This window comes from Mauremys reevesii, linkage group 4 (assembly GCF_016161935.1).
Source record: "Mauremys reevesii isolate NIE-2019 linkage group 4, ASM1616193v1, whole genome shotgun sequence".
Classification (NCBI taxonomy): Eukaryota; Metazoa; Chordata; order Testudines; family Geoemydidae; genus Mauremys; species Mauremys reevesii.
The window spans coordinates 95,396,073-95,468,161 of NC_052626.1; the positions used below are offsets into that span (position 1 = coordinate 95,396,073).

Sequence of the window (72,089 nt, forward strand, 5' to 3'; positions counted from 1 at the left end):
CCTTTCATTACACAAGGATTTAGGTGCAGTACATAACATCCATACATTCCATGTATCAAGATGAGACTGTATTCCAAATTCATTCTGAAATTGCTGCAGATCATTGCAGCCTATTGCACATAGCGTCCTAACTCCAGCATACAAAGAAGAAGTAACAGCAACTAACTCTGTACAAATACCTGAACTACTATCTTAAAATAGAGTAATTTAATGTGGTTTGTTTAATTACCTGGATATCTCAAAACACTTCACAATAATACAGCGTGTTTGCCTTTGTATTTTGTACAATGCCTAGCCCATTAGGGCCCTGTTCTAACTGGGCTCTTGAGCATTATCATGATAGAAATAAAAATAAATAATGTGTTAGATATCAGTCGTGTAGTGACTGTACAGCCAAAGGACAGCCATTTTGTTTTGAGCGCTCATACCTAGCTTTGTATATTGAAACCATTTTTACTGAGAATAATTATATTAGGAAAGATACCACAGTTATTCAGAAGTGCCTTTTTTTCTAAAAGTGATATAGGAAGTTATAACTTCCACTTTGAAAAATGTCCTATTAGGACACTCAGTAGTTAGAAGGTGGGGATGCAATATTTCCTGGTACTTTGTATCAGGTAGGTAAAGCACTTGTTTAGTAGATGAAAAACAAGTCCCAAATCCAGAGACTGGCTACAGCGCTGTTCTACAGAGGCTGCTTCCACCACATGCTAAAGTAGCCCATGAGTACCCCTAAAGCAACCCCACCACTGGAGGAGAACCAAATGATTCTTGCTACGGTGTGGCCTCTGGCATGGCACCACCTCCAGACTATCTATGTCCAGCCCTCAGAGGTACACAGAAATAGCTTAGAGCTGTGTGGTCCCCTGGGATCTAGTCCACTCTCTTTTGCAGCAGACCTGCACTAGTGGGGGTGGAGGGAATCTCTGCAACCAGGAAGGGAGAGTCCAAATATACCTTAATCTGGGAGCAAGTTTTAGTTTAATTTTTCATAGATTTGATTTGGATGCTGCAGCATTAATTGTGAAATCAAGCAAGATTTACTGTACGGTATCTGCCTCCTTAGAAAACAAATGTGGATCAGCCTTGTGTTCATTGTTCTTTGTGACTTCACTATTTCTAGGGAGACTGCAGTTTGTTTGGAACATTCAAATGACATGTCATGCATAGATGTACAACTGGTTCAAAAAATGTTTTGCAGTAGGTATATTGTTGCACATCTATTACTGAGGCTGATTCTTATGTCTGTCCTTATTCATAGCAGAGGAACAACACAATCCCAGGAATAGGGATGAACTTTGGTGTCTAACCCAGAGGGTATTGGCTGTATTAGGAGCATGATGGTAACTCAGCCCATGTACACCCTGAAAGAGTTTATTTACTTACTTTTCTAGAAAAGATAGATTGCTTATTTTTAATTGATAAATGGGGAAATTACAGAATAACAAATCCTACAATATTTACTTAGAAAAAATCATTAGAGGCCAAATAAACTTCTTGTTTTTACTGTTGTGTTCCAGATTTCTTTGAGCTTCTAAATTGCAGCATGAAGACACTGTCGAGATGCATCTCTATGTGTTTAATGATTAACATCTGCACAGCCTGAATATCCACACAGCACTGAGTAAGCTTCCAAAATCCTGGTCAGAAATTGTAAGGAAACATTACAGGACAATAAATACCTCCTTTGTTCCACTCTCTTGGGATATACTCATTGAAACAATATAGTGTGGTTCCTTATTTGAGAACTGAAGACTTTAACACTTTTGAAGTCTATAGAAAAAACCTGTTTTTCCAGTTAATGTGCATCACCTCCATGGGAAAATAATTTGCCTCCCTGTTTTTCTATTTTCCCCCATTCAATTTTTCCCATAGAATTCTTCACTCGTTTTTCTTTGCTTCTTCCCCTTTTTTAACATAAAGAAAAAGGCCAATATAATAAAATGTACATTTCTATTATGCCATTGTCTTGGAGAGATGCCCTTTGACTGCCGAAGTGAAGATTTACTAGGTTGTTGTTTTTTCAATGAGTAGCCCTTTGACCAGTCTGCGTCAATGGACAGCTGGATTCCCTATTTGTCTTAGTAGCACCTGGAGTAACAGAATGTTTCATCATCTCAATAGACCAACACATCTCTAAACCTGTTGTGGCAGACTCACCGTGGTGTTGCTTTTAAGTGCTCTGGGTGAAGTTCACCCTTGTTTATAGGACCCATACAAGGTTTATGTACCACTTTAATCCCAATTAAACCCTATTTTGAGGTCCTAGACCAGGGGTAGGCAACCTATGGCACAGGTGCCAAAGGTGGCACGTGAGCTGGTTTTCAGTGGCACTCGCACTGCCCGGGTCCTGGCCACCGGTCCAGGGGGCTCTGCATTTTAATTTAATTTTAAATGAAGCTTCTTAACCATTTTTAAAACCTTATTTACTTTACATACAACAATAGTTTAGTTATATATTATAGACTTATAGAAAGAGACCTTCAAAAAACGTTAAAATGTATTACTGGCACGCGAAACCTTAAATGAGAGTCAATAAATGAAGACTTGGCACACCACTTCTGAAAGGTTGCCGACCTCTGGTGTAGGGCCTGGTTAGCTGGTAAAGGAGCCCTGGCCACCTGGCAGGGGTAGCCATTGAGCCCTGGCTAGCTGGTTGGAGCTGGGCTGTTGGTTGGTTGGGGCCAGTATGAGAGTTTTGGCTGGTTGGAAAGTTTTGACTGATGAACAAACCTTGCTGGTGGTTGGGAGTGGAAGGGGGCTTGTGACCCTTGCTCCCTTGCTTGTTTGGGTGCTGAGGCAAACTTGCTCCGGGGGGCTGCTTTGGTGGGGGGGACTGGTGGATCTTGAGGGCTTCTGCCAAGGCGTGGATGTTTCTGGTTGGATGGCCTGGCTGGCAATCCTTACTTTGATTGGCTTTTGGAGGCTCCCAAGCCTTGGCTGTCTAGCATAGGTTAGGGGTTTAGATATAGGGTTAGGGGTTTATGACATAGGTTGGGGTTTATTACAGGAGTGGGTGGGTAAGATTCTGTGGCCTGCGTTGTGCAGGAGGTCAGACTAGACCAGGGGTAGGCAACCTATGGCACGTGTGCCAAAGGCAGCACGCAAGCTGATTTTCAGTGGCACTCACACTGCCCGGGTCCTGACCACTGGTCCGGGTGGCTCTGCATTTTAATTTAAGAAGTTTCATTTAAAATTAAACATTTTTAAAACCTTATTTACTTTACATACAACAATAGTTTAGTTATATATTATAGACTTGTAGAAAGAGACATTTTAACATTTTTAGAAGGTATTGCTGGCACGCGAAACCTTAAATTAGAGTGAATAAATGAAGACTCAGCACACCACTTCTGAAAGGTTGCCGACCCCTGTCCTAGACCCTCTGCACATAGATGAGATTGACCTAAATTTGTGTGAGGCTATCCAACATTTATAGTAATATTTTGACCGTTTATAGCATCTTTCTTACTAGGATTTCAAAGCCATTGACAGACACTAATGAAACCTCACATAACATCCTAGTGATATCCTTTGGGTAAGTATTGTGGCCATTTTGTACACACAGAAACTGAGAAATAGAGAAGATTGAGTGAGTTTCCCATGGTGTTATAGTAAGTCATTAACAGAGCCCTCTATTTCTCCCTGTAGTTTTAAAATCACATGTTGCTACTTTTAAAAAAATCCTTGTTTTCTCTACTGCTGTTTGTGAAAGACCCAGACAAGCATAAGGGCAAACTAATTAACTGACTACACAAGGGTATCACAGGCCTTATTGATTGAAAGGGAAGGCACCTGTGACCAACTGTCTGCTGATTGAGTGGAAAGAAAGATGCCTGGGCTTCATAAGGACAGGGAAGAGAGAACTGGAAGGCACTGAGCTCTTGGAAAAAGACAGTCCAGAGGAGTAGGAGACTGGCTAAAGCTGGAGGAAGAGTTCCTGAGAGGGTGGAGAAGCAGCTGAGTCTCAACTCCTGAGGGAAGCAGTTGAGGAAGCCCTCACAAAGGAGCAGCCTGAGTATCTAGGCCCATGATGAGGGATCTGAATAACCTTACATGACTTCAGCTGGGTAGGGCTGAAATCCTGTGTTTAGCTGGGGACAATTGAAACCAAGCTTAAACAAGAAAGATTGTGTTAGAAGTTGCAAAATAGACAGAACTCAAAAAGGAGGGACTGTGCCCAATGGGAAACTGGGCTGAAAGAGACTGCTTGAAGCTGTTGTAGATGAAAAAACTAGTCCCCAGGAAGGGAAAGTGTTATGTGACTCAGGCCTTGGTGGGCATATTGAGGATTTCCTGGATGAAGGAAAATTAAGGCTGGGTTCTGCAGAATCATCTGAGGCCAGAAGAGGATGCTGCAGAGTAGGTGCAGCTGTGTTCAAGGGGAAACAGTGATCCTGAATATACCCAAACTAATGCCATATGTATAAAGTAATCATACTGGGCAGGGATTCTCCAATGCCTTCTTACATTCACTTGTAGGTTGTATAGTGACTACACTATTAAACATTGACAGAAGTGACTTTTAAGTTATCAGTGTCCTGTTAGAGGTGATAAATACAAATTGGGGATTCTGATGACAATAATGTGACCCTGAGATTAAAAATTGACTGTCTGATTGTGATCTGAACCCTGAAATATGCATGCGTAGCATTCAGTTTTCCTGGTCTGATATAATTTAGCTATAGAAAACACAAGTTTAACAAGAAAAACTGTTTTTAATAAAATGTTCCTTTCCAGCCTTTTGTGGGCTGGGGAGCATGTGTGGTCTTATGGCTAGAACAGGAGATTTTAAGTACTGTACAAACTCTTCAACCACCAGCTCTGCCATTGACTTACTGTATGATCTGGAGAAAAGCACTAAACCTCTGGTCTTCATTTTATCCATTTATATGGGAGAAAGTGCCTGTTTCACAAGGGTGTTGTGAAGCTTAGTTAATAAATATTTGAATTCCTCAGGTGACAGATGGTATGGCATTAAAATATTTCCCACCTACATTTAAAAGAACCTCTGATATAGCTGAGGGGTAAAAGGCATTTTATTCACTTACTGTACCAAGACTAACCCCTTTTGAAAGCCAGCATATGTTGGTATAAAGTTTAAATTACAGTGGTAAAAATTATTAAATCTCATCTGTTCATTATATTATCACCTTAAAGCACTACCTCTTTTTAGGGTGACTTTAAAATGCTGTTTTCTTTTGGTCTACTCAGAATTGGTGTACTGTAAAGTAAGTATAAAATGAATTCATTGCTGTCACAAGCTCTTTAAGGTGTGGTATGAATGCACATTTTGCAGATTTTGCTTAATTTCTCCCCTTAGGCAAAATATTTATTTGTTATTTCATTACATGTAATTATTTTCTATCATTGTGCTCATCTTGGAAGCACTTACAAAGAAAAGGAAAGCATAAGAGCTTGTCAGAGTTGTGGTGGGAGGAGAGGGAAAACCGATTTTTGGGGGTGGCAATGCCACTTTGGAGAGATTTGAGCTGCAGGACTTGAGACGGAGCGTGCTACGAAAGTGATGTGAATAGGCATGTGGCACACTGTGGGTGGGGGCGGGGGAGGATAACTGTAATACAATGGCAATAAGCCTCCTAGTAAAACTACTTTTTCTATCCAAGCGTGGGTGGGATGGTCTAAGTAGGTGGGCTGTATTTCACTTCCAGTGAATTCACTGTATGATTAGGAAAAAATGTGCTGCAACAAATGGCTATATTGACATTACTCACATCATGGAATAACTTCCTCTAGAAATCCTCCAGTCATACATCAGCAGAATGGATTTAATTTCTGTCCTGCAGTGTGTAGTTTTGGTCTTTGCTAATTATAAGTAGCATGCATGCATAGGGGGAGGATGCTGATACTGTTCAACATTGTACTTTGAAAAGAGACTAAAAATATTGTATTTTTTTCAGTCTCAACAATTTCATACTAGTTTGCTCAGTTTGTCTTTTTGAACTGCCCCTTCTGCAAAATTAAGCCCTAAAACTTTGAGCTCAAGCCCCAAGCAGTTTGGAGGCAGTGTGACTAGTGGATAGAATACAGAACTGAGATTCAAGAGACTGGGATTCTATTTCTGGCCTGCTAGGTGACCTCAGACAAGTCACTTCACTGCTCTGGGCCTCAGTTTTCCCCTCTGTATCAGGGAGATATTAACCTCCATTGTAAAATGACTTGATATCTACTCATAAATGTTAAGGCCAGCAGGGACCAACATCATCATCATCTGACCTCCTGCACGTTGCAGGCCACAGAACCTCACCCACCAATGCCTGTAGTAGACCTCTAACCTCTGGCTAAGTTACTTGAAATCATCAGATCATGACTTAAAGATTTTAAGTCACAGATAATCCACCATTTACACTAGTTAAAACCTGCAAGTGACCCATGCTGCGGAGGAAGGCAAAAAAACACCACAGTCCCTGGGGGGAAATTATTGGCCGTTGGAGATATTTGCAGTCACAGATTGGCTATGTGCCATTGTAGGCAGTCTATCATACCATCCCCTCCATAAATTTATCAAGCTCAGGCCTGACTCTAAGCTCTTCATTCAGGTAAAAGTCCTACTGACTTCACTTAGTTTGCCTGACTAACTATCTTAATACTGGGACCCTGAATGTAAAATTGTATGTGGCCTGGATTATACAAAGGGTGCAATTGAACCAAGACTATCAATAAAGATAGGATAAGCTAGAGCATAACAAAATGTATTATCAGATTATGATGGCTGGCACCAATAAATTTGATTCACCATATCTAGCAGCATTGACTAAATAGTTTGTGTCCATCAGCATGTGGCACAGGTCACTTGCAGGTTTTAAAAGGATAGTTCCAGTGCATTGTTTAATTGTGCAGAGTCCAATGAACATCTACAGTAGCAAATGCAGTTTGCAAATGCAGTTATGTGAATGCAAGAAAGGTCCCAAAAATTAGGTTCTGTTGCAGTGGGGTCGAGTCTGTGGCTTCTGGAGCTCTAAATTGTGTATTCCACAGGCACCTGGAAAGAAGAAAATCTGTTTTGATTACAAATTGAACACATGGAGGGCACAACTCCAGGAACAGTTTTTTAACCTGAATTGTCTGGATCAGTCTGTCACCATGGAAGGGCAGTGGGTCTTCCAAGCAGTCCCAGGTGTGAGTTGGGTGTGCTCTAAGCACCTGTTTGTTTCTTCCCTACCGCAACCACTCAGCAGTACCCCCCACAGGCAGCCTGTTGCATCACAGGGATGGGAGGAGAAAGCAGCCTTCCCTGAAAAGCTGTCGGACCTCCATAAGGAGAGCAGGACAGGAGCTTGATTCCTTCTACTTAAGCCTAGGGAAGCTGATTGTGGACCCTTGACCTTTTTGAAATATTTTCAGTCTTAAAGCTGAAAAGCTTGGACACAACACATCTATTGTACATGCTGGAAGGTAATTTGTGGGGGGAACAGCTTATAAGGGCTTGTCTAAAGTTTTTGTACCATTTTAACTATCTGTGTAGAAACCAATATAGTTACACTAGTACATCCCTTTCCTATAGATGCAGTTATACCAGAACATCAATTTTTATATCAGTATAGCTTACTCCTATACCCTTATGGGAATTAGCTAAATGATAAGCACTTTTTCTATCAGTATCACTGCGTCCGTACAGCAGGGGTTGTACCTGTGTAACTACTTCCTGTGCAATCACATGCCTAACCGAAAGAGTTAAATAGGATTAAAACCCTTACTTAGGACTCAGTCGCAAGCCCTGCTGCATACCTGTCCTGGGCAGTAATGGGGAGAAGGAGCTCCTTAGGCCTGGCCTACACTTAAAAGGTCAACGTAGCTATGGCACTCAGAGGTAGCTCACACCACCTGAGCACCATAGCTATGCCAACCTAAGTCCCAGTGCAAATGCAACCAAGTCGATGGAAGAATTCTTCCACTGACCTAGCTACCACTGCTCTGAGAGGTGGATTACCGAACGCAGTGGAAAAAACCCAGGCAGCGTCTATAAGAGCATAGCTGAAGCACCATAGCTGTGCTACTGCAGCGCCTGTAGTGTAGACATGGCCTTTCTCTCCTGCATGGGCTTACCCTCTCTCTTTACTGGTGCTGTGGGGAGAGAAGAGCAGTTACTGCCAGGCAACTGCATCCTTTCTGCACAGATAGGGGAAGGGGGGAAAGGGCAGAGCCTTGGATCTCACTGTGTCTCTCCCCAATGGACCCCACCAGTGCATCAGAGCCAACACAGTGGGGGAAGTGATCTGCGTCAGTGAAACGGTTGCCACAGATCCATTCCCCCTGAGGGCAAAGGGGAAGCAGGAATCAGATTCTGAGACTCCAAGCTACATGCTGCCTCTTACTTACCTTGGGTTTGTATGGGTTTTGGTCCAACCCTTAGTTTCTAATGACCTGATTCTGCAAATAGTGTCTCCCGGCTGTAGTGCTTATTACTGCAAGGAATCTTTTGATTATGTGATTTGCTTTGAACTCTATCCTGACTTGCTGTTTACACTTGCTCTCTGTCTGCTCAAAATAGATATTGTGGACCAGATTCTCTTCTTGCCTACAGCAGGTTTCACTGGTGGATGTAATTTCATTAATTCAAGGGCATTACACTGATTAAATCAAGACTAAGTGCAAGGAGGATTGGGCCCTTCACATTTAATAAAGAACATTTTATATTAAATGTGTTTCTCTTCTATATGAAACTCTTCCATAAGAAGATAAGTTACATGACAGCAGGTCAGAGACTACTGTGTGTAATGTTGTAAAAAGCAGATTATTCATAAATTAAAAAATTATTTACTAAGCACAAATACAGGTATATTGAATGTTTGGGAGCAGTGTCAATTAACGTCAAATAGACATTACAAGTAACAAAGCAATATTGCTTTATTTTTTCACTAGGTACAAAATTTATAATTAACTACATATTCTAATCAAAATTTAAAAGGTTTTAGATTCTCCTATCAGTTTGTTTCTTAAATAGATGGGAATGTCATTTTAACATGATGTAGATGTATGGTATTATAATGCTGGCAGTTTGAACCTGTAGGTACATTTAAGGAAACAACATTCCAAAGACCTACTTATCCTTGGTAATTACAAGCAATCACTTTATGTATCAAGCTCTGCAAAAATGTGGCTGAAAAGAGGCCTTTGTATTTTCATTCAGGTTAAATCTTGTTATGCCATGTCTTTTTAAAACATTAAATCAGTCAGTATGACCTCACATCTCAGACTTCATATGATTAATTAGAAGCTCAGATTAAACTATTAAACTGAATATGTGTACCAGTATGGTCAGCTTTCGATTTGCTAACTAAAATTGTAATGATGTATTGGGTCAAACCTTCCCATCTTTTTCAAAGCTCAAATAAATGGGCTTGGGATCTATGGCAGCTCAACTGGGAGTAGGAGGAGGGAATAAAATTGCTTGAGTCCTGTTTTTAAGCTTGCTTTGCAAAGATTTTTTTAATATTTGGGCTTTTGCCCTTTTGTTTATAATATCTAAAGTCCTGAAAGATTTTGTTTAAATTTTTTTTAAAGGAAGCAGAAGAAACAATATTAGAAATGTCAAATCTCATAGCCCTGGGTATAGCTGGAGGAACTCCTGCAGATCCTAGTGTGTATGTATTGTAAACAAATGCATATTTTCCCCAAAATGTTCATTAGGTGAGTTCAATGGGTATTGCCAAAATTCTAAACAACCTAAAACTCCCTTCCCCACTCAGCTAAGCTCTTGCTATGAAAGCTCAAATGTGCCAAGAAATAAGGAGACAAAGGTGTCTCTAAACCACCTCCCTTGATCCTGGGGCTAGCCAAGGTCTCAGCTGGCCTTTAGTACAAGTTAGAACATCTTAGAGATCCTTTTAATGTATTCTCCTCTATAGTGGCCCCATGGAATCTTTTGAGCAGACCTGGATTGGCAGGAGGGGCTACACCAGTTGAGGTTTCCTTCAACTGTCCATTTAGCGTTTAAGGGTCCTTTGTGCTGCTGTAGTACAAAGGGACTTCAGTGGGGCCAAGAATCAGTCTGTCACTTGTGATACCATAATTTCACTTGTTCTCCAATTACACTCCAGTTTCCATAGAGTTGTAGGGACAGATCCTCGTGACTTCAGTGGAGCTGTGACAATTTATGCCAGCTGAGGATTTGTCCCTTACATTAGAAATAATTCATCTCAATGTTGTAAAGAACCATCATGAGAAACTTTCAGGCCTCCTTAAAAAAGCACACAAGCCCAATTTCTTTTCCTGTGCAGGTCACCCTTAATCCCAGTCCAAAATGGACAAAAGGAACAAAGGCAAAGTTTGAGGGACCCAACATTTAAACTATTTCATCTCTTTTGTTTTAAATATGTTTGCAGAGGCAAACCTTTACCTGTGATTCTTCTAAAGAGATTATTTCACTGATCTTTTGTCTAGTTAGAACCATGCCAGCAACCCCACCACTAATGAGCAACCAACCAAAGTAGGATAACTTCTGTGCAAACAAGTGTGGTTATATCTGCACCCATGCAGGCAATGAAGTGGGGGGTGAGACACTGCATAAGAAAACAGATTTTCTTTATGAACAAGGGAAGTAAAATACTTAGTTATGAAAATCACATGCTGGGCTGCTGTAGGTGTGATCTAACCCCCCACCCCACCCGAGGACATTGGCTTACACTGGGAGTGGACCCTGCACTACTAATAGCCCAATAAGAAAGGCACAACTTACAGGAGAGAATAGGCCTCTCTGAGGCCCAATCTCTGGTGCTCTTGTTGGAATGAGGTGGCTCTGCACCATCCCCTACTTTGGACTGTGGCATTAAAGACACAAATTGCCCATTGTGTGTGAAGTCGCTACGCTTTTAGGTGCTCAAGGCACCAAAACAAAACATTTCTCACATACAAAAGTGGACAGTGTGGGAAGAATTCTTCCAAAATAGTTGTCCAGAATTTCCATGCAACAAACAAAGCTTCTTTTTCTTACCTCGTATTTTAAGTGAAACACTACACGAACTGGAATCTGGCAGTAATCACTGTAGCACTGAGGAAGAACACTATGGCAGTTTGCTTCATCAGTAATGGTATTTTTTTCAAACTACCTTCTTTTCTGTAGTCCAGGCAACAAGCCAAAATCTTTACAATTACAAATTTTTTAGTGTCCTAAAAGCTAATTTGAGATCAGACAGGTGTAATTCAAATGCAGCACTCAACTACACAAGAGTATTTGTTACCAAGTACCACATGTAGGTAGGAAAAACAGGTGGAAAGAAGTGTTTATTGTGTTTCAGTGATTTATAAAGCAACATGGCAAAAAATCTACATTATGGAATCAGTGGTGACTTGGTCATCAAGTAGATAATTTAGTTATAAAGTTTTTCAAAAAACACAAATTAACAAGTAATATTTTATATAATGCTGACCACTTACACAGCAATTTTCAAATATAAAGGGCTTAATTAACTCTAACTGTAAACAATACTAAGCTTAAATTCTTGCAATATCCCTGAAACACAAGTATAATTATCCCTGTTTCATAGATGGAGAAACTGAGGTAGAGAAGTTAATTGGCTTGCCAAATGCTACATAAGGCAATCCTTGTCAGAGCCAGGATCAAAACTCAAGGTTTCACAGGTCTTGTTTCTGTACTAAAACCATAGTTCTGATAAATGTTTTAAAACACTTTGATCATGTCTGTACTGGCCAACCAAACTATGTTTGAAAACAGTTTAGTTAGAAATAGGTTTATTTAAACCAAGTTTAGATTGGAATTGACTCATGGTAGAAAACAAAGTAGAGAAAATCTTTCTCATTTTTGGGGAAAGGTGTGTTAAGCAAAGCTCTAATCAGTTCTACCATTGTATAAACTCAACTGTATAATTTTAGCTATAAAATATTTTGTAAATATTTGTATTTCCCATACCGATCAGTTTAGACTTTAAACAAAATACCTTGTTCTAGTAGGATAATTTCTGTAAAGTAGATAGTTTGTCCTATTTTACTGCATGTTATAATTATCTGGTTACAATTACTATAATAGAACCAATTTGTTTGAAAAGTGTTTTCAAAATCCAACTGGCACGATAAAGAGGCTCATCACAGAATTCATCTCCAGTTTATTTGCATTGTAAGTTGATTCCCTGCCTGCCCAGAACTGGAAGTATAAAATAACTAGAGGAACCTGAACCTGGTGAGTATGTATTCAGCATGGCTCATCCATGCATCTGCTGCCACTACCCATGCTACTGGGGCTACACTGCTATTTATATTCATGCTAACTCAAGGAGAGCTGGAGCTGAGGATGTATATACAAGCTGGGCAAGTCACACCTTAGATCCAGCATAGTTTAACAAAAGCTGAAATTCTGTTTCAGATTAATCCAAATGCTCCTATTTTCTATATAAAAGTCTCCCAGCATTTAAAATAGTCTTTTTTTAATTTAAATAATTCTTAAAAAGAGTCTTTAAACTTAAATGGGCATCAAAGAAAGTATTGTTTTTTTCTTAATAATCATTGGCGAGATTATTCTTGACTTTCTGAGTTTGGTAAGGTAACTAATTTCACATTGTCAGGTAACTAATTTCCCAAATAATATAAAAATATACTCAGATTTATTAGTAACCAGTTATAGCAAGGTCATATGATTCCATATTAGTACACAAAACATCTCACTATTCATGTAACAATGATGATCAGGAAATTTTTACCTTATATATTTGCATTTAGTTCCAAAACCATTTGCAACTGAACATCACAAAAGATTATACCATCTTATGCATTTAACGTATAAATAAAGGTTTTCACCTTTAAATGGAAACATAAGGTTAGAAGTAAACAGGATATTTCCTAACTATACTTGTTTTCCTTAAATTTATATGGATGAAGACTCAGTGTGCTTAAAATCAGTTTCAATAAGAATTAGGGCTGTCAATTAATCACAGTTAACTCACACAATTAACTCAAATTAATCATGATTAATTGCATTGTTAAACAATAGAATACCAATTGAAATTTATTAAATATTTTTGGATTTTTCTACATTTTCAAATATGATTTAAATTACAACACCAAATATAAAGTGTGCAGTGCTCACTTTATATTATATTTTTATTACAAATATTTGCACTGTAAAAATGATTTTTGAAAAATTAATATTTTTCAGTTCACCTCATACAGGTACTGTAGTGCAATCTCTTTATCGTGAAAGTGTAACTTACAAATGTAGATTTTTTTTTTGTTACATAACTACACTCAAAACCAAAACAATGTAAAACTTTGGAGCCTACAAGTCTACTCAGTCCTACTTCTTATTCAGCCAATCGCTAAGACAAACAAATTAGTTCACATTTATAGGAGATAATGCTGCCTGCTTCTTATTTACAATATCACCTGAAAGTGAGAACAGGCTTACCTTGTGTAGCTAGTGTTGCAAGTTATTTATGTGCCAGATATGCTAAACACTATATGTTCCTTCATGCTTCAGCCCCCGTTCCAGAGGATATGCTTCAAGGCCGATGATGCTCATTAAAAAAATAATGCGTTAATTTAATTTGTGACTGAATACCCTGGGGGAGAACTGTATGTCTCCTGTTCTGTGTTTTACTGGCATTCTGCCATATATTTAATATTATAGTAGTCTTGGATGATGACCCAGCACATATTGTTCATTTTAAGAACACTTTCACAGAAGATTTGACAAAATGCAAAGAAGGTACAATTGTGAGATTTCTAAAAATAGCTACAGCACTTGATCCAAGGTTTAAGAATCTGAAGTGCCGTCCAAAATCTGAGAAGGATGAGGTATAGAGCATACTTTCAGAAGTCTTAAATGAGCAACACTCAGATGCAAAAACTACAGAACCCAAACCAACCTTCTGCTTATAGCATCTGACTAAGATGATGAAAATGAACATGTGTCGGGCTGCACTACTTCGGATCATTATCGAGCAGAACCCATCATCAGCATGAACGCATGTCCTCTGGAATGGTGGTTGAAGCATGAAGGACGTATGAATCTTTGGTGCATCTGGCACGTAAATATCTTGCAATGCTGGCTACAACAGTGCTATCCGAATGCCTGTTCTCACTTTCAGGTGACATTGTGAACAAGAAGCAAGCAGCATTATCTCCTGCAAATTGTAACCAAACTTGTTAGTCCAAGCAATTGGCTGAAGTAGGACTGAGTGGACTTGTATGCTCTAAAGTTTTACATTGTTTTATTTTTGAATGCAGTTATTTTTTGTACAGAATTCTACATTTGTAAGTTCAGCTTTTGTGGTAAAGAGATTGGACTACAGTATGATGTAAATTGAAAAATACTACTTTTGGTTTTTACAGTGCAAATATTTGTAATAAAAAATAAAGTGAGCACTGTACACTTTGTATTCTGTGTTGTAACTGAAATCAATATACACCTCTACCTCAGTATAATGCCACCCGATAAAACACGAATTTGGATATAACATGGTAAAACAGCTTTCAGGGGGCGGGCAAGTGGTGGATCAAAGCAAGTTCGATATAACGCGGTTTCACCTATAACACAGTAAGAGTTTTTTGGTCCCGAGGACAGCGTTATATCAAGGTAGAGGTGTATTTGAAAATGTAGAAAACGTCCAAAAATATTTAAATAAATGGTATTCTATTGTTTAACAGCATGATTAATCAAGATTAATTTTTTTAATTGCTTAAAAGCTGTAATAAGAATATTTCCATAAGTGTGTGTGTGTGTGTTTAAAGCTACAGTTTCTCTCTTTGAAATGAAAAGGGGTGATAAAAAGGCTCTTGGTTTAGCTTTTCTGATTTTGAAGCACCAGGTGCTAGACATCACTTCTCTAAGAAAATCCTATAAAAAAAAGTATCTTTGCATTCTTTAATGAGGGTAATTTATTCTCTTTGAGAAGACTCTCTCCTGTTTATTGCCTTTAACTAAACAGTTCCCAAGATTACAAGCTACAGTAGCTTCACCCCAATTTGTAATTAAAGACTCCTGCCAAAGACTCAAGGCAAAAATCACAATAACATTTAGATGTATCTTTCTAACATACTATAAAACTATATAGAATATTAAAGCAAAATAAAACTTTATAAAGCTGCATTCCAGAGTCTCTGCAGTCAAATATGGAGATAAGTACAATTTTTTGGCCATGAAGGTATCGTTCTCCTTGACAATTTTTATGTCCATCACTGGTGGACAGAAAGAAAGTTGAATTTCTTTAGTTAGATTGAACATTTGATAAAATTGCCAACAAAAACCATAAGCATGTGAGCTATTGTTCTCCAAGCATCATGGACATGAAAGTAACTGTAAGTCTCTCCATCAAGTTTGTAATAGCCTAAAATTATTATAATACAATTTATTAAACCATTTTTGCATCACTGAGTTTAGCCCCCACACCTGTCAGGTGAAATACCTTCCTTGTACAGTATTACATGCTGAGGCCCTTCCAAATAAACATTCAGTTAAGGTGTCTCTGTGCTCAAATACTATTATAACAGAAGTATTTGAATTGTTTAATACATTTTTGCCTTTGTGTTTTTCCCCATCTTGGATTTTTTTAGTGGAGAAATGGTGTATTTTTGATGTGATTACTTGTCTTTGGTCAGATTACAAGATGCAAAACTTAATTTTAACCTACTTTGAAAATTTGGCTCTTAAACAGTTATTTAAAAGTGTATGTATGGGAGGATCTCATAAACATAAATTCTGCCCCCTTGGCACTTCGGGGCTTTGCAAGTGCTGATTCAGGTTCCAAGGCTGCCTGGCCTGCCTGGAGGTGCAGAGAGGCGAGACAATTAGGATGGACAGTTTGGTTGAGGGGCACAAGTGAGTATGTCACAACTGTGGTGGAGTTCACACCTTTGGGAGTCCATCTGAATATTATGTCCATGTAGGACATTAAATATTTAACCTTTTAAAAAGATTCTATTTATTTTTAATGGTAAAGAAAACAGATACATATTAACTGAAATTCTGTGAATTAACTGTCTTTTACATACCCTGCCCCCCTCGTTTTCTTTTGGAGACTCTCATTCTGGATAGGTGGTAGCCAATTAAGAGCATGGCCTGTGTGTAAATGCACCCTGACCCTGCAATAAGTTGTATAAAACCAAGGTAATTATTCAGGGTCCAGGTGGTTGAGTATGTGAATCTATAAAGAAAGTAACTTCAAGGAATTGGTACTGGTAACTAATGTAGTTTTTCATTGGAATCCCTGGGAAACTATGATAAGCAAGATGGTGGAACTACTGCATTTCTTTCCAACAAGTTTCAAGTAGCAGTGACCGATAATAAAAGATGATTGATAAATGTTTAATTTCACTTGTGTGTATATACACTTAAAAACTAACACAAAAAGGGCCTATCAAGAAGGGCCTATCAAGCACTGATTGTTCAGCTCTTAAAACCTGTTAGAACCGTAAGTGGTGACATTTAAAAACTCTGATTCAGAAGAATATAAAAGCTCTGTGGGCAGTCACACAGTGGGATGTTGCTCTGTGCCCTCTGTTTCAGCAGTAGGCGCCTGCTTAAGAAATAGTGTCACTGGGCTTCTGCCCTTTTGAGTGTGCTGGTTTTGTTATCTTATTACATGATTTTTTAAGGGAACAAAAGGGAAAAGAATGGCTGACTGCCTCTGGGGTGCATCTCCGATGACCTTTTCTAACTTCACAATATTGCAAGGACAGGCAGACAAAAGCTTCCACTCCTCCTATTGTGGCTAGGACCTGTAGGGGAGATTACTGGGCCTACCACACGTTAAGACTGAGTCTGACTTGGAACTCCTGGGAGAATAGGGGGATGGGTAAGTTAAAACACCAGGGATTTTTGTTCAGGAAAAAAAAAATTGTCACCACCCACTGTGTATGCGTGTGTGTATTCAAAACACATATCTTGTAAGGAGATTCTTGTAAACTGGGCTTTGTCTTCAATTAGTTTTTTCTAGTTAATTTTAAATTATTCATATAGTTCATAGTGACTTTGAGGGGTAGTGTAGACTTGAAATGTAAGGTTTTTTGGTGAGGTTTTTGTTTTGTTTTTGTTTTAAATTTTACTAACCCATATGTTGCTGGAAATGTTGCTAGGAAATTAAAACAAAACAAAAAAACCTGCTTGCAACTCAACATCATAACTTTGAGCTAGTAAATAAGAACCAAGAAAGTTAAACTTCCTAGCTTATTGTCATTGTCCAAGCTGAGTGAAATGTAAAAAAGTAAACATTTAGCAGAGTGGAAAAATAAATTATTTTAAACATTCTTTTAGTTTAAATAAACTCAGATTATTCATAATGTAAGTAAGGAATTTTTAAAATATACTGTACTATTATGACCCTCCTCTGAATCCATTCACATAAAGGAAGAAATGGTGTTTCTCAGACAATAGTCATTCCTTTTGCCAGATGGCAAAATTAGGTTTGTGAAGCTCTCAGTCTTTAGAGTTCAGTGTAAATATCTTGTCTTTTGTGGATTTAAGACAGGATAGTAACGCTGGGCCAAATCACGCATTTCTTACTTAAACCTTAGTGATATTTTGGCCTGAGTTGAGACTGCCTGATTCTGATCACTGTTTAAAATGATAGACTTGATGAATGTCCCTCTTTCTCTTTTTTTAGTATAAGAATTACAGTCTAATGTGTGTGTGCATTTGTTGGTTTAAAAAAATATATTTTTAACATAGTTTTTGGAAAATGATTCAAACAATTTTTTTTAAAAGTCCTTTAATATTAATTGTGTATTTCCAGGTGTGAGGAACTTCTATAGCTCCTTCACACACATGCTCTTCCCAGTGACTGTCATCTTCAAGCTCAGTCTCTGAGCCTCTAATTATTTGCAGTTTTTTTCCTCGAGCTTTTGAATTTTCTTAGTGTTCCAATTGAAGTTATAGTTACTAGAGGTAGCAAAGATGGTACTGTCATTTTACATGGAATTTGAAGTATTATATAACAAATTAAGTCAAATTTGCTAAAGATGATGTAATTAATATTAGGGTTTTTAATAAAAGTGATAGATCAGACAATAGGTTAGCCCTATTGATAGAAAAGAGTTAAAAAGAAAAGCAGCAAAATTGCTAGAGTGGAGGAGGGATTTATTTATGAGGAAAGATTAAGCTAAAAATGTATAGACTAGATAAGTGGAGATTATGAAAAATTGTCTACAAATATTTGAAGGATGTAACTGTCAAGGAGAGAGAGGAATTATTTATTCAGGTGTAGAAGGATGAATTAAAAAAAAGAAAACAGACTGAATATTGGGAAATTCTTCTTGTCCGTGAAATGTATTAGCTGGGAAATGAGTGGAACCTAAATCACCTCTTTGGACTTTTAAAGTTAGATTGGAGAAACATTTCAATATACAGTTTAGGGAACAATCCTTCATTGTCATAGAGATTAACTGGATGATCTAATATGCCTTTTAAAGCTCCAAGTGGTACGATTCAGTAAAATACACCTTGGCTATCACAAGCAATTCTTTATAATTGAAGGTATCGTTGTGCCCTTTCATTATTGGTCCTCAGACAGAGACTTGCAGGAACTGTAATTCACTAAAAATGCCTCATCACCTCCCCTCTCCCCACCCCATTATAGAATGAATGATTAACCTCCTGGTTACCTGTAAAATGTAGATAATGTATTTATTAGTTCCACAACAGAAATGTGTATTAGAGCCTGAACTACAGCTCTTTCAACTAACTTTGCTTAGGGGTAATGCACTGTGATACCCTGTTCCTTTCTTCATGCAGAATCAACAAGAGCCTTCTACTACTGCTTGTTGAATCTTTGCAGTCCTACAACAAACGTGCTATTCATTCTCTGCAGTTATTATTGGAGAGCTCTACAGTGGAGGGCTTTCACTCATTTTCATATATCCATCCCTTGTATACAATGGCTAGACAATGGTGCTCTAACAGCAGTAAACAGCGATAAATTCATAGTCTAGAAGCCACTAGCAAGCACTATTTTTAATGAGTAATAAATTTAAAATACAATACCTTATGCTGTTTTTATTAGTTTTTAACCAGTTGGTCATTGAAGTTGCCAGGGTCAACATGTTGGACTCCTGGTCTCTGTCCACTGTGTTAAAGAACATCCCAGATTTTTAAAAAGATATACAGTAAAATTAATATAGGGATTCTTCATTTAGTTTAAAAGAAACCACCTTTCCTCCTATTAGGGTCCTCTATTAAGAGTTTCCACTTTTACACTGGCTTGTTTAGACATAAGTCTCTGCATCAAGGAGATTCAGACACTAATCTGATAACTGGATTAAAACCTCAAAAACCATAGTAATATAGACCATTTAATAGTTATATCCAGTCATGAGATTAATCCAACCAAATCTGTGATGCCAATTAAGTCATAATTTAGCTTATGCACTAATATTTCCAGTTCTTCCTGTTTCCTCCCCCTGTTCCTTACATTCATGTTTCAACATCTAAGATGTTGAGCATATTACCTCATGTTGCTCCTATGACCCTATTGTAATTTTCCATGACACCCCAACATCTATTCCTCTGTTAGGGTTACCTTTCTTATGCTTACCCATGGGCTTTTGTCATTTCCAAAGCATCTGTGTGCCTCACAATCCTCAATGTGTTTATCCTCACAAAAGCCCTGTGAGATAGGAAAGTGCTCTTCTCCCCATTTTACAGATGGTAAACTGGGGGACAAAGCCTAAGTGATTTGCCATGGGTCACATAGGATGTCTGTATTGGAGCAGGAACTGAGCCCAGCTCTCCCGGGCCCTGGGCTAATCCTCTAACCACTAGACTAATAGGCTCAGGCTTCAGGGACAGGTTTTGGTCCTGAGTGTCATCTTCATTTTATCAGAGCTTTACTTTTAAGATAGAACCCCAATCTTTTTGTGACTATATTAAGCCACAAAAAAAGTGAACTGACGTATGTTTGGGACTGTTCCTCTTAAACTGGCAAAGGAAATAGTTTCCTTGAAGATGGCACGTACAGGATTTAACATAAAATCTGACAAATGTTTGTGTCTAAAAACACGTGATGCTAATAGAGACACCATAAAATCCAATCATGTTTTTAATAGTAAAATGCCCCTTGAAAATCTAAAGAATCTTTTTGCTCACTTTCTGTTGAAGAGACTAGATGAGCAGATCACAGCTGTTAAGGTTTCTGATGGCTACCACAGCAACATATACAAATTGTTCTAATATATAAGTTCAAGCATCAATTCAACTCTTTAGATGTTTTGTTGCACACACTTTTGCTGAAGAAGTAGGTAATGTGATTGTTCCAGAAGTGATGTTACTTCTTATGAAGTAGAAATTATGCCGTAAATGAAGCTCAAATATGTTCTATTACTATGTTTTTGGCATTAAAGAGTTAGAGCTTGGATCAAATTCTCAAAAGTGCCGAAGTCTTTTTCTGAGGTGACTTAGGAGCCTAAATCTCACTGAAAGTCAATGGAGTTTAGACTCCTAAGCAGACATGCCAAACCCGCAAAAAAAAACACAGAAATTGGGCTTTTTTGGGTTAATTGGTTTGTGAGTTGCTTGTTGGCTAGTTTTTGGCTTGTAGCTTGTGGCTTCTTTTTTTGATCGGCTCCCAGCAAGCAGGGGCAAGGGGGTGAGAGTCAGGGGTGCACAGTGGGCCCACCACAGTCCCAGACTGCACGCTGGGGGGGATCTAGTCACATACAGTGTTGGGGTTCTTAGAGACTGGCTTGTTTTGGCCTTGTTTTGAAATGGGATTAGCTTGATTTTTTTTGTCTTATTGTGAAAGTCAGGGTGCTCATCTGAAAGTTGGCAACGGTGCCCTAAGTCATTTTTGAAAATGAGACTTAAGCATTTTTGAAGATGCTACCCCTTATGTCCTTTTTCCTGCAGTAACCCACTGGATTAATCCATTATGACAATGCAACTTGGCCTTCTTATAAGATTATTATAATGGGCATAATTTTATACTTCTGTATTTTGGCTTTTACTTAAATTTATTAGATCGACAAGGTGGGCGAGGTAATATCTTTATTGAACCAACTTTTGTTAGTGAGAGACAAGTTTATGAGCCACACAGAGCTCTTCAGGTTTGGGAAAGGTACTCTGAGCATCACAGCTAAATGAAGGATGGAACAGATAGTTTAGCATAAGTAGTTAGCTCATATTCTAAGGGACCATTCAAGGTAGAGTGGCCCATTAACACTTCTGCAGTTGTAAGACAAAAAGGGGGCTAGGGTTACAGAGTGTTGTAATAAACCATAAATCCAGTGTATCTATTCAGTCCCTGATTTTTAGTGCCTAACAGAGTTATTAATTTAAACTTCCAGGTTTGTCTTTGAAAGTGTTTTTTGTGTAGGTTTCCTTTGAAGATGAGGACTGATAGGTCAGATATAGAGTGATTGCTTTGTAAAAAGTGTTCACCCACAGGTGAAAGGGTGTTTTTGTCTTATCATTTTCCTGTGTGAGTTCATTTGAGTGTAGTGATTGGTTTCACACACATAGTTGTTGGGCCATTTAGTGCACTAGATGAGGTACACCACATGTTGTGATAGGCATGTGCAGGATACCTGGATCTTGAGAGGTGTTTAGGGAAGGGGAGGATTTTGAAATGCTCATCCCCCACAAGCCCACCCCAGGGACTTTCTACGTGCTTTCCAAGATGCACAAACAAGGGAAGCCAGGCAGACCTATTATATCTGGCCATGGCACTCTTACTGAAGGAATACTGGGACTCATAGAAACCATCCTCAAACCACTTATCACACGCAGGACCAGGTTCCTCCAGGACACAACCAACTTCCTCCACACATTAACAACCTCCCTCAGAACACCATTCCTGCCACCCTGGATATCATTTCCTTGTATACCAACCTCCCTCACAATGACAGCATAGTTGCCTGCCTCAAATATTTACAAGACACTGGGCAACCCTCCATACCCACCCCAGACACACTGCCAAATTCATTCATTTCATCCTCCTCAACAATGTTACATTCAACAACAAACACTTGGTCCAAACCATGGGAACTGCCAGGGGTACTAGGATGGCTCCCCAATATGCCAACCTCTTCTTAGGCTACCTTGAAGAATTATTTCTGGACAAATGCACCATGACATCAATGATCTACCTGAGATACATTGGTGATATTTTCATCCTCTGGACAGACAGCTTAAACTCCCTCAGATTTCCACCACAACTTCAACAACCAAACCATCTGTCCATTAAACTCTCTCTGGAACACTCCCACACTAACATCAATTTCCTGGACACCACAATCCATTTCAATAATGGAACCCTAAGACAACCATATACAAGAAATTCATGGATCACCACACCTACCTTCATAGATCTGGTAACCCCCAAACACACCAAGAAATCTGTTCTCTACAGCCAGGGACTCAGATACCACAGAATATGCTCTGAGGAGAAGGTCCAGGATATACACCTTAACAGACTCGAAACTGCTTTACCAAACAAGGACATGCCACTACAGAAGTAGATGGCCATGGAACAGGCCACCCAAATACCCCAAGAGAACCTGCTGCAGTACAGAAATAAACCCCTTGCAAACTGCACACCCCTAGTTTTCACCTACCATCCGACACTAGAACCCAGACAGTGTATCAAACAATTACAACCTGCACTGGATAGGGACCCAATCCTGAAAGAACTCTTTCCTGACACCCCCTCCACTTCCTGACCCCAACCAACCTCTCCAAGCTCATCATCAGAAGCAAGCTCACCACAGGCCAAGACACACCAACTCAAAGTAGCACCACACCCTGCCAGAACAACAGATGTAAAACTGCAGACATCTCCACTATTGCAGTGGTCAACACCACCAAGAACAAACCTTTCAAAATCCATGAGTCCTACACATGCCTATCACAATGTGTGGTGTACCTCATCCAGTGCACCAAATGCCCCAATAACAGAAGTTGGTGCAATAGAAGATATTACTTCACCCACCTTGTCTCTCTAATATCCTGGGACTGACACAGCTACAGCTACACTAAATTAACATTCATCATACATAAATTTAACCTTCCTCATAACACCTCTTTATAGCATTTAACATGCTTGTAATCTCAAATTGATATTTTGAAGAGACAATAATGGAACAAGCTCTTAGATTAGCTGTATCCCTTCTGTGACCTCACATAAATGCTGTAGGGCAGAGACTGTATTTTCCCCTCTGTGTACAGTACAGGGGGTCCCTGGCATACATCTCCCCCTTATCAGGTATTTAGGATATCTGTCTCTCATCAATAGGGGAATGTGTTCTGATTTACATTGGTCCTGATCTGCATATCCATCGTTTGCACGGATCGGGACCAATGTGAATTGGAACATGTTCCCCTATTGTACAATACTGTACTTGCATCCGCTGGCAGCCCACAGGGCCACCGATCAACTTATCCCCCTCCCTTCCAGTGCCTCTTGCCTGCCGCAATCAGCTGTTAAGCGGTGTTCAGGAGGTGCAGGGAGGGGGCACTCAGAGGAGAGGGCAGAACTGGGCGGGAAGGGGCGGGACCTGTTAGAGTAGGCCTGAATCTAAGAGGCAACATAAGAGTGTAACATTAGAAGTGAAATTAGATGTTATAAAGCATATTGGAAGAGGTGAGCATGCAGCAACATTGCTCATATTCTCGGTTTGCTTAGGTGGTAAGAGTGGTGATTGAATTTGTGAAAGTGCTAGAAGTGCTACGAAATTGTCATCAATGAAGATAACAAAACAGAGAAGCAGTATAATGGAGAAGATGGAATGTTTGCGGGCTGACTAGATTGATGACCTGCATGAAAAGAAAACACCTGTGAGTTTAAGCTTTATTCAGGAGAAGGCCAAAAGCCTGTATAACGATTTAAAGGAAAGATAGGGAGCCAGCTCAACAGCAGAAAAGGAGACCTTCAATGCTAGTCATGGGTGGTTCTGCAGATTTCAGAAGTGTGCCAGTCTACATAATGTAAAACTCACAGGAGAAATGGCTCGTGTGAATGAAGAAGCAGTTGAAACGTTTCCTATGCGGCTAAACACAATTGTTTTGGAAGGTGGCTACTCTCCCAAATAAGTTTAACATCGATGAGATGGGCCTTTACTGGAAGAAGATGCCAATGAGGACTTATATTTCTCTTGATGAGAAGACTGCTCCTGGATTCAAAGGCTCAAAAGACCACTTAACCCTTCTGCTTGGGGGAAATGCAGAAGGCGATTACAATTTGAAGCCCTTTTTTGTCTACCACAGTGAAAACCCAAGAGCAATGAGATGCAATGTCAAGTCTTGTCTCCCTGTAATTCGGAAGTTGAACAGAAAGGCCTGGATAACATGCAGTATTTTCCATAAGTGGTTTGTAGACCATGCTGTCCCTGAATTTAAGGCTTACTGTCAGAAGGAAAATTTGGCTTTTAAGATTCTCCTTCTGTTGGATAACGCAAGTGCCCATGAACTGGACTACGAAGCCCTCTGCCTGAATATAAAGGTCCTATTTTTGCCACCCAACACCACATCATTGCTGCAGCCTATGGACCAGGGTGTAATGGCCACATTCAAGGCTTATTACTTACGGAGGACATTCTTCATGCTGATTAAGGAGACAGCAGGTGAAGGAAAGCCCAGTGTAAAGGAGTTTTGGAAGTCCAACAACATCTTGAAAGGCATGGAAAACATTGACGCATCATGGGAAGAGGTCATTTCGCAATGTATGAACTGCAAGTCTCCAGGGCTGTCAATGATACAGTGGCTTGCTACAGGGAGATCTATCATTCAGAGATTCATGCAGGAGAGCAGGTGTCAATAAAATCCTTTTTTAAGACTTCTGCAACCAAAAGCCATCTATGGAAAAGCCAGCCCAAGAAAACCCAGCTGCCACCCCTACCTAAGTTTAACATAATTGATACTGTTTTATACTATATTACTGTTCTGTATTTACTGTATTAAAATGTTCTGTGTTTGAACAGTGTTAGTAGGGTTCTACATCATTTTATTCAATGTTTTATCTGTAAAATGTGTACTGTATAACCTGTCATTGTAAAAGGTACGCTATTTAGGTGAAAAGAGCATTGTTATAGGCGAGTGTGGTGAAGTTGTGAATGCATCTCCCTCTCACCCTTCCATTCTATCTTATGGGGAAAAATTCCTCAGTATCGGTCGTTTCGGTATCCATTGCCCTTTTCAAAAACGCAACCCCACTGTATACAGGGGACCCCCTGTACAGCACCCAGCACTCTGATGGTATTTATTAAATATCCAGTATCTTGAAATCTTTGTCATAGTGACCAGAAAGGCCCCAATCAAATTTAAGCTCAAGCATCCTGCTGCAACAAACTTACACAAAAGACATTTGGATCAAATTTTGGATTTCTCCCATCCTGCAGTGAACCTTGGACCTGAACTTTGATTCCTAAGAATGCAGACAGTGCACTTCCAGTGGAGCAGGACATCTTCCTTTCAAGTAGCCTTTGGCAATATGTACAGGTATAATTATGACACATAAGCTACTCTGTCTGTTCTAGCTGCCAAGAGAGTTGGTGGTGAAGTTTGAAACCTGGGCCACATCCAACTACTTGTGGCAGGATCTCTTATTGATGAAACAGATTAATTGCTTACAGAGAAAGCAGAAAGTTTGCATTTCCTATGACTCATAAAAATATTTTTTAAAAACTCATTTAAATTGATCTCTTTACTTCAATATATCTTGTGTCCTGAGCACTACTCCTAGACAGTATTATATGTTGCTAAATCTCTCAGAAATCAAAAAGGTATGACAATCCTAGAAGATTAGGGTTGGAAGACACCTCAGGTACGTCCAGACTACGTATGATTTAGCGATCGATTTATCGGGGATCGATATATCGCGTCTCATCTAGATGTGATATATCGATCCCCAAACACGCTCCCTGTCGACTCTGGAACTCCGCCAGACAAGTGGCAGTAGCAGAGTCGACGGGGGAGCCGCAGCCGTCGATCCCGCGCCGTGAGGATGGGAGGTAAGTCAGAATAAGATACGTCGACTTCAGCTACGGTATTCCCATAGCTGAAGTTGCGTATCTTACATCGACACCCTTCCCTAGTGTAGACCAGGCCCTCAGTAAGTCATCTAGTCCAACCCCCTGCTCAAAGCAGGACCAACACCAACTAAATCATCCCAACCAGGGCTTTGTCAAGCCAGGCTTTAAAAACCTCTAAGGCTGGAGATTCCACCACCTCCCTAAGTAACGCATTCCAGTGCTTCACCACCACCCTAGTGAAATAGTGTTTCCCAATAACCAACCTAGACCTCCCCCACTGCAACTTAAGACCATTGCTCCTTGTTCTGTCATCTGCCACCACTGAGAACTGCCTAGTCCCATCCTCTTTGGAACCTCCTTCAGGTAATTGAAGGCTGCTATCAAATCCCCCCCATCACTCTTCTCTTCTGCAGATTAAACAAGCCCAATTCCCTCAGCCTCTCCTCAAAAATCATGTACCCCGGCCTCCTGATCATTTTCATTGCCCTCCACTGGACTCTCTCCAATTTGTCCACATTGTTTCTGTAGTGGAGGGCCCAAAACTGTACACAATACTCCAGATGTGGCCTCACCAGTGCTGAATAGAGGGGAATAATCACTTCCCTCAATCTGCTGGCAATGCTCCTACTAATGCAATGGTCTGAAAACCTCAAGAGAGCTATATGGCACATCCTGTACAAACACAAGACTGAGTGCATATAACTCTCAAAAGTTCAGCATAGGATAAAATGAAGAATTACAGCATGATTTAAAGCTGCAACAGGTATAGAGGTCAATAGTGGACTAGAGAGAAAATTATATGAATATTTACTGTAAAACTTTGCATTTTGGTTTGTAAAAAGAGTTGTTCTGATTCATTAGGGTTTTGAGGATCTCGGACTTGATACATGTGACATTGTAAGGTGAAATATGGGAAATGTAATTTCATAAAATTTAGTAATGTTACCTGCCATTTTCTAACTAGTTGGAACCGTCACATGTTAATGAGAGCATATAGTAGTTATATAAGCTTCTTTCATTGGACTTTATTTATTCACATTCTGCTGTTACTTTGTAGTTAGTTCTTCCTTGAAACATTTTAGGTCAGCAGTAAAAGAACTTTTCATTGAAGTAATGGTACATGATCAGTTTATTAGATGATTCAATCCCAAAACCACAAACTGCACAGTAAAATGTAGCGGTGTTCTTGAAGCCAAACTAATACCACTACAAAGAATTGTGTAGAAAATTATTCATTTGCTTTTGTTTATATAACACTGGCCTAACGCTCCACAAAATAAGTCTTCTGAACAACATACCAAAGTGCAATATAACTTTTCAAGTTATTTTTTTGTTTGTTAGACCCATGTAACTTGATTTTGAAATCTACAAGTGCTAGCAATTTTGTACCACTAGTATTCTGCCTTCATACTTCTGCTAATACAGTAAGTTGGCAAACAGTGTTAGTTGATTTGGGCTAAAATAATTCCTGGATGTACAAACAACAAGGAAATATTGAGTAGAAGCAGGGAAGTATTAGCTCTATATACAGCATTGGTAAAACCATTATTGGAATGCTGTGTCCCAGTTTTGGTATCAACATATCAAGAAGGATGTTGAAAAATTGAAAGGGTTCAGTAAAGAGCTACAAGAATGATTGTCTATCTGGAAAACCTAACTTACGGTGAAAGACTTAAGAAGCTCAATCTTTTTAGCTTATTCTGGAGATGGTTAAGAGGTGACTTCATTATAGACTGCAAGACCCAGATCCTCAAATGTCTTTAGGTGCTTAATTCCCATTGAAAGGAATGAGTGTTAAGCATCTAAATATATTTGAGGATCTCTGCCTAAGTGTTTACGTGAGGGGAGGTTTCTGACAATATAGGGGGTCTTTAATCTAGCAGACAATTGCATAACAAGATAGAAGTTATGGTCGTTGAATCTAGACAAATTCAGATTAGAAGTAAGGTGCAGTTTCTTGATTGTGAAGTTATTAAACCATTGGAACAGTTGACTGAGGGAAATTGTGGATGTTCCAATACTTGCAATCTTTAAATCAAGGCTGGATGTCTTTCTAAAAAGTATTCTGTAGCTCAACCATAAGTTATATGCTCAATGCAAGAATTACTGGGTGAAATTATATGGACTGTGTTATGCAGGAGTTCAGACTAATGATCAAAATGGTCCCTTCCTACTTTTAAAATCTCTGAAACTATGGCTGGTTGACGTAAGTTAGTTGTAATATCCCACCAAATCCCTAGCACATCTTGAGTCTTTTTGCTTAACATCTTTTTCTCCTAAGTTTTTTTTGGAAGCTCATTGCCTCATGAGTCTCCTGGAGTGATCCTGAATAGTCAGTCCCTCTCTCCAGGTGGTGAGAGACTTCATGACTCATTACAAAAGTGGAGGTCAGATCAGGACAGAGATTTAATTTATTATACCACTAATATCCACTCTTAGGCTGAACATCAATACAGTATACATCCAGCTAAATAAGAATCTGATTGCCCTGCTGAACACCAAAAACTGCACTAGTGTATTTTGGTGGTCTGAGCCGTACAAATAATTGAATCTCACAGGACAATGAATCTTGGGGCTTCCATTGCCATACTTGACAAGTAGCTCCACTAAGAAGCCTTTGGAATATTGGAGTAGTTTGTAGGACTTCTATATCCTCCTTATAAAGAAATGTGCATATCATGCAAACATGCTCAAGTTATTTTGAAGGAGTTACATATGGGTATCTGTGATGAGGCACCCGCCCCACACTGGCTATTAAGGGGTTAATAGAGCCCTGGGGAGGCTGCACAAAAAGAAGGAGGGGGCTGCAAGGAGCAGCCCATCAGGGCTGGACAGGACCATATAAGAAGAGCTGCAGGGCAGTGCAGGTTCAGTTGCTCCCCAGAGCAGGGAGGACTGGTTGCTTTGCAGGAGATAAGGATGGAGAAGATGTTGGGGCTGCGGGGAAGCGACCCATGGAAGTAGACTGAAATATTGGAGGGGACGCAGCATGTGGCTGCCGTCTACTGGGTCCCTGGGCCATGACCCAGTGTAGTAGGCAGGCCCAGGTCCCCCTGCCGTACTCCCTTTGCCACTGTGGAAGTGGCTGGACCGTTGGATTGTTGTACCATCCCCCAGAAGGGAGGAGCCCAGAGTGTGGCACAATCAGATGGCTGTGTGCTGAAGAGGACTCTGTGGTCCTTGGAATGACACAGGTCTAGGAGCAGAAGCAACAGCAGGTGAGACACTGCCAAGAGTTGGCATACTGACCTGTGGAGCTGATCTGCAAGATGACCAGCTGGAGGTGCTAGCATGGTGAGTCCCACCCCGTCACAGTATCTGAAAGCACAATTTGGTGCTAAAACTATTTTTGTTTCCATTTCCCATGTTCCTTCATTAGTCACTTTTCTTTACTTTTTTTCATCAGCCTTCCACATTTCCTATCTTGTCTAATTACAGCATTGATGGGGCACCCATCAATGTAATCCTCTTTCTTCCTCTGTGTTTTTTGATCTTCTTCCACTCTTTTTTTCATCCCAATATGCTGTCACTTGCTCTTCCTTCTCTTAACATAAATCACCAGGGGGCTATACCTCCTGATTAACTGATGCCTTTTATAGTGGGGGTTGGTACATTCTCCCTCTTCCCTATGGAGGATAAGAGCAAGAATGGCAGATTTCCTTTCTTTGTCCCTTCACTTGATGCTTGCACGGATTTCCAGCAGACTTTCCCTTTTCTCACCCTGCCATGTGTTCTGGTGGCTAGCTTGTGAATTCTTTCCTAAATACATGCTGGTCATATCCTTTTGTAGCAGAAGTAGTGGATCACTGTCTAAAACTAGACTGAGCTAGCAGAGTGACAATCCATGAGAAGCCTAATGAGCTCAGTGAGAAAGCGCTGCATGGGAACTGGAAACATACAAATTAGAAAGACTGTGAGGGTTTCCTGGCATATTAGCAACACAGCACCCTTGGGTCCTTTCAAGCAACTTCTTTGCATTGAGCAAAACTTGACAAAACAAATGGATCTCTTATTTGTGGTTGCTTATTTCTCACTAATTCTGAAGTTTTGGAAGGTGAAACTTTTTGTTAGAAGGCATCTAGGCAAAGCCTTTGGAGTCTTCAAGTATTTGGTGCTTTATATGTAAGGTATTCAGTTTTGATTTTCTTCTGTGTGCCTTGGATTTAAAATGCACTCCTTCAATCGGAGGCTAATTAAAGCTGGCATGCAAAATGGAAAAAGTATCCAGGACTTTTCTGTATTGATTATAGAGTGAATGTTTTGCCTCCACATACATATTTTGCACAGCAAGTTAGAATAAAGTTGAAATGTGCATTAATTTGGAAAAACATGAAGCTTAACTCAGTATTTATACATTATTGTTATTACTGACATGCACTTATATAAAGTCTTTTATAAGAGGATCTCAAACTACTGTACACACCGTAATTATTTGAACTTTCAGGTTTACTGGCAAATTTTGGACCGAGGCTTTTTGTAAGATAAAAAAGTTAAGTGGTTTTCTTTGAGAATTAGTTCTGGTGGTGTATAAACACAGCACACCAGATATGTGTACACTGTACGTATTGCAAGTGTAAGCATAGAACAAAGATTTATAATTGGGACAGGGTAAGCAAATGGTAAAGAGCTTCTTATTCCCATTTACAACTAGTAGTGAAAAGTTACCACTTAATTTTATAGTGCGTTCTAGACTTTGTATTGACAAGAGTATGAAAAATGTGGCCCATGTCATGAAGATCTATGGCCTGATGCTGCTATTGTGCAATATATCTACAAATATTTTAAATTTAAATTAATTTTTAGATAGTGAGTTCAGATTGTGACTGGTCCTTGCGCAGATGACTAAAGTTGGTGGGATTCAACATTTCTGTCTTACACCCACCACATAATAGCCAGAGAAGTCTTCATCCCAGTGCTTGGGGGTGGGGGAGAGGGGGAAGCAGGGACTGTTTGTTTCCTCCAGGCACCCCCGTGGTGCACATAACCCAAAAAAGAAGTAGGGAGGGGCTGCTGTGCACTTCACTGACCCTCACTCAGATCTGTACCATCTGAAACACTCTAGTCCCAAAAGTATTAAAAATGGATCTGAAATCTTCTCAAATGTATCATAAAAGAGATGTATTAGGCCAAACCACTTTAAAGATCTTCCAACCCACTTAAACTCTTTCCATTCCATAACCCTTTCCACCTCTCCCTCTCAGAATAGCCCAGGAAATGGATACGTCTTGTTGCGTGCTCTGCAGATCAGCAGATCTAGGATCTAGCAGATAAAGTTGCAGACATCAAAGATGTCCTGGCATTTGCCCTTCCTTGTTTAAACCAGGCGACTGTTAAATCTAGTGCATCAGCTGCTCACAACTGCCATAGCATTTCATGAAGAAATGGTACTAAGTCAGAACCAAGAATCATTTTGGTAGTGCAAAACCAACACCTTAAAATTATCCTGGAAGTCAAGTAATAACCAGAGCAGGTCACAGTGCATTGATGTGATGTTTTCTCTGGGTGTGTGATGCCGTATTCTTTAGTCGCTGAAGTTTCGGGGTGAATTTAAGGTGTACTGCCTGAGAGTGTGTGTAGCAGAAATCCACCAGTAAGGTGACAAAGCTGTGGTTAAGCAAAGTCAGTTTCCATAAGAATAGGTCACAAGGTGGTGCAAGTGCAAATGATAAAAAGTGTTCTTGGCTACTGCCAGTACATGAGCATCTAGAAGAAATAAGGGATCCAACAAGAACCTTACCTTTCTTATCACCCTAGATGGTATATCTGAGTAACAAATGCCAAGTAAACCCTCTGTCAAGGGAACTGATATATAATCTCCATCTTTTCTTGTGATTGCTTCCCCTACCCTTATATGAATTATTTTATGAGGATGACCAAGTTTGTGGCTGTCAGGTGCATGGTAAATTGCTCGCCTGCACAGTTCTGTTCTCCAGTATAACAGTAACAAAGTGGAGTCAAATAATACTAATAGATAGGGAATAGTTTAGTAAACTATTATCTGTTTTTCATTATATCACTTCATGAATATAAGAGAGAAGTCCCCTAGGGAGAGTGTCTACTTGAGAGAAAAGATATTGGACCTGATCATCGCTATAGGATGCTGGCCTGCATCGCTGAACTGTACTGCTCCAGGACCAGGGCTTCCTGAGAAACCTGGCATTAAGGAGGAGCACACCTACACCTCTAGCTGCATGCCCATTGCACCATCCCATGGCTTCATCCCTCTTTGAGGTGACTAGATCCTTTGGACTCAAAAAATATTAACATATTTACCCCTCTTTGCTATATGGGAGAACACCTGAGAATAGTGGAACTGCAGTTGTGACTGCTGTCAGTACAGCGGAAGTAAGATTTGGAAAGACTCAAGGGGCAGGGATGGGTTGACTCGAAAGCAGGAAGAGAATAAGAGAAGCAATAGAAAGAGAGAGAATGCAGGTGCAAGAGAGGAGTGCAGCTGTAAAAAGAGAAGAGGCGGCTGACAGAAGACTGCGTGTGTAATCTCTGCTAAAATAGACTAACTGAATGGATTGAGACATTAAAGATAGTTTATATCTTGTATTAATTCTCACGGCTCCCAAAATATATCTAAATTGCCTGTTCTGTAGAAGATGATTATATAAAGTTTAATATTTTTGTTTGTTTAAAGGGAACCTTTGCCAAGACACCACAATTATGAGAGAAGAAATGATGCATTGAACATGTATCCAGAACCATTAGTCATAAAACAGCAAATGGTAAATTACATGCAAGCATGCATTGATTTCATGACCTAGAATGACCTAATGATGCTGGACGAAGAAACAATTCACCTTGTACTGGAAGATATCATTAGAAAATACCATTTTTAACTGATGATTGTTCTAGCTTTTTTTAAAAACACACTTAAGACCTTCTTGAACAGACCATGCACACTTGTGTTTGGAAGTGAAATGGGAAAGCTTTGGATTGTTCAGTAAAATGCAGCTTAGCAATTTAATAACCGCTTACTTCCACCTTATTTTTCCTGCCAGCTGTTCTATGAAGATTGGTTCATAAGACGAAAGTATGTGGAATTTTATTGGGATGGGTGGTTTTAGTGTTCATAAAAACTGCTCCCATGGGTGGAAGTTGAGTGTTTGATGTAAGCGCTTGCACGTCTGCTTCAGTGTTTTAACAATTAAGAACACGTTAAAAGGCAATAGATCAACAATGGTGCAATAGCATCATACTGCACATCAGCATAAAGAGCCACATTTGGGAAGCCACCAGCGGTTAGTTGGCTGACATAATATCCAATTATAAAGGAACAGCAGCAGCTGGAAACTGTCCTCTTTTGATCTACTTTCTGCTGCTGTAAATCCTGTTCTGCACCACTGCTGCTCCACATTTCTAGCCCCTGTGCAAGTCTCCAGCTCCACCCTTCTGATGGAGGAGCCTGATTAAAATCCTCCCACTCCTTCATTACCCATTGATGGCTGCTGCTGGCAACAGACCGCAGCTATGGCTCCTCTTGGTATTCAAGCCCTGTTCTCCCCGCAGACTCTCCTGGCTTGAATGCCCCCTTGCCAAGAGCTCTCATTCAGACCAACAGGGCTTCTGTTTTTTTCCCAGGCAGCAGCAGCTTCTCTATCAGCTCCATAAACACTCCTTTCAACAAGGGCTGATGACAGTCTGTTTTGGATATGTTGACATTAGAGTTTACTTCTAGTTAATTGATTGCTGTTTGCAAAGGCCAGTTTGGATGCTACCTAAATATTTGTTCCAGGTTACAAATATCTGTGGTTTATCTGGGAGAGCAGGATGATATCTATGAATTTGATATATACGCTCCCTCTGTATATTGGATTGGATTTCCTCTATATCGATGCATTGAGATGGACTTGTCTCTGTTTATGGATGTGAAATTCATGCTAGTTTTTTCCCTCCATGAATGTTTATTGCTGTAGGAGCTTCCTAAATTCCTATTTATCAGTTTCAACTAGATGTCTAGCCTGTGTGTATTTCATAGTATGAGGTCTCTTGTATTTCCCTACAGGTGAGAAGATTCAAACTTTTCTCCATACATTTCTATTTACATATCTGTATAGTTACAGGCCAGTCAACCTAACTTCAGAACCAGACGAACTGGTTGAAACTACAGAAAAGACCAGAATTATCAGACACATAGATGAACATAATATGTTAGGGAAGACTCAACATGGCTTTTTTAAAAGGAAATCAGGTCTTATTACTCCATTAGAAAGCTTTGAGGGAGTCAACAAGCATATGGACGAGGGTGATCCAGTGCATATAGTGTACTGGACTTTCAGAAAGCTTTTGACAAGGTCCCTCACCAAAGGCTCTTAAGCAAATTAAACAGTCACGGGATAAGAGGGAAGGTCCTGTCATTGATCAGTAACTGGTTAAAAGACAGGAAACAAAAGGCAGGAATAAATGGTCAGTTTTCAGACTGGAGAGAGGTAAATAGTGGTGTCCCTGAGGGATCTCTACTGGGACTAGTGCTGTTCAACATATTCATAAATCGTCTGGAAAAAAGGATAAACTTTGAAGTGGCTGAGTTTGAAGATGATATAAAATTACTCAAGATAGTTATGTCCAAAGTTGACTGCAAACCATTATGAAGGGATCTCACAAAACTGTGTGTCTGGACAACAAAATGGCAGATGGAACTGTTAGGAAAGGAATAGGTAAGTCAGAAAATATCAGTATTGCTATATAAATCCACACCTTGAATATGGGGTGCAATTCTGGTTGTCCCATCTCAAAAAAGATTAGAATTAGGAAAAGTACAGAGAAGGGCAACAAAAATTATTAGGGGTCAGGAACAGCTTCCATACAAGGAGAGATTAAAAGGACTGATTGTTCAGCTTAGAAAAGAGATGATTAAGGCGGGAGAATATGATAGAGGTCTTCTGTGAAAATCTGACAGGTGTGGAGAAAGTGTTATTTACCGTTCACATAATACAAGAACTAGGGCCACCCCATTAACTTAATAGGCAGCAGGTTTCAAACAAACAAAAGAAAATTCTCTTTCCCTCACACACACCAACCAACAACCTGTGGAACTTGTTACCGGGGGATGTTGTGAAGGCCAAAAGTACAACTGGGTTCAAAAAAAGAATTAGATAAGTTCATTGAGGATAGGTCCAGCAATGGCTATTAGCTATTACATAACCCTGTACTCTGGGTATCCCTAAACTTCTGTCAGAAGCTGTGACTGAATGACAGGGATGAGGATCATTCAATAATTGCCCTATTTTGTTCATTCCCTGAGATGCATCTGGCACTGGCCACTGTCAGAAAACAGGATACTGGACTAGATGGACCATTGGTCTGACCAGTATAGTCATTCTTATGTAAAATGGCTTTCACCCCTCCACATTATTTTTACTGGCACAAGATTAAAGTTGCTGTCTCCCCTAATATACATATAAGCTTGTGATATAGGTTGATTTATCCACTGTATTTAATTAGAAAATGTAATGGGAATATTTACACAACATTAAAAAATTATCTCTCTGTACATGGGCAGTTTTCTATACATGCAGCCTATTAACACCCCTTCCTTTGCTGGAGTCTTAAAGTGAAGAAGAAAGTGACAGAAAATGGAAAATACCTCCTATAGTATCTAATATCCCCAAATCAAGGCATCCTACCCATTTGCTTTCTTGTTTCTAAGGGGAACACTCCTGTCCTCCCAATCTCTAACTATTCAACCCCCTTGAAAATGCTGGAGATATGGGCCTTAGGTTCATTTATAACACATGACAAGTCCCCTTAGCCTATGCTTAGTATAAGAACCCTAGGTTTCAGCTTGGAGAAGCTCATGCACCCAAACAGGTTACAGGTGTATTTGTAGATTAATTACATCCATGGCAGCCTTAAGGTGCTCAGGACCATATTTGATCAGTTTGTGCCATTGGGAAGGCAGCCTAAATTGGCCTGGTACACTGTTAATAGTTCATTACTCATGATGACCTCTTTTGAGAGCCCCCCCGACTCCAAAATGCAGTATGGTCAGAGGGTCATGGCAGACGCCCCGGATCTGCTAGCTCCAGTATCAGCCCCTGCTCAAACCCATCCAACTTCATCTTCCTGCTCACAGAATATGGATATGGACAGGGAAATGAAGCCAGTCATTTGAGCTAAATGGAGCTGCCTACACTGAGGAGGCAATTCTGTCATCTGTGCTGGTATTAGGTGACCTGCTGTTACAGTAGGTGACGCACATACAGACTAGTGGTTGTTGTCTGATCAAAGACGTTGGTACGATATAAGAGCTTTCTACCCACTAAGCCTGGGACTGGATGCTGAAGCAGGAGGGCATCAGTTGCCAACTGTCTTTGACTATTGAATCCCTTTGGTGTATACCTCCTTGATGTTGGGAGCTGATAAGGTCACTGCTGAGGTAGGTCAGCTAAGCTTGCAGCTAGTGGCGTCTGTGTTTGCTTATCCTGGCAATAATGGGTTAGATTGTCTTCAGTGGAGATCAAACTGATATGGGGGTGCTTGGTACTCCTGACCCCTGAGAGGGCAGGAGTTGGGTGATCTTCCTTTTCCTGAGAATTTGACATCAACACAGCTTCCCCAGACAAAGTGGTTAGTTGGGCACTTGTATAAGGCCTTGTGGCTGCCTCATGCAGTGGCTTGGGGCATGGGGTTGGGGCCTTGGTCAGGTTTGGGACTAAAGTAGACCTTGTAAGCCCAGGAAATGCTAGGATGCTATGGATATAAGTGTATAAAAATGGGACTTAGGCACTTTTGAAACTTTAACCCATAGCCCCACCCCCACTAGGCCCCAATCCTGCAGTTTTAGGGTAGAGTCACTTTGGAATCTGACTCTTGGTGCTGACGTAATGGTTGGCTCAAGCAAATCCTTGGTAGGACTGGGACCACATTTAGACTCAACATTGCACATGGTGGGTTATTGGCCTAGCACAGGGGTCGGCAACCTTTCAGAAGTGCTGTGCCGAGTCTTCATTTATTCACTCTAATTTAAGGTTTCGCGTGCCAGTAATATATTTTAACATTTTTAAAAGGTCTCTTTCTATAAGTCTATAATATATAACTAAACTATTGTTGTATGTAAAGTAAATAAGGTTTTTTAAAATGTTTAAGAGACTTCATTTAAAATTAAATAAAATGCAGAGCCCCCCCGGACCAATGGCCAGGACCCAGGCAGTGTGAGTGCCACTGAAAATCAGCTCGCATGCCGCCTTCGGCACCCATGCCATAGGTTGCCTACCTGTGGCCTAACATAAGGAAAGAGGTTTGAATGCAGTCACTTGGACCATTGTTCTGTAATATTCTAAAATAGATTAATTCCTAACAGAAAGCAGGACAACTCTGCTACTGTATGTCAGATCAGAAGATATCAGTTTGAGGAATAGGTGTGGCCCAGTAAAGAGTGACAAATGAGCAACAGACTTCTCATTAATATTTAGAATGTCTATGTATGTTTAAAAATGTTTAAAGTATTCATTTATGGATATACATTGGTGACACTCAATGTCAGTGGAATTTTAACTTGCATACCTGAGATTGGAATTTTGCCCTTATTGCTATTAGTGAAATTTACCGTGGATTGTTCATCTGCACTTTAAACCCTTCAGGGGAAAAAACAATATATTTTTTGCCAGTGATAATGTACTAAAAAGTTGCTTCTATTTGAATGCCAAAGGCATTTGGATTCTTTTAGATTTTTGCGTTTGCACATGTTTGGACTAGATTTACCAGTGAACATAATAGTAGATGGTTTAATTAACAGAAGACGCTGATTACACATTGCTTACAAACATTCTGCACTGAAATTAACTTAATTTCTCCTTTTAGTAATTTTAATCTGTATTTGTTCTTCATTTACATACTTTTTATCTTCTGATGTCTAAATAATATTCAAACTTCATATAATGGGTCAGGAAGAGAGATTAATCTTTTTATTCAACCATGGTTAGTCTTTATTGGAGGTGCTTCTGATTAACTCTAATCACATAGACTCCTCTGATAGAATAATTTGTTGAGAATTGTAAAATAATTTGGAAGCCTGTTTCACCAATGTGAAATGTACATTCACATGCAAAGAGAATCTTTACTTTTTCTAGAGAAGCCCTGAACATCTGCCAGGTTTAAAGAAAACATAGCAATAAAGCTTTGTTTCATGTGTATGAGCTCATCTACTCACAATTCTGAGCAGGATTTTAGTTATTTTGTTTTATGAACTATGTAGTAATTAATATTTATCATTATGGCTGTGGTGCTCAATTAAACATTCAATTAATGTATCTACTTGTGTGCCTGTTTACATGAAATAACTTTTTTTTTTCAGAAAGATTTTGCAAATGCCCTAATTTTGTATTTTAGCTGGTTGTAAAAATTGCAATGACCATTTTCTTTTCTACAAGCTGTAATCATAAATAAAATGCTTGGCTATGGGGATTTTGCTCCTTCATAGTGTAGCACGGGGGAAAGAGAGAAGTTTTTTCCTCCAAAGAAAATATTTTTTTTCAGATAAAAGTAATCTATTTTGCCTGGTATCCCTGCCTGCTGTGAGCAGGGAAGCAATCCAAAAAGGGCAAAGTAATAGGAAAAGGGCATGTTTAACTAACCTATGTCATAATAAAATAAGGTTAACTTTAATATACAAATTCCATTTAATTTACTCTTTTATGGCTTCTATTAGGGTTTTTTTTTCATCACATAGCATATAACTCTGGAGCATGCACCTATAAGTGCTCAGCACAGAGAACTCAATATCCAAAAAGCCTTGCAGGGGAAGATGATACATTTTGTTCCCTTTATTCGTGTCTTTGATCATCGGAGGTTTAAATAAACTGAATTGTCTCAGGTTTGACATATAACTGTGTAAGGAAGTCACGCTGGGTATGTTATATATGATGTTGGGCCAGGGACCGTTGTTTTGTTCTGTGTTTGACACACTGTTCTGCAGAATGGGCTGCTGGTACAGGAGAGGGTCCTACGTGATACCACAGTAAATACAATAATTGCCAGGTTGTGTTACGTAATAAATAGGACTGTATCACTCATCCTGATCAGAAGAGAAGTACTGAAAATAAGATTTGCCACCCTTGTGCCTGTTTTCCAAGAGCTATTTAAGATGATGTAAGTTATGTGATATTTCTTCAAATACAAATTCACATGTATTTGTTGATCCACAAGAGGCAAAGCTAGTAATGCCCCTTTTGATACCTTTGTTGTTTTTGCACGTCAAGCAAAGCTGGACTTCATATGCATTTCTCTCTTTTCAGGAACTCTTCATGTTTTAAAAGCTCTCCACAATTAAAAACCAATCTCTCGTCATCCAAAGAAATGAATATTTTATTTAAATATATTGCTTATTAAAATACACTATTTTAATCTCCAAAGCAGAGATACGATACTGTGAATACATTAAGCTATTCACTGCTACACTAAGCAGTTGACTTCAGTGGACTTGTACCTCTTGGGGGCCTGTAGTGCCTATAATCTTTAGGATCATCACTCTGTTGTTTGCACAGTTGTTCTTTCCTGCCACTGCAGGTGAGTGTAATCAAGCCTATTGTTTCAGTTACAATTCTCTGCAATGATGCTATTTATTTTAGCAGCATTAGGTTTAATATGATTAGGGCTCAGATCCTCAGTCCAAGTAGGTAGGCTGGGAACTGTTTAACTGGAGGAAAGAATCCTCCTTCCAAGGCTGCACTGCCATTGGAGCCCTAACCTACCTCCACACACAGCCTCTGTTTCATGGTGATGTCGCTTATATATAACAGCAAATGCTGTCCTGTGTGTATTAGTATGCCGAGAGCTGAGCTTTGTGCTGACAGTGTTTCCCCCACACTGCCTACCCTTCTCCAGCAGAACCACACCACACAAAGGGCAGGTTTTTCTCCTAAGACCATGTCTACACTAGGAAACTTTACCAGACACACTCTCCCCCACTCCGTTACCCATCCACCTTTTTTGGTAAATTCTCTAGTAGGATGGGGTAGAGAAAGGTAATTTCCTTTCATGGAAGATTCCAATATTTTTAAATTTGGAAACAAGACATTTCAAAATTCTCCATAAAAGGGAATGGAATCCAAGCCCTGGGATAGTCTACAACACTGGCTGCCAGACCCTGAGAGCCAGGGCTGCCAAAGACATGGGTAGGTGAACTGGCAGAAAACCAGGCCTGACAGGCAATCTTTGAAATCTGCCTGGTTCCTGGAGAAGCTTTGTTGAAATTGAACCATCTCCTCAAAACATTTCCATTTCAACAAATTTCAATGGAAGAAATGTTGCATCAGCATTTTTCCAATTAGCTGTAGTCTCTCGTATAGGCACAAAGTTAATTCACTGCCCGTGAAGAGGTTTTTCCTAGTGTAATGGTTTGACTTGCTTGTTAGTATTTTCTGTGCTCGTTTGAGTTTCATTATCAGTATTCAGCCAAAGTCTGCTCTGTTTTCTGTGGAGTTTCTCAAGATTGACAGTACTATAACTAATCACAGAATTTTGCCTTTTGATGTGTTCAGCAAACATACTAGAGTAAGGATTGAGACTGCTGAGTTTCCACAGGTAGCAGGACCCAATCAGGAACAAAATGAGCTTCTGATGCCCTGAATAAAATTTGATTACAGTACTTCATAGAGCACCTCTCGTGTTGCCATGTGGCCAGTTGTTCATTGACCCTGGATCTGATTATGGAATGAACAGATGTTTGAAAACATTTTGTGTTCTCTGCCTATAGATAGATATCCAAATTATTGACAAGACCATGTAGATATCCAGGAAGTAGAGAACTCAAGAGGACTTACTGTAACAGCTGCTGATAATGGCACTACTATTCAGATGTATCAAATCTATCTTAAACTATAACTACCCATAGTACACAACTGTAGGTTTGGTACCATTATAAAATCTGTGGCCTAGCAGATAGGGAGGCAGGAGGCTTGGCCTCTGTGTCGTTCTGCCACTCGCTCACTCACTGTATGACTGTGGGCAAGTCACTTCTCATCTCTGCGCCTTTCCCTGCTTTCCCTCTCTTTGTCTTGTCTATTGTAAAATCTTGGAGCAGGAACTGTCTATTGCTATGTGTTTGTACAATGCTTAGCACAATGGGACCCCACTCTTTTGTACAACTCCAAGGTGCTACCCTGGTAGAAATAAGAACAGAGCTGATCCGTATTTGAAAACAGACCAAATCAGCCCTGGTGTAAGTGAGTCCAGCTCTGTTAAAGTCTATGGATTTGTGCCTGCTTCCACATGAACTATATTTGACCCCTTTTATGAAGGCGCTTAGATATCCTGGGCCAAATTGTGGCACTGTATTTATTTACACCAGCTGAGGATCTGGGCCCCGGTCTCTAGTTGCACACCTCTGGCACTCAAAGGAATGTGAAGGTATGCATGTTTCCCACATCCATGTATGAAAGAAAAAGCCCAAAAATGCTAATGTCCAAAGGATGTGACCACCAGCCACCAGAACAGTGAGACGTCACAAGTGAGCAGGGGCTGAGGGTGGCTTCCAGACCCAGCCTGGCAGCCTTCCCCTTATATTGGTTTGACAGATGAAACATGTGGGAAGAACTGGGGGTGGGGAAAGCTTGGGAAATTTTAAGGGGAAAAAACAGAAATTGAGTGAAATATGTATTCCACAAAGGTGTGTGCGCAAAAAAACCCGAAAACCCTACATCATTCTAAAGCTATAGGAGTTAGTAATTAAGGGAGTAGTTGTTGAGGTGAAATGCAAAGAGGATTTAAGTGCAGGTGTAATTAATAGACTCAAAACATGATAATTGTGACCATTAACCAGAGTAAGTGATTTAAAGGTGAATCACTTCACTGACACGCGATAGAAGTCCTTAAACAACTAGAGTTGAAATCCAGCCTACTTGGCTTTGTTTACAGAAATTATTTTGCAAAACTCTGTCAAATTAAGTGATTGGGCTGGGATTGCTTTTACTTTAATCTTTATTAAATTCAGAAAGATCATCAAAAAGCTAAATGTTCTGTATAGTTTATTAAATGTCACTGTGCCTGGTACTGCATTTAGGCAGAAGGGTTAGGGTAGTATAACAACATCAAGACAACCCTCAACACCCCAAGAATGCAGTTATTTAGGGGGGAAAGCTAAGATACAAGTGTATCATTTAGAGAAACACATTATTTAAAAACCCTCTATTTGTGTAAAATCAAAGATCTGAGCCAAATGGAAGCGAGCAAGGCAACTTAAGAGTGATGCTCCTTCCTCAGATTTCCCAGTATGTTCCCATATTGCAAAGCATCCCAATTACTGATTCATCTAGGTGGATGGCAACCCAAGCAAGGCCATTGGTCTGCAACGTTCAGGTTCCTGTTCACCTGGCTAGGGTAGGAAGACACTTAATATACCATTCCAGTACTTTAGGTTTGATGCCTGGCCTTGGAGTGCTATGTCATGTTTAGATGCATGGGAACAGTTGAGCAACTATGGTTAACACAAACTTTGATTTTTATTGGCATGTTGGTGTGCAGGAGTTAGTTACTTCATATGTAAACTTAAATATTTTCTCTCTGTTTGTTGCTTTTATCCTCTACCCTCCTCCCCAATTTCTTACCTCCCTTATTGCATAAGTCATTTCCTCTTCAGTCCTCCCAGCCACTTCTCTTGTTTCCCACTCCTTGATTTCCCTTTTAGCCTGACACTGCTTTGGTCTCCTTGCCCATAACATACCACACTCCAACCTCTTTTAGGGGGTGTTACAAATCAACTTAGTGACGGTGTTGCTCCCTCTTCCCCACAAAAAAGAAATGAACAAGATGTGCCAAACATTGTCCTGACTGTTTTGTTTGCATATTGTAGTCCTTTTCTTCACCCTTCAATTTTTGTCATCTTAGACTGTAAACTCTCCAGGGTAGGAACTCTGTAGGGTGACCAGACAGCAAGTGTGAAAAATCAGGACAGGGGGCGAGGGGTAATAGGAACCTATATAAGAAAAAGACTCAAAAATCAGGACTATCCCTATAAAATCAGGACATCTGGTTACCCTAGGACTCTGATTTCCTATATGTCTGTAAAATGTACAGCACATTTTGGGAGATACATCTCTACCTCGATATAACGCTGTCCTCGGGAGCCAAAAAATCTTACCATGTTATAAGTGAAACCGCGATATATCAAAGTTGCTTTGATCCACCGGAGTGCGTAGCCCCCCTCCCCCTCCGAGCACTGCTTTACCGCGTTATATCCAAATTTGTGTTATATCAGGTCGTGTTATATCGAGGTAGAGGGGTGCTGTTGTTTTTCTAAAGCTACATTTTGCATTTGAAGACAATAGTCCTACAAAAATAAACAATCATGTAGTCAGAACTCCTTATTGGCTTCACATCTAAATACCATATGCTCGGGAGCATGTGTTATCCCTGTACGTTTTGTATAAATTATATACTTTGGCTTCACCTGCACCTTTTTCAGACATTAGTACCAGAAGAAAACATGTATCCTCCACATCAGCTCACTTTTGCTGAAAACACACCATTTTGAAGACCAGATCAGCCATCCCAGGTGCAGAAGACCTGGAGGTCTGTGCTTTCAGAGGATGGTGGAATCAGAGCAGACGGCAGCCCCTCTACTGCCTGGCTTATTCCAAACTGTGGGGAAGTAGGGTAGGCAAAGCCTGTGTGGGTGGAGGGTTAGATGATGCAGGCAGTTCCCGGTCTAAAACCCACTGGCACACTTGTGAGTCTCTGAGCTATCCAGTCACTTGGAGAAAGAATTATATAGTAGAACTATGAAGGAGCCTTATTCAGTGTCGGGTGAGTGAAGAGAAACTGTGAAAGATGGAAAACATATAGCAGTGACCTTTCAACTGCAACTAGAAACAAAATAATGTATATCTATTTTGGTGGTAGAAAGGCAGCACATTGGATATTTGTTACCTTGTGAAAAGTGTCATGTTGGTTCCCAATGTTACAAGTTAAAAGCATGTACAAAAAAGTATGTATTTGAAGCAGAGATGGACCAGAGGCACAGACTTTTGATCCAGATCCAGACTTCCCCAAACTTAGCTTAGGTTTGTTTTTTGATTCAGGCCCACTTCCAGATTTAAGTTGTTAAAATGTTTGACATGACAAGTTTGTAAGATTACAGTGATTATTAAATATATACCTGGTAGCCTGCTTACATGTACAAATTATGCTCTAAGAGATTAAAACAAAGGTATTATATCTTATCCAAATTTGAACACATTAAAACTATTTTCCTTAAGGCTATTAACATGTATTCCAAAAACCTGCTTTGAAGTACAATTTAACTGACAAAAAAAGTGTTTCTTTTTCAAATAATAAGCTAAATAACCGCATAGTTAAGCCATGTTAACTCTGTAGTTAGTAAGTCAATGAACATTAGGTTTTGAATATACAAGAGCTCTCTTCCTATGAGTCATAGTTAAACAATAGGTATTTTCAATAAAGGCTAAACCCTCCCAAAGGCAATTAAGGCAAATACCATTTTGGAGATCACACTGCAATACTACTTAGCTGTTTATATAAAGGCTTTTTATCCACAGATCTCAAAGCACCCTACAAAGGAGAGTATTATCCCCATTTTACAGATGGGGAAATTAAGGCACAGAAAAAGTAGAAATGATTATTTTCCCTTTCTATTGCAGTAGCGTCTGAACACCACAACCAGGTTGGGTCCCGTTGTGTTAGGTGCTGCACAAACATATAATAAATGACAGTTCCTGACCCAAAGAGCTCAAACCTAAAAGCTGAGTTGCCCGAGGTCACATAGGTCATTGGCAGTGCTGACAATAGGCAGCTCCTTATTCCAATCCATTGGGCCACACTGCCACCCAAGACTTCCTTTTGCCAGAGTATTTCCTCTAAACAATGGCTGGCAGTATGTTCAGTGTGGCTACTTATTTCTACCCCATCCCTATAGTTATGTGTAACCAGCTGCACAAGGGGCAAGGCAGTGGAGAAATCAGACACTGTTTGAGCCAATGATATACATATGAAGGACATCTACTTAATACTGCATTCAGAGATGTAATCTTTCTGCTGTGACTCCACATTTGTATAGCACTATAGGTGTGCGCTATTTTACAGTGACAGAAAAAAATGCCCCTGCTTCAAGTAGATTTCAATCAAAGGTCCCAATCTTGCACACGAGTAGTCCCATTCTTGGTTTGAATGGGACTATTCATATGAGTAGTCTGCTAGCTCAGAGGGTGAAATCACGATAAGTGGGAGCTAGGAATAGGGGAGGAGAGAGAGTAATAAACAAGGGGAAGGGAATGCTGCTCAGAGGGGTGTTGTTGGATTTGTGGATCATTTTAGATCAGAATTTCTCTCTTAAAACTTCCCAAGTGGAACAGCTGAAAGAAATTGGCATTTAGATAATATCCTGAATACTTGAAAAGGCTTTAATTTAGGACCAGACTCTGATACACCGAACAGTACCTTGCTCCTTGAGAAATCAATGGAAGGAAGGCACTCCTCTCTGGGAGGAAGAGTGTAAGAACCTGGCTGTAAGGGCTGTGAGACATTTAAACAAGTAATCCAGTGAACATCTCTAAGGTCAGTCGTTGTTTCTGAGTGATGATGTTTTGGTTATACTATACACTTACCCTGGTTTTGCTTTGGGTTTATTTAAATTCCCTCCCTCCCCCCCCCCCTTAGTTAAGCTTCTGAGTTAGTTTAGTAATAGTTCACACAAAGGCAGCAACCTCTCTGCAGACTCCCTGTGCTTTGTAATGCTTGTTTCTATCAACTTCATGTGCCAACTGAGGATCAATTATATGAAGTGACTTCAAAGGACAACGGCTTTGTGAATCCACAAAGGTTTGTATTTTAACTTGATAACTGGCATAGCTCACCAGACCCTTTTCATTTCACAGCCTGGGCTGCTGCTTTGGTGGACTGAATTATATTCCCAGCTCAGTTCAAATAAAGAAAAGAACACGTAACTGAAGTACATACCTGGAAAGAACTTTTGCCTTATACCTCTCTCCAGACAATGGTACAGTTTGTTTTAAAAATGAATCATGAAAATGCATTGTGCATGCAGCCAGGCTATGAACAAACATGCTTGCATTACTGTTACCCTATCCTGTTTCACTCCTACTCATTCAACCACCTCTTATGTCTTGTTTTAAACTAAGATTGCAAGTTCTTTGGGACGGGAGCCTTACAGTAAGTCTTACATTGCCTAGCACAATGGGCACTCTGTGACTGGGACTTGTAAAAGTTACTGTAATACAAGGTGCAATAGTTAATAGGTTATTCATTTTGTATTAAGAATTATCTCTCCACCATTAAGGCCTCAAAGATAACTCTACAAAGCAGTATTCAAACTGACAGGTCCACAACATGCATTAAGTGTTACCAATGTATTGCATTTGACATGAAGTCCTTGTTCATTTTCTGATGATGTTGATAGTCCTGGATTTCTGAAACTAGGTCAAGGTTAAAAGCCAAACTACACAACTCAAATTGTATGTAAGGGAGTGCTTCATTTCAGTCAATGGAGTGATACCAGCTAACCAGAGATCTAAATCAGGGCCTCTTATCTTCAAATTGATGACAGATTTGGGGCCTGATTCTGCAGTCTTCTCTCAGGCAAGACTCCCATTGACTTCCAAAGACATTTTGCCTGAGAAAGGCCAGCTGGCCTTGGCCCCTAACAGTTCTTTGGAGAAGCGTATAAGGCTTTGACTATTTGGAGCCATGCAGCGCTATAAACTGAGGTAGCTAAAGCAGGGTTCTTAATAGAGTTCACTTTTCATTTAATCTTGCTTCTAATGCTTCCAGGTAAGATGAACATGGGAGGAAGAACATGGAAAATGGGATTCTAGAGAATGGTATACAAAAAACTGAGGTGACAAGTGTCAGAATCTAGAGCTTTCAGGTAGATTATGGAGTTTGGAGAGGTAAAACACTATCACTTCTTTGTCAATAGGTAGTAATAAATGCACTTTTTCTGCTGCTTACCTATATCTCTGTTCTCATAATGTAGACAGCAAGTGGTAGAATCCTACTCTTCTATATTACTGACAGTTGATCAATATTCAATGATCTGGCTGAGCACTCCGGGCCAAATTCCACTCAAACCCATACATCGTCATTGTTTGTCTTTAGTAGCCAGTGAAGGATCCACAAGCACAAAAGAGGATGGGAACCGAAAGGCACCCTGATCCAGCACAAACAGTAATTTCCTCTTTCCTACTAACTTTTGAATAGTATTCTAAGACAGAGAACTGCAAATATGCATAAATACAAATTGCAAATAGAGATGGAAACTGAAATCAATGCAGTTGCATATACCGCTGTTTAAACACTATCAAGGGGATGTATGTGGGTTTTTTAGATAAGAACATTCAAATATATGCATGCATGGGCAAATCACTGCAGCCCCTACTGTAACTTCAGGACTGTAGTGCCATCTACAGCAACAACATTCCAATCCCTACAGGAGAATACAGACCCTAATGTTCCTCCAATGACCCCTGGTTGCTGAGATGCCTCGGGTGCAGACTGCACAGGCTTCTGGAATAGTATCCCCCTGTGCACTGAAACTGCAATAATTCTGCTACAGAAAGAGCCCTCCAGATCCAGGAAAAATAAGCAGAATTTGCTCCTCGATGAACAACTTTGAATTTCCTGTCTTTGGTGCTTTGGCCTCATGCTCACAACATACCTGAGGTGAGTATCAATAGCATAATAATTCAAGGCCTGTTGCAACTTATTTCTATAATGTGGTTTCCTTTTTATTTGCTTGGTATGGCTAATAGGAGATCTTACGTAAAGCTACTTTATGCTCACTGGAGAAGTTTACTGCTTACATCAGCCACTCACTGGAGAGCCAGTCTATAGTCACTTGCCCAATTTTGTCCACAATGGTAAAAACAATACAGCAAAACCACATAGCCCCTGCTCTTGACTTGACCCCCACCTCCATTAAAGTCCTCAGATCTAGGTTCATAAAAATTCTTTGAACTGCAAGTGAGCTAGATCCCTCGTGTACATTTGTGAGCATTTCCAAACATCTCCAAACTCAGCCTATTGATGTTAGACATAATAGGCCTGATTCCCCATTGCCTTTTACTTTGTAGAATCATTTACTCCATACAGAGTGAGGATAAAAATCTTACCATTCACTTTGCACTGGGATAAATGACTCCCAAGATGCACAGCTATGGAGAACCAATGCTGATATTTTGTGATCAAATTGCAATCTGGGGACACTCCTTTTTCTTATTTCATCTTCTAGCATTTTATTAGGCTTTAAACAGGTATGCAAATATTTTCCAAGCCCACCTAAAATACAAAAACCATAATTTTATAATCAGACTTTTTAAAATGTTATGAAGACCACTTAGTTCAGTATAATTTATCAATAATAATGGCATTAATGGAAATTTTAATGCTTTTTTACTTACACATATATTACTAGTTTTATTTTTAAATTGATGTAATGCTGTATCTATTTTTCTGCTGTTCAGTATGATTCCCAATGGTAACACTGTTAAAGAGCAACACTTCTCTTTGGAAAACACCCAGCCCCCCCAATATCAGCTGCTGTAAATCAGTGTAGTTCTGCTGCATTCACTGGACTACACAAACGTACACAGACTGAGGATCCTGGTCCATGACACATCTATCTTTATACTTTCTTATAACTTAAAAGCAAACGTTCATAGATAACGTGTTGTCAGTCAGACCTCATTGAACATTCTTTGATCTTTTACCATTAAACTGATTACAGTAACACTACTTTCATACACAAACCATTAACACTCGTTATTGTAAGAATATACCCGACATTGGTTAAGCTGCAAAGGAAAATTTGGCAGTCCAGTTAATTGAAATACATGTTACACCTGATGCTGTACCTTTTCACTGGAATAACTGAGATTATATTATTTCATCACCCAGCTGTACTGTAGCAAGCTTGAGTTATACTTTGGGCATCAGATCTCTAGATTCTGAGTTAGCCTGAATTGAACTGCATATTAGAAATGGTAGTTTAAGCTGATGCAGTAATTTATCTATCACTAAACTCAGCAGACCATCAACTAACCTGATAAAGAAAATATATTTGAAGAGACCGGGCTGTGTTAATTACTGTTTTAAATTAATCTAGTGAACATTTATATTTACAATTTATCTTAAATTATCTGTCAACAAACGTGCTATTACCTATGCATGGAACATGCATCATTCACGGCTGAGTGCTGATACTGCATGCTAATTTATATTTGTTTAGTTTGTTCAGTTCTTAGTTTAATGATTTATTATCACTTTTTATGGCAAAAACCATAGTCAATATATTTCAAAAGCTTATATATTAGGACAAACTGTCATCCATGTCACACATACTGACAGATGTCCTGTTTACTAATTTTTCAATCACTCAGAACTTTAGTTCTGCACTTTCAACTTTTTTTAAATTTTTCTTTAAGAGGAATCTACTGAATTCTTAAGTGGCAAATACTGTAGCAAACAGTTGACTTGCAATTCTGAGGAAATATAAAGGTGCTGAATTTTCAACTAGTTGTGTTTCAACTAGAGAATATGTTCCAGCATTCCATCAAAAAGGCTATGTAAAGAAATCTATACTGGACTGTATTTGCTTTGGAGAAATATAGGATTAAGGGTTCCATTCAAGAGGCGAAATAAAAGGCAGGAATTTAGGAAACAGGTAATTCCAATATTGAATGAAATGCAAACATTGTGGTTTTTTTCTAAAAGATGAAAGTAGTGAGGAGACAGACTAAAAAGTGTCTGCTGATGACTAGTTTAAACAAGTTTAAACTTAAGCCACAATTCAGATTCAGTGTATTTCCTTTTTATGAGTGCATTTTATAGTGTAAGCTCTCCCCCCCGCAACTCTTTCCTTACAGTACCTACTACAAACAAACCTTTTCCAACAGTCACTATGCAGCAAAATGCAGGTATAGTCTTTCTGTAGAGTCAACATTATATAGTGTAATCCATTTAATTCTTCAACTGTGTAGTTTACCATTAGCTTATGTTATCACCAGATAACTGGTCATCACTTTGCATAAATTACCATAATATGGCACTAACTGGCATCTGGATTTTAAAGTGGTCCCCCTCCTCCCCAAAAGGATAGAACAACAACAACAAAAACACACATTTTTGTTCTAATGGAAATATATCACAGGAGTCCACTCTAGGATCTGTTCTGCTGGCTGATGTGAAAACGGCTAGTTGTATTCTAAGACTGCCAAGGAGGAAGCACAAGTTTGGATTTCGCTGTGGGTCCCTGAGCTTATTTTACTTAAGGAAGGAGGCCGCTATACAAGCGATTCACAGACTGGGACAGAGTCAGAGTCCTGGCTGTGCATGGAGCTCAGTCCTGTATCCGAGTCCTCATCGTTCTCCTCGCAGGCCTTGCACCGCCCCCTGGCTTGGCCCTCCCAGACGTCTGAGCTGCCCACGGGAGCCCCCAGCCCAGCCTCGTGTAAGGCAGGGCCGCCGGGAGCGCGCTCCTCGGGGAGGAGGATCTGAGCTGCCGCCTGGGTGTCCGCGAAGTCCAAGGTATTCAGCGTCTCCAGCAGGCGCTGCAGCTCCCGCTCCCTGTCCTCGCGCGCGCGCTGCGTGTAATCCAGGTCCGTTTTGATCGCCTCTAAGTCCGTGCTCAGCCGGAGCCCGATGTAGAGGCTGGTGCTCAGCTGGGTCTTCACGCGCTCCTGCTCCACGTGGAGCTCGCTGCCGGCCCCGCCGCTCAGCTCCGTGGTGTTGCACTCGGGCTCGAAGAGGCAGGAACTGGAGCCCTTGGCTGCGGCCAGCTCCTCCCGGCGCCGCTTCATCCAGCGCTCGTTCAGCTCCTCCTGGATCTCGCCGGCCAGGTGCTCCAGCAGCTCTTCCTGCCTCGTCCGCTGCTCCTGCAGCTGCAGCACCTCCTCGCACTTCCTGGCGTACTCCTCCAGCTGCCCGGCCGCCCCGTCCGGGCCCGAGCCCGAGCCCGACTCCAGCTCCAGCTCCCGGCTCGCCTCCAGCTCGCAGCTGCTGGCCCCCACCAGGTAGGTGTCCTGCACGTAGTTCACGCCGTGCCGCTTCATGCGGTCCAGGTGGATCTTAGCCTCGTACCTGTCGATCTCCCGGTCCAGCTCCCGGAGCCGCTGGATCTGCTGGCGGATGGTGTGGTCCTGCGACAGCACCAGGTGCACCAGGGTCTCCATCCTCTCCGCCGAGGACGCCTCCTTGGCCAGCGGCTGCTGCCGTTTCTTGTTGATCTTGGCCAGTTTCCGGAAGGCTTTTCTCACCACCCGGCGCTGCTTCTCCTGCGTGAGCGCCAGGCTGGCCCGGGCCGCCCCGAGGCCATGGCAGGGGCGCTCCTTGCTCAGCACCACCCTGGCCTCGGCGCTGCGGGGCCCCGCGTTGGGCAGGGACGCCTCGCTGCGGACCAGCACGAAGCGGACGTTCTCCTGCTCGTCCCCCCAGGCAGCCCAGAGCCTCAGGATCTTGGTCTTGTTGGGCAGGATCCTCTCGAAGCCCCTCCACTTCTCCACGATGCAGTAGGACTCGGGGGGGCCCGAGAGCATCCCCCCGCCGGACTCCTGCGGGGCGGCCAGCTGCTGCCGCTGGCTGTTGTCCTCCAGCACCACCCGCACCACGTCGGAGCAAGTGGTGCGTCTGGAGAGGCCAGAGATCAACTTCTCCTCCTGGCAGAGCCACACCGAGATCTTCCTCTCCTCCGGCTCCATCGGGGCTGGGGCCACCGGGCTGCGCCTCCCAGCAGAGGGGAAATACCCCATAGGAGCCTTCACGGTAGGGTAGGGAGCCACGGTCCCGTCTGCATCGCCCTGCAGCCCAGCCTGATCATGGCTGGAAAGGAGTCGTCTCCCCCCTCTCCAAACAGCGCACCCCGCCTGCCTCCTGTGCCGGACGTGCGGCTAAACTGATGCAAAGTCTCCCCCTGGAGAGAGGCTGCTCTGAGACTCCAGCTGCAGAGGCGACCGCTCAGCGCCCAGCTCGCCTCCTCAGTGCATTTGCTTCCCCCCCGCCGTGTAATCCGCCAGGAGGAACCCAGGGAAACTGCCAACCTCAGCGCGCCAGCTCCTCCTGCCGCCTGCCGTGTCACCTCCTCGCGCTCTGCTACTGCCCTCCCCAGGCGGCCGGGTTTTCCTCCCCCACCACGTGACGGCTTCCTCCCTCCCCCGCTGAGGTGGGAGCGATCGGCGGCACCTTTCCCCTCGCCCCCCGCCCGCAGGTGCTCCGGGCAGCGCGCTCAGCTGCCCAGCCACTTGCCCCCGGCAAGGCCACTGCATTCGAAAACAAGCCGAGGCGGTGGCTGGAGGGAAGCTTTCCTTGTCTGCCAAACGGGGCCGGTGCCAGGCTCCCCTTACTCGGGGGGAAGTGGGTCGCTAGCTGAAAAACAAAACAACCATCCAGGGGTTAGTTAGACTTCGGAGGGAATCTTGGATTTTTTTTTTTTTGGCTAGTGTCATTATAAAGCACAACAAAATATTGTCTATAAAGGATAAAGACTGTGCACGTTTTGGCCTTTCTGACAAAAGTTTGGGGACCCTTGAAGATCATTGGGGGGGTACAAGTGGCCCCTTTGCCCCTCTTCCTCATCAATAGCTCCAGGCTTGAGGCCAAATGGACTGCTTTAGGGGATCTTTCTAGGACTGCCCTATCCCCCGCCTTCCCTCCCCCCCCCCCCCAATAGAGCGGTTGGAGCAAACACTGGATCTTCAAAGTAAAAAGCCAGGGCCAGGATTTCTACAATTTTAATAAACCTTCAGCCTATAATTAGAGTTTATGTTTGTAAAGCACTTTGCAGATGCAATGTGCAATGGCCAGTAACTGCTGAGTGTTATTAAAATGCTAGCTAAGCCAGAGTTTAATGGGAATTTGCCATTTACTCTGATGGGAGCGGGCTTCAGTGTGGAATGCAGTAAAGTAGATTGAAGAAATGGTCATAAAATCTGTTTTTTCATGTTGTGATGTGTGTAACAATTTCGAGGATTGCCGAGGAATCTAGGAACGTTGCACTTCTCAATTTTGTTTTAAATGACTAAAAAGTTAATTGTTAAAATGGGAAAATTCTCCTAAGAAGATTGATGTGTGAATTTCCAGAGTTGGTAAAAATGTCATATGGGGAGCATTTTAAGTGGACCTGGTTCATATTTTGATTCAAAAGATTGTTACTTTAATGTCAATTGAATCATCATTATAAATCACATAGCTTATAGTATAGCCCAACCACCATGATCTCACAAGTCTTACATTTTTGTAAAATAACGAACGTTGTGCTTGTGAAAGATTCTGGGTTAACAGCCCTGGAGACTAACCTCTTCCATTTATCCATAGAAGTCAAGCTAAGCACGGGCAGTAGCTGAGAAAGCTTTTCAGCAAATTTGCTTTCTAATCTGCCCTGGAGGGAACACCCTGACAGCTAACTGTCTAGTTCCGTCTCCTTGCTGCTAAAACCCCTAATGTTGCCAAGTATGATGGTGGTTCTTATGATGAAAACTAATTCCCAAATAGGAAGTGGGCTGAGGCCACTTTGTTCATTGTTTCCAACTTTCCTGGAGATGAGGATCACTAATTTTCTCACTTTATTTTTTTTTCGGGGTTAACAGATTCTCAGCTGAGGAAACTGGTGGGTGTTGTAATAAGGCATAAAACACAGGAGTGACTGTAAAAGACTAAACAGTGTTTCCTGGGCCCAGGCACCTGACACAAATTTATATCCCTGTCATAATCTGCTGACTAATGATTACTGTTATCTTCATGTGACAGGGGTACTAACACGTGGTAATCCCCTTTTTAAAGGGGGATAGTGGCTGTCACAGGGAGCCTGTGCTTCATTGCCGTGTGTTATCCATGAGTTGAAGGGGTATATATCAAGTCTCATGAAGTTCCAGACACAGTCTGATTACTCTAAGCACCCTTAGTGAATTTCAGCCTTAGGGCTAGATTAGCATCAGGGGCTAGGAAGGAGGATCCCAGCAGCAGAGAGGCTCCAGGCTGCCATGGCACAAAGTGGCAGCATCTCTGATGCAGCCCTGGGAGAACTAACACTGCCCCAAAACTGGATGGTGCTGACCAAGGAGGGAATGTGGCCAAGAATTCTGCAGTTTCAGCTCCTCACCTCAAAGGCTCCTGCTGACACAGCATGTAGAGTTCTGAAGGGAGAGAGCTGCTCCCATCATCACCCTGCTGGAAAACTTGCAAGGGAGTAGCAATACCCTGTAGTCCCTCAGGGTGAATCTGCCACAGAGTTCTACGCACCTAATTGGTACATGGAAGTGTAAATTACAGAGAAAGGATTAATGAGAGGCTGCTCTAACTTGAGTCTGGCTGTCTATGGCCTCATTCTGGCAGCCAGGCATAGCCTGAGCACTGCTTCGCTCTCACTGTACCACCTTCCCCTGAGTATGCCCCCAGCACTGAGTGCTGGCACAGAGCTGTTATTTTGGCTTTTTGCCACTGGAGAGTCCCTCTCAGCCAGCTTCTATCAGGGAGAAACTGAAGTTGTTGATTTGGTTGGGGACAGCTGGGTTTTTGGCACGTGGCAAAACATGGGGAATGGCTTGAATTTGCAGGGTGAGCCCATTAGATGGCTATTTAAATGATCAGTAGTGAAGTAGTTGACATTGGAATTTGCACTATTAGATTTCAAAGTTAACACTCCAGAGTTATTGTTTCAGGCTTGCTGCAGATGTCACTGCATCAGTTACACTTGGAAGGTTGTTTTCTTCAAACCCAAAAAATCTAGAGGCTTAATTTTTCTGAAATAAAAGTTAAAATTCTGCAGCACGGTTCTGCACCAACAGGTGGGCTCTGCAGCAAATTCTTTCTCCATGGAGTAGTGGAGTACATGCAGGCACTTCATCCAAGGATTCCAGTGCATTTTACAAAGGGGGTAACAGTATTATCTCAGTTTTACAGAAAGAGAAACTGAGGCACAGAAAACTTAGGGGACTTGCCCAAGGTTATTCAGCAAGATAGTAGTGGGGAACAGAAACAAAGTCTCTTGTTTTCCAGTTATCTTTAATCACTAGACTGGACTACCCCTCCTTCCTCCCTGCTTCTGTCTTTCTCTCCTTCTGTCATTTCATGCCAAGAGAAAAAAATATCGCAAGGATGCACTGGCTCCAAAATAACAGATCCAGCTCAAATGAAGGTGCAAATTCAGCAAACAGAAGAATGTACAAGTAAGTCTTCTATATTCCAGTAGAGGGCAGAAGTACACAAGCTAGTTTATGACATCCCCTTAGCAAAGAAAGCTCCTTCATCAGGGGGTACGTCTACACTACGGGACTATTCCGAATTTGCATAAACCGGTTTTGTAAAACAGATTGTATAAAATCGAGTGCGCGCGGCCACACTAAACACATTAAATCGGTGGTGTGCGTCCACGGTCCGAGGCTAGCATCAACTTTTGGAGCGTTGCACTGTGGGTAGCTATTCCGTAGCTATCTCATAGTTCCCGCAGCCTCCCCCGCCCCTTGGAATTTCCGGGTTAGATCCCAGTGCCTGATGGGGCAAAAATCATTGTCGCGGGTGGTTCTGGGTAAATGTCGCCAGTCACTCCTTCCTCTGGGAAAGCAACGGCAGACAAGCATTTCGCGCCTTTTTTCCCTGGATTGCCCTGGCAGATGCCATAGCATGGCAATCATGGAGCCTGTTTTGCCTTTTGTGACTGTCACCGTATGTGTACTAGATGCCGCTGACAGAGGCGATTCAGCAGCGCTACACAGCAGCATGCTTTTGCTTTTGCATGACAGCAGAGATGGTTACCAGCCATACTGCACCATCTACCAATCCATAAATTGGTAAAAAGATGATCATGGCTACCAGTCGTTTTCAACCATTTGCTGCTGTCATAAGTGCCCCTGGCTGCTCTTAGCCAGGGGTGCAAAAGCCAAAATTGGGAATGACTCCCTGAGTCAATCCCTCCTTTTTGGTATCTAAAAATAGAATCAGTCCTGCCTAGAATATGGGCAAGTGTACTAGAGAACCACTGTATCAGAGAGCATAGCTGCTCTGTGTCAGATCCTGCAGAAATTATGAGCTGTATGCTATTCACAGGGGGTGCTACTGCAACAACCCCACCTGTTGATTCCGTTCTTCCCCCAGCCTTCCTGGGCTACCGTAGCATTGTCCCCCCACTTGTGTGATGAAGTAATAAAGAATGCAGGAATAAGACACACTGACTTGTTAGTGAGAAATGAGTGGAAGGCAGCCTCCAGCTGCTATTATAGTCCAGACAGGACAGTAAGGAGTGTGGAGGAGAGGAGCCCAGCATCCCTCTGCTAGTCCAGGGGCAATTGAATCTTTTTTTTACACATGAAGGGTGGGGGCTGACAGAGCTCAGCCCCCTGTTGCTATGATGACGATGGTTATCAGCCATACTGCACCATCTACCAGGAAAAATTAGGGCCAGGCGCCCTTGATTGACCTGACGGATGCTAGTCAGCATGGTTACCAGCCCTTTTGCACTGCCCCATGTGCCAATAGACTGATGATGAGGACGGGTACCAGTCGTTTTGCACCATCAGCCACCCATGGCGGGGGGGGGGAGCAAGGATGTTGGTGTTCAGTGCTGCAGCATCGCGTCTATCTGCAGCATTCAGTAAAGATAGGATGACATGTAAAAGAGTCAAGAGAGGATTGTTTTCCCTTTCACTTCTGGGGGTGGGGGGTTGCGTAAATTGCCGAGCTATGCCCTGACCCACCGCGGACACTGTGTTTGACCCTAGAAGCATTTGGAGCTCAGCCAAGAATGCAAATGCTTTTCAGAGAGACTGCAGGAACTGTGGGATAGCTTGAGTCCTCCAGTCCATGAGCGTCCATTTGATTCCTTGGCTTTCCGTTCCGCTTGTCACGCAGCAGTGCGCTGAGTCCCTGCTATGGCGTCTGTCTGGAGATTTTTTAAAAATGTTTTTTAATTCGTCTTCTGTAACGGAGCGCTGATAGAACAGATTTGCCTGCCCTTACAGCGATCACGTCCGCATGGTCCATGCGGGAGCTCTTTCTTTATTTTGATTTTTAACTGCATCGCCACACGTGCTGATCGGAGCTCCACGCTGGGCAAACAGGAAATATTCAAAAGTTCGCGGGGCTTTTCCTGTCTACCTGGCCACTGCATCCGAGTTCAGATTGTTGTCCAGAGCGGTCAGTGGTGCACTGTGGGATAGCGCCCGGAGGCCAATACCGTCGATCTGTGGCCACACTAACCCTAATCCGATATGGTAATACCGATATTAGCGCTACTCCTCTTGTTAGGGAGGAGTACAGAAACCGGTTTAAAGAGCCCTTTATACTGATATAAAGGGCCTCTTAGTGTGGACGGGTGTGGCGTTAAATCGGTTTAATGCTCCTAAAACCAGTTTAAACGCGTAGTGTAGACCAGGCCTTAGAGTCCAACAGCTGTAGACAGCAGGTGATCAAGCCTAAACGGAGGTAACATGCTTATATGCAACATGGAAGGAAGATAGTTCTCTTCCACACCAGCAGTAATGTCAAGTCCCCTATAAATCCTAAAAGAAGCATTCCATGCAATTTAACCGCCTTACCTTTTAAAGCCAACACACATACAGAATGTTCCTGAACTCAGGTAGCCATCAGATTACTTTGTATAAAATCACATCAATGTACATGTGACAGTAGGCTCTGCTTTTGAACTGTAAACTTCTCACTAAAGGCCACCCATATCACTGGAGGGGCCTTGTTTGTTTTCACTGATTTTGCCTTATTAGCTGCTAGCATGAAAAGTCAATGGGAGTGAGGTGTCTAACTCCCTTAGGCTTCTTTGGAAATCTTAGTCTAATGACAAAGCTACAATTTAGCATGTGCAAAAGTTGTTGCTGTACATTCCCCACAAGTGTGACAAAGCAGGGCAACGGTGACAGTACACTGGCCATAACCTGTCACTATATATAAATGTTCTCTCTCCTTCATATTTCAAGAGGGCATAAAATAGCTTACAGATACTCTTATGATAAAAACAGCTGATAGTGGCGTGACTTGTACTTTTATTTTAGGTGTTTCTGATAGTAAAATGTTGGTTTCTTTTTCTGTTGAGCTTCCAGAAATTAATTGCAGCTCTGCTACTTTCAAAAAACAAAAAGCAAATGGTGTCAGCAGGAACTTACCTTAAATAATCAGAGCCAAAACCCCCAAATTCATTTACTGCCTGTCAATTCATGAAGCGGAGTAGCAGGTGGGTGAATGTTTTAAAAACTAAATAAAGACTATAACTTATTTACAAAGGGTTAAACTGTAAAATGAGATGTTTGGAGACGAAATCACACCCCCTCCCCTCCAAGTAGAGTGCTCTTAATATTCAGATAGGATTGTTCTGCTGTTGTTACTGAAAAAGAATATAGTATAAATTAGATAAGTGAAGTCAGGTTGCAACCAATATTCCATCAAACCATAACGGCAGTGAAGTTAGTCTTTGTTGTGTTCTTGAACAGCAGCTATTTGCTCTGTTAATTCCTGTTAATCTTATTTTACAAGGTTTAGCGATAGGTCCCTTACAATTGTTTTGTGATTGTGAGACAAGCATTAATGCAGTGCTAGGACACAATTAGACTATTAATAAGATCTATTACAGATTCTCAGAGCTTGCCTGAGCTTATAGGTATATGAATAGTGAAGAGGCTACTTGAGTTTACAAATCACTCTTTCACAGATGCTTCCTTCTCTCATACCTATTTATTCCTGAAAACATAAAACAGAATAACCAAATCATGTAGTGCCATGAAAATCTGCTACCTTAGTTAGGATGCACGTCATGAACATCTTGAACAACCTCTATCAACAGGAGTGTATAGATTTTAGCTGAAACAATTTACAGACTGAGTTTTAGACTTTCCTTGGTGAAATTGTTTCCAATCAGTTTCAAAATGAGAATATTAGCTTATTACCTCTGTTGCAGCCATCTAAGGGACTTGCACTTTTGATAGACATTTCTACTTCTGTGTTTCCTCTTCAGTTTCCTTCCTTCAATTTGTATATTAATGAATTATAATTAACTGAGTTTACATATATAAGGAAATAATCATTGCAATTTAATGTGATCAATAGTTTATATTCATTTATGTGATACCTTTTGGGAAGGCTGTGATGATCTCTGTATGAACAATAGGCACTGATGTTGGATTGTACCACTTAGATGCCTTTATCCCATTTATTCTTTATTTAATGCATACACTGTTCCACCCATACTACAAACAGTTGTGCTGGGACAGAACTACCTTCCGCTGACTCAGTGGGGGCTGCATGGATACATCCCTGTGCAACTCCTTGAAAATGCATGTATGTCTCTTTGTTGACTTCCATTAAGAGAAAATTATTAGTATTTATATTGCAGTAGAGCCTGGAGGTTTCAGTGTGCTAGGCACCAAAATACACACACCAAGGCCTGGTCTACACTACAAGCTTAGTTCAAATTTAGCAGTGTTAAATTGAATTAACCCTGCACCCATCCACACAACGAAGCCATTTTTGTCGACATAAAGGGCTCTTAAAATCTATGTCTGTACTCCTCCCGAACGGAGGGGAGTAGCGCTGAAATCAACATTGCCCGTTCGAATTAGGGTTAGTGTGGATGCAATTCGACGGTATTGGCCTCTGGGAGCTATCCCACAGTGCACCATTGTGACCGCTCTGGACAGCAATCTGAACTCAGATGCACTGGCCCGGTAGACAGGCTAAAAGCCCTGCTAACTTTTGAATTTCATTTCCTGTTTGCCCAGCGTGGAGAGCTGATCAGAACAAGTGACCATGCAGAGCTCATCAGCACAGGTGACCATGCAGTCCCAGAATCGAAAAAGAGCTCCAGCATGAACCGTACGGGAGGTACTGGATCTGATTGCTGTATGGGGAGACAAATCCGTGCTATCAGAACTCCGTTCCAAAAGACGGAATGTCAAAACATTTGAAAAAATCTCCAAGGCCATGATGGACAGAGGCCACAACAGGGACTCAGCACAGTGCCACGTGAAACTTAAGGAGCTGAAACAAGCGTACCAGAAAGCCAAAGAATCAAACAAATGCTCCGGGACAGAGCCACAGACATGCTGCTTCTACGCTGAGCTGCAGGCAATTTGAGGGGGGGGCCGCCACCACTGCCCCACCCCAGTCCATGGACTCTGATGATGGGGTACTCTCAGTCACCATGCCAGAGGATTTTGTGGATGGGGAAGATGAGGAGGAGGAGGAGGACGAGGTTGAGGAGAGTACACAGCACACTGTTCTCCCTGACAGCCAGGATCTTTTTCTCACCCTGACTGAAATACCCTCCCAACCCTCCCAAGGTGGTATCTCGGACCATGAAGCCATATGAGGGACCTCTGGTGAGTGTACCTTTGTAAATATAAAACATGGTTTAAAAGCAAGTGTTTTTAATGATTAATTTGCCCTGAGGACTTGGGATGCATTCGTGGCCAGTACAGATACTGGAAAAGTCTGTTAACGTGTCTGGAGATGGAGCGGAAATCCTCCGGGAACATCTCCATGAAGCTCTCCTGGAGGTACTCTAAAAGCCTTTGCAGAAGGTTTCTGGGGAGATCATCCTTATTCCATCCTCCATTACCACGCCATGCTAGTAGCAAGTAATCTGGTGTCCTTGCATGACAAAGCCTGGCAGCGTATGGTCCCAATGTTTGCTGGCATTCAAGCAACATCCGTTCTTTATCTCCTCAGGAGAGTGATATCATTCATGGTAACCTGGTTGAAATATGGGAATTTAATTAAGGGGACATTCATAGGTAGACGTTCCTACTGGGCTGTTTGTCTGTGGCTGAAAAGAAATCCTCCTCGCAGTTAGCCGGGGAGAAGGAGGGGGAGGCATTGGCGCTGAGCTGTTTGCGTTTGGCTAGCAGGGATCTTCCCTGATACCAGCCACGCGGCTGGGGAAGGGTTAAAGCGATCATCGCAGGGAAAAGGATGGGGGGGGGGCTTCACATTGAGCTGTTCGAGTTTGGCTAGCAGGGATCTTCCCTGATACCAGCCATGCGGTGTGGTGGGGGAGCTATGTGAAGTCACTGGAGCTATGCTGATTTATACCCACTGAGGATCTAGCCTGAATCATATTAATAGAAGTGCAGTCTGATATTTTTTTATACAGACCAGAGGCCCAAATGTCAGCAAGAACATAAAATATATTTATTTACATTAATTACTAACCTTTTCCAGAGAAGCAGAGAACACTGTGAAATGTGTTTGCATCTGATGATCCCTATCCCCTTCTAATTAATGAAGAAGAATTGTGATCTCAGAAGGCCACTTGCGAGATGGAGGTGGAAACACTAGAAAACTGGCAGTGAATCAGTGGCACTATGAAAGGGAGTGTAGGGAGGAAAGAGGGTGACTTCTTGTCCTCAAGCCTAAGAGAATGCTGCCAGTGGCTGTTTCTAAACTCTCTCTTTGCACTGTACGAGGGCCATGTGAGATAATGCTGTGGTGGCATTTGTATTCATAAAATTTCTTCAGTTTCTGAGGGGGACAATGCCAGTTTCAGGGGGAAAGGATGATGCTGATTTCATGCAAATACCCTTGTGTGCAGGCCAATTTTGCATTTGCTGAAGGGCCATGATGATTTAGGCCTTAAGTTAGATGATGGATACTGAGGGGGGAAAAAACAAAACCCCCACACCTTCGGTCCATTTCTGTCCACGGTACAGAAAGGACCTGCTCCTGCTCTCTCTTAAGTCACTGACTTCACTGGGAGCCGGACTGAGCCCAAAGTGTTGATAGTTTGAAACATGTCGGTCTGACATAAAACTAAAAGTTGTGTTCATGTTGGCAACAGAATGCAGCTACTGAACATCGCTGCTGCAGCAAAGAAAGAGGCCCAAGATCAACCTTGGCAAGGTTTTTGACAAGTAGTTCCAACTCTCATGTGCTCACAGGTATATTGTATACAGTACATTTTTGTTATGCAGTTCTTCCAGGTGCAAAGAGAACCTGATATTAATTATATATTGTCTAAGTAGGAGAAGTTAATGATACACATTTCTATCCATAGCGATGAGTTGTATCCTCTCATCACCCTACACTATTGCCACATTCATTTGGAAGTTCACATGAAACAAGACATTGTTTCAACATTTCACAAGTTTGAGCAATACTTTACTTTGTATAGTACACTATATGGGCATCTCTTTGGATTCAGTGACATTCTTTTGTCCAATGAAACATATGGTATGGGAGCTGATGAAAAACCCAGAACCCTCCCTCCCTTCAATTATGAGGTCTTGTTCTTGAAGTAATCAGGTTCAGCACATTAGTATGTGAACAAAGGAATATTCTGAATGCTGGAATGAATAGAAGACTCATTGTTTCTAAAATAAACCATGAAACCCTCTGATTATAATATTTCAAATGTTGGGACACAGTTTACTTTTCCTACTGTGTTTTCATGGCCAATAGTTAATTTCAGCTTTCTTTGCATAAATTTATATTCAGACATTGACACAATAGGCATAGCTGTTAATACGAATATAGGAACTACAATTTACATTTCAGATGTAGTCAAACTGAATTAAAATGACTCGTGAGATTGCTAAATTCTTTTGCCACCTCTCCATTTTTGTTCCCATTACAGGGCTTGATCTTTCAAGCCATTTACATGCAGAATTCCCCAAAGCCTTACAATAAAACTTCTATACTAATTTATCAATATTGGCATTTTTGGCTCAGTTTTAGATTTATTGTCATTCTTAGTTTGGGTAGATCATACATGAAATTGATTTTTTAGCTGGTCAAATATAATCCAACTTTTGGAAATAATTCCAGTAGGTCAGGTACATTCATAAATAATACATAGTGAGGTCTGTAAATCCTAGTGACAACAGGAAAACAACACTAAAAGGTACCTAATGCTGGTGGAAATAGGCGGCCCAAACAAGTGTATTCATACTCCCAAGATCTCAGCTCAACACTCATTGACACCAAGGAGGGTTAGAGAAGGCCCAGGAGTAGCCTTTCCTTAAGCAAGTAAACTTTAGAAGAGCAACTCATGTGATTAAAGACTAGTCATGTGAGCAAGTCCAGGATCGGGGAAGAAAATAAAATTAGATTCAACTTAGAACCTTGTGGGGCAAATAATTAGAAAGGCAGTAGAAGGGAGACGTCTGGGAAGGAATTATTCTAAGAGGCAAGGGGGTGAGAGCAGATAGTAAAGTAGCTGGGACTGTAATGCATTTGGCAGGAAAACAGGCTAGTGTTATTCTGGGTTACATATAGGACCCACTCCTCAATAGCGTCAGAGGATCTAGGTGCTTACAGCACCTTTTGGGTATTATGTCAAGTGTTTCATTATTATTTTGTCTGTGCAGCCTTATAATGCTTGTGCTTTTTGCCTCAGACTTTTTTCAGGTTAGCTTGCAAATTAACAGCTAGGTTTTACCCACATTATTCACTTGTCATTCAGGAAAGAATGATACTCCATCCATCATCAGTCCATTGCGCTTCAGTGGGCTCTTGTTATTTAAAAAAGAGTCCCCCCATCTTCCCCTTTAAGTTACTTTGTAAACAATCCTCAAGGAGACTGCATGGGGTTTCTAGGGTGGATGTAGACTCACATTCTGCTTGCAGCTGATTATTCCAATGCCTTCCACATACCTTCTACTGTATTTTTTCCTGTTTTTGAAATTGTGTGGTAATGAATGTTAAGTTGTCAAAACATAGGCTAGTCAATTGGATAGCTAACACCATCAAACCACATTTCACAGTGTTCTCTGCTTCTCTGGAAAAGGTTAGTAATTAGTGTAAATAAATATGTTATGTTCTTGCTGACATTTGGGCCTCTGGTCTGTATAAAAAAATATCATACTGCACTTCTATGAGAATGATTCAGGCTAGATCCTCAGTGGGTGTAAATCAGTATAGCTCCAGTGACTTCATGGAGCTATGCCAGTTTACACCAGCTGAAGATCTGGCCCCATAAACCTATTTGCTCCTTTTTCTAACATATATTATTTAAAAATCCTTGTTTGAGAGGCAGCCTAATTTGAAATCTTTTATTATAATAAAGTTGGCTTTAAAATCTAGGACTCTCTGGTTTAACTAATCACACATCCAGGTGATTGGCTAACACTACCACACAGTATGGATCTTTGCTTCAGGACAATCAAAATATGTATCAATATCTTAAGACATTTCTTTATTCAAATATACTTACAGGTTTTTAAAGCATCGTGTAAAAGTGGAAAAGCTTCAAGAGGATCCTGCCCAACAAGATCAAGCTGATTTTATTATAAAATCTATTGTCTCCCATCCCTTTTTGGATTTCTGGCTCCCCCCCCCCCCATCCAATTCAGGACGACTCCACCACATCTCCACATTAGCCACATGGCAATCATTAGTGCTTTATGACAGTATTTGTCAACATTGGGCACAAGACTACACAGGGTAGAAGGGAGTAGCAGCAGCATGGGTGGAAAAGCTACATGATCCTAGTTCCACTTGCTTCTCCACTGCAAATGAACTGCTGTTTGTAACACAGTGGGCATCCTCTTCAAATGTGCTGTTCCTAATGCACCTGACCACAAGTGTAGCTGCTGTATGGAGTGCCACAGCCTCAGAAAGAAGCTCCACTGGCTCAGACTTTGTGTGTCTGTGACAACTCAGCTGTTGGAGCACATGGTCCAGACGCTTCCCCTCCCAATCAGAGTGTAAGGGAAGGGAGGCAACCAGGGGAGAGGAGCAAAACAATAGCCCCCCCACACCCCCTAAAGAAGGAACATTGGACAGAAATCAGAAAGCAGGAGGAAAATAAATGTTAAAATAAGAGGATTTGTGGGGCAGGATGGAGAGCCCCTGGCAATCTAGTTTGAGAGAGGAACAAGCATAAGCTGTGTGGCATCAGAAGTAAAACAAAGCCCTTATTAAAAATATAGGAAAATGACATTTTTTAAAGGCTTAATCCAAAGAGATTTGGGGGCCCTGCAATGGGAGCTGCAGAGTAGCTATACAGAGCTACACAGCAGAATCCTCAAGTCCTCATACTCTAGGAGAAGTTCAAGTCTGATCATTCACTTATTCAGAAGAATACGTCGTTATTCAGATTTCAGCCCACATTAGTTACATGAAACCTTCTGGCTGAGTGTTAAAAGGAAACAGGTTCTGTGATCAAGGGTGTTTGACAGTGATATTCTTATATACATTGGCCCATATACTGAGAGGTGCAGTGTACCTTCAACTTGGCACTGAAGTAGTAAAGTAATGGTCATGGTATCAAAGCCTGATCCAGATATCTACAGAACTCATTGGGTTCAATGGCAGTCGCAGGAGCTCTACCTGATGCAGGATTTGGCTGACAAGTACATTAAGTGAAACCTTTTTAAACCCATGAAGCAGCTTGCTCTGGTTTTATATCAACTATTGTTAGTTACAACTATGTTGAGTAATGTAGCCAAACATTTTCTAATATGTAGCATTTGCTATACAAAGGGAGGTGGGCTGATGGAGGTGTTGGGGACCTGCAGGTAGCTCAAGGATTATTATAGTATTTTTATTTCAGAAGAGCCTAGAGGCCCAACCAAGATCAGGATCCCATTGTGCTAGGCACTGTATAAACATGTAGCAAGGGACAGCTCCAGCCCAGAAGAGTTAGGTAGGAGAAAGCTAGTATTATTTTCCCATTTTACAGATGGTGGAGATGAGGCACAGAAATTAAGGGGGAGATTTTCAGAGGCACACAGGGCATTTAAGCACTCAAATCAATTGGAGTTGGGCTCTTAAATCTCATTTTTGCCTTTAAAAATCTCCCCTCCCCCTCCCCCTGCTCAAGTGACCTGCCCAAGGTTGCACAAAACCCAGCTTGGCCGGAAGCCCTGTCTGTGCTTTAACCACAAGACAATCTTTTCTCTTTTGAGAAGATGGCTGCCACCTTGTTATTCCCCCTCGAGCATCGTTCCCAGTTATGACAAGATAGCGTCAGCCCATTGCTGATGAGGCAGTGATAGCTATGCTTATTCTTTCACGATTGCCACCTTTTAGTGGTTACATGGCCATGGGTGATGCTTCGGTGGGGTGGTTTTCAGTATATGATGGACGGAGCTGTTCAGCAGGCAGCCCAGATGTGCTGAACCAACAGGCTGGCTCTGTTTGAAAGCAGGGTTTGTGTGATCAGGGCAGTGCTGCGTAAGCAGTATGCAGAATGAATAGAAATGTACAGTGGAATGAGGGAGTAACTCACAATCCCATTAGCATTACTTTACTCTCTTTTCTTTCCTTTTGCAATCAGTGCACAGGAAAATTCTTTTGAAGGGAGATAATTTTACAAGCCACCAAGTACAGGGTTTCTAGAGCCTCTGGCATTCAGCAAGAGACTCACATGCTTTTAATCTATATTAAAGGAAACATTTTCAAAGCTACGAGCAAGTTATGTGTACAGCTCCTGTTAAGAAATAGGACATGGGTGTGTTACTTTGCTTTCAAAGTTTGCCCTTGAGAGTCAAAATTTCCCCATGCTTGGAAGTGATTTTAAAAAGAAATGAAAAAAGCGTTCGTGTATGTGAATGTCTACCCTTGCCACTCTTCTGCAGCTCTTACTGGAACAAAATTCTTGTTAAGGTCAGTGGGAGTTTTGCTTGATTAGGAGGCTGCAGAAACTGGAGATCATGTGAACAGTGTGAAAAGAGTCAGGTCTAATAGCTGGCTCAATATGATGGAGGAACAAACACAGCCAAAGGCAATAAACTAGCTTAAGACAGAGGAACTGCTCCCCAAATTTAGTGCTTCCCCCCTCAACAAACTAAGTTCAAAACCCTTCAAGAAGCACAGCTGTCTCTTCTCATGGGAGCTGGAAATGCTTAAATGCAATCCACAGATAAAGCATCCACCTTAGTGTATTCTGCCTGTGTGATTACAGCATGCAGCTGTCAGTGAAAGGCTTGATCCTGTAAGGAGTAGAGTGCTACTGTGAGAAGCTGAGTGTTCATATGGATTTCAATGGGAGTTGACGGCGCTTGCCACTTTGTAGAACTGAGGATCAGAAAGGGCTTTTGATAGGCAAGGGTCACTGTAAGAAGTGTAGCAATGTATGAGATCTGGATAAATACATTTAAATTGAAGTTTCCCACTATCCATGATTTAATTTTTTGTTAAGAAGAATGGCATCTGAACGAGGACGTCTTCAACACCTCCATCAGCTTTTGGCATCCTGATAATAGACACACTTGTAACCACCAGAAGTGATAAGGTAAACTTCTACTCCAGGGTAAAACAAGACAAGAAAAGCTCTAGCTGTGGCCATTGTATCCTAGGGATAGTCCAGTCACTTTTTCTATACAGTTCTTCTTTTTCTCTCTTGACCAGAGATGTACAGGGAGTGCCACGCAGGCCAATCCACTTATATCTTGTTCAATCCACACTGGCTATTGAGACCTTGGTTTTCAAACCCCATTGAAATATCTCTATTCTAATTGGGTTCTTGTACAGCTCTCACTACTGTAGTATCTCTCTCTCTCGCTCTCACACACACACAGCAAGATATATGTTTATATTGGAGAACACAGGTCAAAAAGGACACCTTGCACTTGGAGCAGAAGGTGGTGAGTTTTGTGACAGTCTGGGGAAGGAGAATGACCACCAACAGTGCCACTTAGCAGTCAGGCAGGGTGTGTCAGGTCATCTCCCTATTGAAAATACAGTCCTGTCCTTCACCCCTCACCAAGGGTTTCCAGTCCTTCCCTTTAATACAGGGACTTTGGGGTCTGGGCCTGTGAAGGGTTCTGTTCTTATCACATCTTCTTGGAGCATATAGGGAAGCCCAGACCTACCCTCTCGACCAGACTCCAGTCCAGGGCCCAGTGGTGAGTAAATACATCCTGCACCTTGAGCTGGTAAGCAGCCCCCCACACACACACCAGACCACTTTTTACTCAAGTCTCCTTCCCACAGAGTAAATCAAAGAATCTCAAATAAAGTCTCTGACCTGCACAGTCAGTCACCTGCCTCTCCTTTGTAGGTTTGCTCAAGTCTTCCTTGTCAGGCCTCAGGCAACAAGTTCTCCACCTCCAAGTGCACCACTTCAGTCTGCTCCCTTCCACTATCTGCCTCCATGTGAGTGGCTCTCTTTCCCTTTTTAAGCCCTGCTTCCTGCTTGTGCAGGCTTTGCAGGTGTGGTCACCTGGGCCCAGAGCTGTTCCTTAGCCCTTGCACTCCAGTGTGGGCCTTAGTTCCTGTGGGAATTCATTCCACAATCTTGGACCTTCCTCCAAGAAAGCTCTGTTTCCTGCACAGACAAGATTTACCCTTATGCTAGAAAGTTCCATTATGCTTGAGGAGTAAAATTGCCAGGAGTGTTGGGTGATCTTTTAGGTATCTTGGGTTTATGCTATTGAGCACCTTGAAGATAAGGAACCGTGAAACTAACTCTATGGGAAACCAGTGTTCAGTTTGCCTTCACCTGAGCAATTCACCTGAAATTCACATTGCAGCCACTAGGGAAATGACATTGTTATGACACATTAACTAATATATTAAACATGATTTAGCACTTAGTGGAGAAAAAAAACTGTCATGTTTAAAATACTGCCACCTAGTCATCATTACGTGGTCCACTCTAGTTAGTTAACCAGTCCTCTTTCTGGAGTCTTGGTAATGAGTACTCCACAGAAAGACAACCCAAACCTACCCCCACCCAATATTGACTTGTCAGTATCCGATTAGTTGACATGCCATGTAGGAGAAAATAAATTATCAGTTGTGTGGGGGAAAGGCATTTGTAATCTGCTTGATAGATATTCCTCATAGGTTTATAGATGAATTCTCAGAATGGTGAAAGAGGTTTTATGAACAGGACTCCCACTAAAGTCAGTGGTGTCACATAGCAAGCTTTCTAGCCTGGGTAGCTTTATCTCTCAGCTGCAGTGTAGACATACCACATGAGACCTAAGTGTGGGTTTACTCAAGGACTCTGTGGGTTAAAACTATGAAGTCAAAAAATTGGTTTCTGTTGTTGTCCCAATAAACCACGGAATCAGAATCAGTTATGCCACTTCCAGAATTTTAAACGCTAGTGTCTTCTCATTGAACCTGATCCAATGCCCATTTAAGTCATTGGGTGTTATTCCATTGGCCTCAATGGGCTTTGTATCAGGCCCATAAGACTCTTAGCACTATAAAGCATAGAAGTAACATTTAAATTTTAAGTCAGTGTATTGAAAATATATTTATTTGCCTAAATATACCCAACCACTAGAAATCATAAGGTAAACTTCTACTCCAGGGTAAGACAAGAGAAGAAAAGCTCTAGCTGTGGCCATCACTAATCTGACCATCACTAATTTTCTAGCCTTCTCCCATTCTAGCTTCAGGCAAGTTCATGGCATCAACACAGCCATGGTGGCACTGATAGATGACTTCCTTATTTTGATAGACAGAACTGCAGCATCAGTGCTGATTCTCTTTGATCTATCAAACACTGCTGACACCATCAACCAAAAGGTATTTCTGTCCCCCCTGACACTGATGGAATTTCACTAAGATGGCGGCACTTAATCCTTTCCACAGGTCTGTAAGAGTTATGATGGGCACCAGCTACTCCTCCCCCAGAGATCTGGCATGTAGAGCCCCACAAAGTTAGACCCAGACACTATTCTTTTTGATATTATTGATTATCTTAGTGGTGCTCAATGTAGAGCACTCTCTTTCTTGCTACACAATCTCTCCCCTTTGCCTGCAATTCCAGCTCTCCTCAACATTTTGTGGCTGTGGTTTTCAGTAGCAGCTCACTCTAGCTATATTGCTGTTAGCTGTCACCTTGTATGGAGTTGCTAACCTGGATCCTGTTGAAGGCTTGACATTGGTTTTGTGTTCTTTTATATTAAAGAATAAAACTGGTGCAGCCCTGAGTAAACTTCTCACTGCCAGCGGTTTGAGTGGTGCTTCACTAGCTCTTTGCTGTAGCTGACTATGTGGCTTCTTGATTCTATTAATCTTTACATTTCCTCATCTTTAGGGCATTTTTTCACTGATGCCTCTCTTGTATTCTCCAAGAAATGGACAGAACACCACTGGAGTCCATTAGTGTCCCTCACTGAGTTAATCAATGGGACTACAACAGAGCAGCTTACAGTGTTCACGTCTTCCCAGGTGCTAAATTGGATTGGTGCCTTCAGTTTCCCATTTGTGTCATGAGTTTACTCTGCTAGATTGTTATCAGTATGGAAAGTTGATGTATTATATATTTAATATACCGAGTCAAAGAGTATAAACAGAACATCACCAGGTAAATGTAACATCACCAGTGTTAACAGTAGCTACTTTATTAATGCAACTAGTGCTTAATTCCTTTTTCCTGGGCTTGATTTTACATGTATTTTAGGTAGAGTTTGAGCACATATAATTAAATAGCATGCATGAAATTGTCAGAATCATCAGAAAAAAAGGTCAGTTTGTGAAGGCCAGCTAATGAAGCTTTGGTGCCCTCTACTGTACAAGCATAGAACACAAAATACAAAGGAGGGTGGAAAAGTGTCACCACGGTTCTTTTGCATTTCCATTGAGAGAAATTCATATACACATATGTGTACACAAACTCATATACACATATATGTTAAGCATACCCGTTTCCTCCTCCCAACACAGAAAAGGTATAGATATGGATAGAATGCAAGCTCTTTGGTGCAGGGTCTGTGACTTCCTGTGCAGATGTGGTGTATGGAACATAGGCCATATTTGGATTTATGCCTGAGTAACCTTTGTGGGCCAAATGTTTAATAAAAAATGAGCATTTCTAAGAGCTGTTGAAAGCAGCTTTCTGGCTTGTAGGCCAAAGGTTATTAGGGTAAGGTTGTCCACTTGTCCTAGACTCTTAAAGATACTTTCCCAGTGTCACAATGACCTCATTGTTATGAGGATGTGTGGAATGAGTGAATGTGTGAACGCTGATGATATTTAAACAATTAAGACATTTATGTCTTGGGATTAAGCAGAAGTTTGCCTACTAGCTCCTTATTGCATGGCGCCCTTGTGCAATCTGTTTTTGGGAGACATCTACAGGGTTAGGCAACAGCTGAGCAGAGAACCTAGATTTAGGCAGATATGCACTTAAATGTAACCCTGAGGTTATGGCTACACTGGAGAGTTTACAGGAGCGGAGCTGCAGCAATGCAGCTGTGGTGCTGTAAGCTCACTAATGTAACCATTCTAAGCCAAATGGAGAGAGCTCTCCTGTCGGCTTAACTACTCCAGCCCCAAGAACAGTGTCTGCTATGTTGGCTGGAGAAGCTCTCCTACCAACATAGCAGTGTCTTAGGTTGGTGTAATTTACGTCGCTCAGGTGGGTGGCTTTTTCATACCCTTGAGTGACATAAAATATACCGCAATAAGTGCTAGTGTAAACATAGCCTAAGTGTTCATGACCACCACATAGGTGATAAATCCTACTTAAAGAGTGGGCATACACGTTCTATTACCAGTGACCTTTCATAGACACAACTGCATTGTGGGAGAAAAAGATTAATGTATTCTATAAGAGTTTTATTTTGTTTATTTCAACTAGAAATGCCTCCCAAGTCTGGCTTTGTTTTTCATTAAACAATGACAAAGTTGCTTTTGTTACATAGTGAGTAGTACAAGGTGATATGTAATATGGATTTCCTTCCCATTTTTTAAACATAAGTGGCAAAACAGAACCTGAGTTTTAACCCATTAACCCTTTTTAACCCAAATATTTATTTTCCTTATTATCAGCCATTCCTTTTGTGTGTCTGTTACCTGTATTCGAAGGCAGTGAATCTGCTCCCCCATAACTTGACCAAAGTTGTCCAATTCAAATTTTCCATTGTGAAAATCTCCCACTCTTCTGAAAAGCCTGCATGTTGCACTAACATTTTCCTTTATTTTCACTGTGCCCAGTTCCACATAACCAGAATACAGAATGTCCCGTTTGTATTCAGCTGATCCCGTATAAATCTGAAGCTTCTGGAGAATGACAGGTGTTTCAAAAACAATGGTAAAGGAGCTCCCGGATGTTACATTTCTTCCCCAAAAGACACCTTTGCCAGGTGGACAAACTTCCTCAGGCACATAGTCATCAAACACTGATATGTCTGTGTAACAGGAGACAGCAGGGAAGTCTCCAAAATCCCCAAAATCTTCTTGGAACTCTGGATCTTTGAATATAGTTTCCATAGTGTGAAAAGATGAGATTCTGCCAATGTGCTGAAAAAGAGAAGGTCTGAAGGTAATGATTTCTTTCTGTGCTTTGGATTGGT

General features: G+C 41.3%; 2 protein-coding genes across 2 annotated transcripts in view; both read right to left on the reverse strand.

The window, feature by feature from the left end:
* Positions 1 to 49,382: 49,382 nt before the first annotated feature.
* On the reverse strand, positions 49,383 to 52,001 carry RASSF10 (Ras association domain family member 10). The gene has a single exon (XM_039538017.1). The coding sequence runs from the start codon at positions 51,648 to 51,650 to the stop codon at positions 50,187 to 50,189; it is 1,464 nt and encodes a 487-aa protein (XP_039393951.1). The 5' UTR covers positions 51,651 to 52,001; the 3' UTR covers positions 49,383 to 50,186.
* A 19,346-nt stretch (positions 52,002 to 71,347) lies between these two features.
* The window catches only part of LOC120404645 (alpha-1,3-mannosyl-glycoprotein 4-beta-N-acetylglucosaminyltransferase C-like), a 14,456-nt gene continuing 13,714 nt past the window's right edge, over positions 71,348 to 72,089 (reverse strand). The window contains exon 4 of the mRNA XM_039537508.1: positions 71,348 to 72,089. This exon is cut by the window's right edge and continues 579 nt beyond it. Coding sequence (XP_039393442.1) covers positions 71,524 to 72,089 — 566 coding nt within the window. The 3' untranslated portion in view covers positions 71,348 to 71,523.

Bases quoted from the DNA above. Each gene is read 5' to 3' on its own strand.
- RASSF10 (XM_039538017.1), bottom strand. From the start codon at position 51,650: ATGGGGTATTTCCCCTCTGCTGGGAGGCGCAGCCCGGTGGCCCCAGCC.